This window comes from Rosa rugosa, chromosome 4 (genome assembly GCF_958449725.1).
Source record: "Rosa rugosa chromosome 4, drRosRugo1.1, whole genome shotgun sequence".
Lineage (NCBI taxonomy): Eukaryota > Viridiplantae > Streptophyta > Magnoliopsida > Rosales > Rosaceae > Rosa > Rosa rugosa.
In genome coordinates, this window is record NC_084823.1 from 16,658,648 (window position 1) to 16,729,775 (window position 71,128).

General features: G+C 39.4%; 6 protein-coding genes, 1 long non-coding RNA gene and 2 pseudogenes across 12 annotated transcripts; 4 read left to right on the top strand and 5 right to left on the bottom strand.

Moving 5' to 3' along the window:
* Positions 1–15,822: 15,822 nt before the first annotated feature.
* On the top strand, positions 15,823–19,541 carry LOC133746091 (B3 domain-containing transcription factor VRN1-like). The gene is made up of 6 exons (XM_062174257.1): positions 15,823–16,573; positions 17,214–17,697; positions 17,793–17,956; positions 18,095–18,359; positions 18,461–18,849; positions 19,013–19,541. Exons 1-6 carry the CDS (start codon positions 16,451–16,453, stop codon positions 19,253–19,255), a joined length of 1,668 nt encoding a protein of 555 aa, XP_062030241.1. The 5' UTR covers positions 15,823–16,450; the 3' UTR covers positions 19,256–19,541.
* Positions 19,542–20,488: 947 nt separating this feature from the next.
* Positions 20,489–23,399, bottom strand: LOC133706560 (putative pentatricopeptide repeat-containing protein At1g31840). Its single transcript, XM_062132097.1, has one exon. It carries the CDS (start codon positions 23,289–23,291, stop codon positions 20,793–20,795), a length of 2,499 nt encoding a protein of 832 aa, XP_061988081.1. The 5' UTR covers positions 23,292–23,399; the 3' UTR covers positions 20,489–20,792.
* Positions 23,400–33,844: 10,445 nt separating this feature from the next.
* On the bottom strand, positions 33,845–38,578 carry LOC133706985 (putative disease resistance protein RGA3). 5 transcript variants are annotated; one of them, XM_062132529.1, is made up of 5 exons: positions 35,417–38,578; positions 35,125–35,316; positions 34,975–35,059; positions 34,698–34,794; positions 33,845–34,401 (listed from the first exon to the last, which is right to left on the bottom strand). In XM_062132529.1, coding segments are annotated over exons 1-2 (2,883 nt in total). In that variant the 5' UTR covers positions 38,299–38,578; the 3' UTR covers positions 33,845–34,401; positions 34,698–34,794; positions 34,975–35,059; positions 35,125–35,315. The 5 variants fall into 5 exon arrangements, with proteins under 5 accessions (XP_061988513.1, XP_061988511.1, XP_061988512.1 ...); XM_062132527.1 differs by having other exon boundaries at positions 33,846–34,401; positions 34,958–35,059; XM_062132528.1 differs by having other exon boundaries at positions 33,847–34,401; positions 35,180–35,316.
* Positions 38,579–38,875: 297 nt separating this feature from the next.
* Positions 38,876–39,848, top strand: LOC133742399 (cyclin-H1-1-like; annotated as a pseudogene).
* A 340-nt stretch (positions 39,849–40,188) lies between these two features.
* LOC133706907 (uncharacterized) lies at positions 40,189–44,461 on the bottom strand. Of its 2 annotated transcripts, none has more exons than XM_062132450.1 (3): positions 44,215–44,461; positions 41,188–41,477; positions 40,189–40,966 (listed from the first exon to the last, which is right to left on the bottom strand). In XM_062132450.1, exons 1-3 carry the CDS (start codon positions 44,344–44,346, stop codon positions 40,435–40,437), a joined length of 954 nt encoding a protein of 317 aa, XP_061988434.1. In that variant the 5' UTR covers positions 44,347–44,461; the 3' UTR covers positions 40,189–40,434. The 2 variants fall into 2 exon arrangements, with proteins under 2 accessions (XP_061988434.1, XP_061988435.1); XM_062132451.1 differs by having other exon boundaries at positions 41,188–41,459; positions 44,215–44,458.
* An 854-nt stretch (positions 44,462–45,315) lies between these two features.
* LOC133743489 (uncharacterized) lies at positions 45,316–46,960 on the bottom strand. The gene is made up of 2 exons (XM_062171444.1): positions 46,825–46,960; positions 45,316–46,244 (listed from the first exon to the last, which is right to left on the bottom strand). Exon 2 carries the CDS (start codon positions 46,219–46,221, stop codon positions 45,547–45,549), a length of 675 nt encoding a protein of 224 aa, XP_062027428.1. The 5' UTR covers positions 46,222–46,244; positions 46,825–46,960; the 3' UTR covers positions 45,316–45,546.
* Positions 46,961–48,553: 1,593 nt separating this feature from the next.
* On the bottom strand, positions 48,554–53,075 carry LOC133743953 (uncharacterized). The gene is made up of 7 exons (XM_062172039.1): positions 52,804–53,075; positions 52,628–52,696; positions 52,178–52,297; positions 52,022–52,096; positions 51,195–51,329; positions 50,139–50,280; positions 48,554–48,985 (listed from the first exon to the last, which is right to left on the bottom strand). The coding sequence occupies exons 1-7, from the start codon at positions 53,002–53,004 to the stop codon at positions 48,825–48,827; spliced, it is 903 nt and encodes a 300-aa protein (XP_062028023.1). The 5' UTR covers positions 53,005–53,075; the 3' UTR covers positions 48,554–48,824.
* An 8,864-nt stretch (positions 53,076–61,939) lies between these two features.
* Positions 61,940–71,128, top strand: part of LOC133744427 (stemmadenine O-acetyltransferase-like) — a 10,119-nt pseudogene continuing 930 nt past the window's right edge.
* Positions 65,079–66,511, top strand: LOC133742739 (uncharacterized). The gene is made up of 3 exons (XR_009862701.1): positions 65,079–65,356; positions 65,830–65,861; positions 66,267–66,511. It is a non-coding gene; the product is annotated as an uncharacterized LOC133742739 (long non-coding RNA).

The following is a 71,128-nucleotide window of genomic DNA, read 5'->3' on the forward strand; positions in this document are numbered from 1 at the left end:
TAGTCTCACAAAACCATCCCAAGTCAGGGTGGTCACATCAATGGTCTTTTGCATACAATTCCACCACACCCTAGCCTCACCCTTTAGCATGAAAGTGGCTAACTTCCTCTTTTCAATCTCATTACAGTCCATCATCTCGAAATAATTCTCCATATCCTCGACCCATTGATCAGCCACCATGTAATCCATGCTTCCATGAAACTTGGCTGCTCCCAGATGATTAATGTCTCTAGCCAATCTCAACAGACGACCAGGGTCAGCCATTTCACCCATGGGCGGAGTAGGTTGTACACCGATAGAAGACTCTACATCATCATCATAAAGCTCCTCTATGGGACGGAACCTGTCCCTATCACCAGTTCTACCTTCTCTTACACCCCCACCACGACGTCTAGGCCCACCCCTCGGAATTTCCATTACCTAGGAAGCATAGTATGTTTGGTTAATACATGTATAACACTCAACATAGTATAAGTCAATACTAGTCCATATTAACCAAGTCGATACTACAAGAAAAGTATTCACGTTCCTAAGACTACTTAGCGGCCTAAACGACTCCTAACACTCACACATACCCAATGACTTAGCCAATACCGAAGAGCACACGATGGGGATCCGCTGCAGACGGGCCATCACTCGGAAAGTATTGACACATCACCAAATATGCACCTTACGCTCTGATACCAAACTGTCACGCCCCGAATTTTGAATAACCAATTCAAATCCGAAACATGAATAAACAATTAATACAAATAACGTTCTGAATTTTTTTCTCACAAACAAACACACCACTCGCCACTCAACACAAAAACTCGAAAACCTCGAGTTAATTATTACAATTCACTCTTACAAAGTAAAATTGCAAAGCTCTAAATGAGCATAACAAACCTCACAATATAATGCTGTAATTCACATAACACTACTCTAAGCAGCCCGATCACCGTCCTGGTTCTCCTGACCTGTAGGATTTCCCGCTACACAATTTGAATAGTGTACCGGGAGTTGCAACAACACAAAACCCGGTAAGCTTTTTACAGCCAGTATGAGTAAACAAGAAAGAACTGTTGATTTTAAATTACAATTCTTATAACTCAACAACACAACCAACAATCTCAACATCCACGACGCAAACGTCAAACCCATTCAATATCACCACTTTGGTCCTATCTCACAACACTATCACCACTTGGGTCCCATCCCATAACACGTTAGAGCTCTAACTGCCTCGTTACCTCTGACACCTTGGCCTAGGGTCAAGCAACGGCAAAAATACTTCGGTTAACACTATAACCGTCGCGCTTTGGACATCCCCGTCCTCAGCACCATATACTTCGGTTAATAATAAACCGTCGCGCTTTGGACATCCCCGTCCTCAGCACACAACTTCGGTTAATAATAAACCGTCGCACCTTGGACATCCCCGTCCTCAGTACACAAACACTCCGGTTATCCTTAACCGTCGAACTTCGGACACCTCATCCTCAGAACCCTACATTCTCTGACTCTATACATCCTCCAATGTAAATCATGAATATTAACAAGAACTCATCAATCATGTTCATCACATATAAATATGGTAAGTCACATGTCAATTTATAATAATTTAATCATCTCAATTTCACACTCTTCAATGTCACGCCATTCACATATAATCACGTAAATATATATATACGTAATTATCCGCTCAGGGATAATCACTAATACCAACTATAGTTCACACAAGAAAATCGTGAAATTCATTTTGTATAATTAAAATCATTTTACTTACCTATGGACCGTAATTGATCAAGTCCATATGATTTTAAAACAAATATTTATTCCATAAATATTTTCACGCAATTACGACAAAATAAGGTAATTAAATTTATTCGGTTCGTAATATGAACCACGTGAGGTTTACTCACCTCGATAATCCCGCTGCGTCTTCAATTCAGCTCAAAATACGATCCACAATCGTCCACCAACTCAAACCGTCAATAACCTAATCCAATAATGATCTTAACTTAGCCAACAACTCATAAATGTAATTAAACAACGATCCAACGGTCAGATCTGAATATAATGATGATCCAACGGTCGGATTCAAATTAAACGATGATCCAACGGTCGGATCTGAATTTAATGATGATCCAACGGTCGGATCCTCACGGATCGCCCTTAGGATCATCCTCCAAAATTATCACGAAGATCCAACGGTCAGATCTTCCTGAATCGCCCTTACTAACATCTCCACAAAATTATATGAAAATCCGACGGTCGGATTCTCACGAATCGCCTTCCGAATAACTATTTCTCAATTATACGAAGATCCAACGGTCGGATCTTCGCCCGTGACCTCACAAAGTCATCGGGACAGTCATACGATCAACATACTAAAATTTGAAGTAAAACCGATGGTCTGATCTTCACAGATCGTAAACCGAAGATAAAACGTAAAAACCGTAAATAGTAACGTAAAAACGTAAATCCACTATTTATCAACTTTTTCTAACATGACCATGTTATATATCAAAACGCTCGTAAGGATGCGTAGATCATCACCTAGATAATAAAAACTCAAAATATGGTCGAATACGCCGCCACAAGCGGCGGTCAGTGGGCGGTCAACGGCGGTCAACGCGGCGGTCAACCACCTCCGATGCAAAAGTCGTCAACTACAAACTTGTTCAAAATGACGAGTTGATCCACTTTCATAACTAGCATGAAGTCTGAAAACGAAAGGAAGTGGTCGGAAATTACCTAGAACAGTCGAGGTGGCCGGAAAATTTCCAGAATCCGGCGAAATTTGCAGAATCCGGCAAGGCTTGATTTCGACGTCAAAACTTCAATTTCAGGCTTCGATTCCTTCTAGAGAGTTGTTAAGAAACTCAAGACGAACGCATTGGTTCAAGAATCACAGAAAAATATGGTCTGTAGCTCGAGATATACCGATCGAAAGCTTCGGTGGTCGGAAAATTTGCAGAATTTTGCAGAATCCGGCGAGGGCTCCGATCGACGTAAAAACTTCAATTTCAGGCCTCGATGCCTTCTGGAAAGTTGTTCAGATCCTCACTCTGAGTTCACCAGTTCAAGAAACACTCAAAACAACATCCTGTAGCGCGAGATATGTCGATCGAAGCTTTGGTTTTCGATTTGATCGGGTCTGGCTTCCAGCCGCCACCACGAGTAGCGCCGCCGTGCAAGGCCACTTCTGGGAGCTTCAGGACGTTGAGGTGAGCTTGTGGATGGAGTTTGGTGAGGAGTGGTGAATGGTAACTTGAGATATCAAGCTTGAAATCAAAACGGGGGTAAACCGGCCTCGTGCTCCACCGCCGTGTACGGCCCACGAGACGGCGAAAGGCTGTTACCGGCAGCTGCAAAAGGAAGAGGCGAAGCTGTGGAACGTGGTCTGGGTCGATTCGAAGGCCTGTGGAGCGAGAACAAGCTTGGAGAAGGAATGCTCTGTTTTGGTTGCTGGTTTCGGCAGAGAGGGAGAGAGTGAGAGATTTTCTTTCTTTTCTTCTGGAGCTGGTACACCACCATCTATCAACATGTAGAGTAAAATACAACTAGTGTCGCACTACCTCTCTTAATGCTTGAAACACAAAGAGCACACCTCAATTTTTTTAAACAAAGTATTTGCCACTATAAATTTGTGATAAAACCAGAAAATTCAATAACTAGTAAGTGGAAGATGAGGTTATTACATTTGGTGCTTTAGTCTTCAATCTAAAAGCAAATTAAGATATTGAGCCAGTGAAGGCTTTTGTAACAACATTACATTCTTTATAATCATGGGGTTGAATAGATGCTGAAAAAAAGATTGAGATTTTGAACGGATTGATTATTTTGGATGTCTTTGGCTATCCTAGAATGCATCTATTTACTTTCGATTCATTTTACATTCTTGTCCCATATTAATACAATTATTTCGTTTCTTATTACATGCAGAATTTGCCCATCTCACCAGAATCATTGATCTTTACCAAACATGATCATCTTAAACAACTTGCCCCATCTTCTTTGTTATATATGTATATATATTTTTATCTTCTCTAATCATCCAAGCTAGTGTTGAAGTTACTAATTGTATGGAATTGGTGACGAATATGAAATTGAAACTGCTAGTGGAAATAAAACGGAAAGCAATAATCTGGATTACATTAGCTGCAAGATTATGATATTGAAGTGGCCTGAAGTAGATGTTCGTTTCAATTTGGACAGAATTTGAGTATGTTATAGATTCTCATGTTTAATACTTTAAAAGCTATAAGAGGCCGGTGAAGTCTGCACAGTAAATTAGAGAGATCAACAGTAGAGATAAAGCAAACGGAAATTAAGTTGATTTCATTAAACAAAAAGTTGATTTACAATGTATTGTTGTAGGTGCATTGACCAAAGAATCAAAAAATAATCTCCAATACATTGGAGGAATACAAAAGAAACTCCTATATTATACAAATTAACATGCGCACTAGCTAGTGTAAAAACTAACATTATCAACTACACTTGGAAAATCAGCTTGTAAATATCAGTCATGAGTTGAACATTGTCCTGAAAGAGTGGTCTTGCAAGGGCTCTCCTTTCAACCTCTTGAATCATCAGCCTGAATTCTTGTCGGTCACGAATCCACTTTGGTTTGTGCTTATTGCTCCTCTCTGCGTTGATCTCGTCCAGCTTTTTTCTTGCAGCAAGGATAAGCTCTCTCATTGGTGTTGGTGCATTAGGAGGAGTTTTGGTTTTGGGGATCAAAAAGCTTTTGGAAATGAGCTCTTGTGGAATCCAAATGCAGAGGTCCCTTTGTTCTGCAAAGTTGACAAACCTCATGGACTCCATGTCCATCCTGGAGTAGGTGATCTTGGACGGCTTGAACCGCTTGGTGGACCTTGTATCATCAGCTACTACTCCCATCATCCTCTTCTTATTCATTTTAATTATCAACCCACTTTTTGATTCAAGTTTCACTGTGGAGGAAGAACAACTTGGACCATCTAAAGGCGGCAACTTTTTGATGATGAGGGGCTGCTTGCCCTTCCCCTTATTATCGATTGATGGGTAAACTCTCACAGAAGCCCTACTAATAACTCTGCCCATCACTGCTGCATCGCTTCCACTCCTCTTCATTGTGCCACAGAGAAGAAATTAGGGTTTCCCAAATGGGTTCTGTCCCTATTCAATTTCACACACAAATTAGGGTTTCCCAAGTCCGAATTGAACAATTCTGGGCGGAAATTGCAGATCACGAAGCAAATCCAAAATTAGGGTTCCCGGGGTCGCCGGAAAGTTGAAGACTTTGGGGCCGAGGAAACAGAGAGACTCCCAGTCCCAGAGAAACTGAACCGAGAATGGGACAGGAATTGAACAATTGGAGATGGCGAAGCAAATGGGCAAATTAGGGTTTCGGGAAAAACAAAGCCTTGGAAAAATCTGAGTGCGTCAAAGAGAAATTGGAGATGAATGAGATCGACAGAGCAGAGGAACTAGACAAATTGAAGGACGACGATTTCTCTTCTCACAGCAATTAGGGTTTCGCAGAGGGGTTTCACACAGAGATGGAGTAGAGAGAAATTGAGAAGAGAGAGAGAGAGAAACAGAGAATTGGAGATGAAGAAAGAATTTGGGTCACTTCACTTCACTACTGGTGATTATATAACTGTGTGTGCGCCTGAGGGCGGTGCTTTCCAACGGTCACAAAGAATTTTTTTTTTTTTTTTTTTTTTTTTTACGAAAAGAAAAAAAATCTAAAATTTAAATTTTTGGTGGTCAAAAAGTCAACGCGTTTTGGGTTTTGCATTTCTTTTTTTTTTTTTTTAGAGAAAAGTAAATTTACAAAGAAATATCTTTAGAGCCACCACAATTTAGAAAATCTAAATTAAAGGCTGAAGAAGTTGTGCTTGGTATATTATTGATCCAAATAACAGGGGAAAAGACCATGACCGGTAGAGGTTATAGAGTCCACCAAGAAGTTAACTTATCGAAACATATGAGAAGAGAAATGACTTCAAACTCACAGGCACGAACTAAGGATTTGACAGTTTTGCCGAGGTATTTAATTTCTACAGGCCAATCAGCTGCAAGTAAAGTTACAAAAATGTTCTTTTGGCAAAATTCAGTCAACTACTTGGGCCATATAATATCTAGGCATGGGGTATCATTGGACCTAGAAAAAGGACAGTTCCTCCTGGACTAGCCCAAGCCCCAAGCCCCAAAACACTCAAAGCACCGCGAGGATTTTTGGGTCTGGCGGTTACTACCGCTAGTTTATACAAAACTTCTGCATAATTGCAGAGCCTCTTACAGAGATGTTGAAGATTGACAACTTCCTGTGGACGCCAGCATCTGATGACACATTCATCTGACTTGAACAGGCCATGACAACAGCATCCGTGCCTGCAGTGCTTGATTTCCCACTCCCATTTACATTTGCAATATCCAAAACACCCCCCTGCTGGACAGTAATTGGTCTGCCCCACCACGTGTCTGTGCGGCTGCCCCACGCAAGATTCTCTCAACAAGGAAAATTCTTAGGTGGGGGATTCCCCACCACGTGGCTTTAGGGCCACCCAATCAGAAGAAATGAAATTTTGCCTCTTTTGCGAAACTGCCCATGCTCCCTAAAGTGCAATACCTAAAACACCCCCCTGCTGGACAGTAATTGGTCCGCCGCACCACGTGTCCGTGCGGCTGCCCCACGCAAGATTCTCTCAACAAAGATGGATGGTTAAGTTGCTTGGATACGATTACAAAATAGAGTACATACCTGGAAGTATGAACATAGTTCCTGATGTCTTATCTCGACGCCATGAAATCTGCTCAATCCAACCAATCAATGCACCCATATTCGACTACTTGTCTCAAGATCGACCGCCCAGAAGCCCAAGCAATCATTGCTGCCATGCAACAAAATTCATCAACTAAGAAAGGGTTCTATCTAGATAAACACGTATTGCTATACAAAAGTAAAATATTCGTACCCAAGTCTTCAGATGGACGCTCTAAGTTACTAGTCGAATTCCATTCGTCATTGCAGGCTAGACATTCAAGCTACTTGCGCACATATCTCCACCTAGCTCGTAATTTTTCTTATCCCATAATGCGCAAGGAGGTGAAGAACTTCGTAGCATCTTGTGACCAATGCTAGAAGAAATCCTATGTAACCAATCATCTACCAGGCCTGTTTAACCCACTTATAAATGAGAATGTGTGGATGGATATTTCCAAGGACTTTATCGATGACTTACCACACTCAAATGGGAATAATTCGATCCTAGTGGTGGTTGACAAACAATCTAAATACGCGCATTTTCTAGTAGTGGCTCTGTGAGATTTCGGAAATTTGGTTTCCTATTTTTGAAAGGAAAAATAATTTCGAGCTATTTTTATTGTTTATCAAAGTTTTCTTTTGAGTCTATATATATATATAGGATTAAGCTAGACTTCGTTACGAGTTCATAAGTCTCGGACACCGCAGCTATTTTTAATAATTTTTGAAATTTGGTATTATCCAAGAATTATTTAAAAATATAATTTTGAGGCAGCGTAATCTGAGGCGTCAATTTTGAATGGCAGAAGATCTGGACCGTTTTAATTTTAGTATAAATATTTTGGAAGATTAGTTCGACAAAACCAGACCGACACTCGCTAACCCGTTTTCCCACGACGGGATACCCGGCCCTTTCTCAATTTTCCGGCACCTCCAGAAGTCGGATGGGTCTGGTTCGTTTCATCTAATCAGCACGCGTCGGATCCCTGTCGTATCTTCTCCAAAATGCCATCGACGGCGGCAGGAGGAATCTCAAAGGGTTATCGGGTTTCCGATCGGATTTCCCGATTCCGGCCAATTCGCGGAGTCTCACTGGTGTCAAAAGCTTCCTCTCGATCTCGCGCAACCTATCCATGGTGTTGGTTTGTCCAGATGATAAGGCAGGAGAGAGAATTGAAGCCGGAAAGCTTCGGTGCTTCCGGCGGGTTTTCTGAGTTTTCCAACGACTCAGAAGGCGAACGGCGACAAGTAAGGTATCAGAATTGATCCTCTCATCAAGCTCTGCCTCTATGTATGCTTGAATTCGATATTTGATTCCGGTTGAAAAAAATGAAAATTGGATATGGTTGCGGAGTTCACCGTTCACTGCGGCGAGTTTGACCTCCTTTGCCAATTTCCGACCACGATTTGAGACTTTGAAGCTTTGAACATGATTTGGTTCTCTGGTAACTTAAGTAACTAAAATTGAAGTATTTTGGATCCTTTGAAGCTACTGTGTTTGTTGAACAACTACTGTTGTTTGTTAAGCTTATTGCGTTGATTATAAGTTATAACACCTATTAATTGGTGCATTGGAGTAACATTTGAAGCATAATTGAGATAGAAATGGAGAAGTGTTGTTGACAACAAGAATGGATAGTTGAGGTTTGAACTGTGTGAGCAGTTGTGTTTTGGTGGAAAATGCATTTTGATTGAGATATCGCAAGTATGATGGTTTGAAAGGGAAAGCTGAAAGTCTAGGTGTCCTTAGTAAATTTCGAGGACTTGATCGAGTTCTATTTTGGAACAACTAATTTGAAGTGATACCCGACTGTCATTGGATTAAGGATTTGATACGAGAAATGAATGTGTACTAGCAATCCCACAAGTAAAGTAAAGGTCAATTCTCGAAGTTTGAAGATTCGTTTGACTCCGAAAGTTAGAGAAGTGGTTGTCAGATAAGGATCGGTGGACATTGACGAATGATTTAGCTATTAAGACACTGGTGTATCCAGAATTGCGAGTCGCAGTGTTATTATTTTTGAGTAACTTTGTAATAAAAGCTTCATATCTAGGTAGGGTTTCGGGGAACATTTTCTATAAAATGTTAAAATAAATGGAAATCGATGAATTGTTTGCCATTGATTGAATTAAATATTGAATGTTATCGCTTTTTATAAAAGCATGTGTTTGGACCCAAAATGAACATTTTGGCCTGACAAGGCACGTCTTGGAGAAATTGAGCCAATATCAGTGGCTCAAGCTATATATTGTCGACAAGCTCGAAATATATATTTAGAGGCTAAATAAAGCCTACTATGGAAGTATGACAAGTCAACTTTAGCATATTTTCCTACTTCGGCTAGGAAAAACTGAGCTAGACAAGGAAGAAGGGGTGGCAGACTAACCAAATGAAATCGAAATGTGCTGAAACTTTCCAGATCCATTCTAGACAGCCCAAGGATCATTTCTTATGAAGAGTGCAAGAGCTTTTTTTGAGTGGAAGGCCTTCAAACAATCAGCCCAATTTTCTACAGAAGCAAAACTGGAAAACTGGACCTGTAAGAGGTCCAGCAGCATTTTCGGCCCAACCACATGGAATAAAAATCTGAAAATTTGTCAGGATGATCTACACTCATAGTGAAACATTTCATATGAAGAAGTCAAAGGCATATAATGAATTCTTGTTGGAGAAATAATTGAAGGAATAAAGGGGCAGAAACTGACCTAAAACCAGCTCAATATTCACATGTTCATGTTTCCTACCCACATGAAGAAAGCTAGATGCTTTTCTCTTTTTCCTTGGATATATTTTTCTTCTACAATCTCTTTAATAGATCATCACCACTTCCATGTTGCTGCACCTTCATGCTTTGCTTTCATTTCATCTTTTCTCTATCTTTTCCATATTTTACAAGTGAACTTAGATCTACTTTCATTATTTTTCTTCCACTCATCATTTCACTCTTCTTTTTCTTCCCTATATAAACACCTTCTCTTCTCATTCTAAAACCCATTCACATACAACAACAACATCTCTAAGATGATCTAAGTTCTCTCTAGAGCAAACCTCTCTAAGAGCAACTCCTCTCCTTCTCTTTCTCTTACCGGTGATCACACTCCTAGTCCTAGTCTTCTCAGAAGCCGACTTTCAGTGCCGCCAAACCCTCTGTCAACGTACTTCGGTCCTAGTCTCCTCGAGAGCCGATTGTAGTACCACGACTAAAGACACAAACACACATTCACATACAACAACAACATCTCTAAGATGATCTAAGTTCTCTCTAGAGCAAACCTCTCTAAGAGCAACTCCTCTCCCTCTCTTTCTCTTTCTCTTACCGGTGATCACACTCCTAGTCCTAGTCTTCTCAGAAGCCGACTTTCAGTGCCACCAAACCCTCTGTCAACGTGCTTCGGTCCTAGTCTCCTCGGGAGCCGACGGTAGTGCCGCGACCACAACGGTTACAGAACCAGCCAAGCAAGGGTAACGCCCTAGCAACCCAGCCAAGCTAAAGTCACGCTTTAGCAAGTTCTCTATACTTCCCGGTGATTTCGCTCTGCTCAATCTGCAATATTGAGTATCGACTTGTGAACAAGAAGAAACTTCAGCAAAGTCCTCACCACGAGGCACAAAGAATCCCACGACGAGGTTGGTGCTCTCCTCGTCTACAATCGCTTGAAAGAAGTCAGGTCAAGGGACACCCCCGACAACCGCACCCGAACGGTGCTGGCACGCCCGCGCAAGAAAAGAGACTATTGACCAGCTGCAGCAAAATTGGAGCCAAACAGCATGTGTTGAGTATTATATTACGAGCATTGATAGTCAAATTGTCATACGTAATGCATGTAGAGGCATTGTGAGTATGCATTTGAAAGTATTGTGGGTGGAAGGAAACGAGTAATATTGGTATCCAAATGAATCAAAAGAGATTAATCATTTTGTGTAGTTGAGTTTGGCGTCATGAGTCATTCAGGATCTATGATAAGTCCACAAGTGCACAAATCGGGAAAAGTATTCCCCTTCAACCAAGAGTGTTTATAAATCGATCTCATCGGGTTTCAGGTCTGAAGATCATGAGCAAGCAAGAAGACTAACAAAAGAGGAAACATTATGACCAAATAAAAATGAGAAATAGAGCTAAAGCATATGATCCAAACTCAGCCCAACAGGATCAAATCCATCAGAATCCAGCCCCAGCCCACTGCTTCAGAGGAAACCCTACGCCAATGGGCCTCCTGCAGCGTGCCCTTCTTCTATAGCAGCCACCGCACTAGTCTTTCAAATTTAGTCACCAGAGACACCAGCCGGCCATCCCAGCAATCCATTCCATCATACTGCCACCAAGCCATAAGGACACCGTTGGAAGATCCAACAGTAGCCGAAACATCCATAGCCCACCGCGCCACCCAGTCGCAAACCCAAAAGCCCCATAGTCACCAATCGTTGAAGCTGGCCACGCCGCACCAGCAAAGCCTGACCACTAACCTTGATCTCCACCTAAGGAACCTGCCATCCAGCCCCGATCACCAGGAGCATTGACATTCGCCGCTGCCATACACTGCAGAAGGGTGAAATCCCGATCTGAAGCACCTCGGCCACAAGCACCACCATTCATAGGGAAGCCCACTCTGCCATCATCACGACCAACATCACCGCCGTATTCACGATCACGAGAGAGAGAAAGCCTCGTCCCAGCTGCACTTACAGGCATGAACAGAGATGAAAAGAAACCTCCCATTGCCGCCCACTCAAGCCTCTCATATTTTTTGATCGAGATCACACGGTTCCTCAAAGGCTTCCTAGGCCCAGAGACTAATCCGCGTCGGGGGATCATGTCAGAACGCTTTCTCCCCCCTGGTCACCAAGAATATATTGGGATTTAACTCCAATAAGCGTCGGCGGGATTCGAACCCGGGTGTGGGGGTTCCACACCTAGAAGCTCTTACCAACTCGACCACCTGTGGTGGTTTCTCAAGCCTCTCATATGAGAGTAGAAGAAAAAAGAAAACGAGAGAAAACCTCGCCATACTTTTATTACTTTATTCTTCTAAAAGTTAAATTTAGTTAGCAAATTTTTAACTTTAATTTGCTCCAACAGTGTTAGCTAAACCAAAAAGCAATTGAATGTGGGAGTGTTTAACTTTTTATTATTTTCTCTCTCTCTCTAGCTAAATTTAGCTAGAGATTTTAGTATAAATCAAATTTGACTTTCATATAATTATTCTGTTGAAGTGGTAAATTATCTCAAAATTAGTCAAATTTTTAACTTTTTGTTAAAATAGCTAGTCTATTAGAGATTAGGTGGAGTTAATGGCTATCAAAGAAGGGGTGGAGTTTTGTTTTAGGGTTAATTACATATAAGTGCATCTTAGAATGTTTTTTTAGCCATAAGGCCACCAACTAGTTTTTTCCTTCATAAGGCCACTAGATTAAAAAAGATGTTATATTTTAGATATTAAAAACCAATATATTTACATAAATGCCACTGGAGTACAAAATCAACATTCATTCTCTCTCTCCTATCCGGCGAGGTCTCCGGCCAACCTCCGGCGACCACAAAAGTTACTGTTGCTGACACCAAAAGCTACTGTAGCTAGCAACAAAAGCTACTCTGATGAAATTTCCGGCAATCTCCGGCGAGGTCACAAAAGCTACTATCACTAGCAACAAAAAGCTACTATCACTAGCAACAAAAGCTACTCTAGTAAGATTTCCGGCAACCTCCAATGAGATAACAAAAGGTACTATCACCAACAATAAAAGCTACTGCTTACCAAATAACCTATGCTCCCCAAAACGAAAAGCTACTATCCCCACCAACAAAAGCTACTGTCACCAATACCAAAAGCTACTCTCACTAGTAACAAATGCTATTGTCACCAACACTAGAAAACTACTCTCACCAACAGCAAAAGCTGCTTTCACCAACACCAAAAGCTACTCTCACCAACAACAAAAATTATTGTCACTAACACCAACGAGCTACTCTCACTAACATTAGAGAGTTACTCTTGTATCAAAAACTACTCTCACCATCAACAAAAGTTACTCTCACCAACGCAAAAAAATACTATCACCACCGCAAAAAACTACTTTCACCACTTCAAAAGCTACTCTCACTAATGTTAAAAACTACTATCACCACCACAAAAAGCTACAATCATCACCACCAAAAGTTACTCTCACCAAAGACTAACAAAGCTATCACCAACTGAGAAAGCTATTACCAACCTACACAAAAACTACTATGAAACATTAAAACAACTATAAATTTACAATGTCGAAAGCTTGCAATGCTCAACCTTGCACGTATTGCACATATCATAATCGATCAACATAACTTGTATCCATGAACATCATTCACTAGAGTAAGCCGTAAAATCCATAGGAATTACCAAAATCAAACCAAAGCTATCAAATTGACAAATATCAACAAATGAGTTTCTACCTAATCCAAAAACTACAATACATAATTCCGGGTTTTGAACGTGTAACAAAGCTTTGATCTCTGGAATTAGTACTCTCGCTCTTCCCTATGCCTAATCTCACCATTGAAGACTCATCGCCATCATCCAAACAGCCCCTGCGTGAAAATTCAGCAATCAAAATCGAGATTTTTAAAATAATTTGTACCTGCAAATTCAAATTCAAATCAAATCAAATGAAAAATGCAAATTATTAGGGAGACAACGGAGCAGAGGCTTGGAGATGCAAGCGGGAGCACGAGAACGTGAGGCAACGTTGACGGCGCTCGAATCTACACTGACGACGCCGTGCACGAGATACAGTCGCGAAACGGAGCTGTGCGCCGGAGATTCAATTTCAGTCAGCCAACGTGATCCAGTTTTTCCATGACAACAAAATTCACAATTCCAGGAAAAAAAATCGAAACAGCAATTAGGATAGTGATTACCTTCATGAGAATCAGGTGGCTTGAAAATCAGGAGGCCTGAAGGAGTCAACACCAAACTGAGCCCTAGACGACGTTGTCGATGCCTGGGTTGCCTTGCCTCGCCTCGCCTCGCCGTGCACCTTCATCATCGTCGCGATCCTCCTCTCACCTTTCCGATCACAATCATCAAGCAGCGATCAGACATCCGCCGACACCTGCTCCTCTCTCATTTTCATTCGATCTATAATTTTTTGATCAGTTTCATTTTCTGGAAATCGAAGGTGACGACGATGGTGCAAGATCCGATAGCGCCTTGCCGGTGCTCGCCGGAATTGGAAGCAGAGACAAAGACGTGAAGATCTGTTATCGAGGGGAGAGAGAGAGAGAAAAGAGGGAGGGCGAGGGAGAGAGAGAGAGAAAAGAGGGAGGGCAAGGGAGAGAGAGAGATTTGTGATCGATGTTTTTTTGGTCAAAATGTGATCAATGTTAGGCTGACGGAATTGGGCTTCTTAGGTAGAAGGGTAATATTGTCATGGATGAAATAATCTGTGGATGGAAGTGGCCTTATTTGTACAAAAAAAATTAGGTGGCTTTAAGGCTAATTAAAGTTTCAAACTGACACTTGTATGTAATTTTCTATTTTTTTATTATTATTTTTAGAGTATTTCTAGTTGGACCTCCAAATTTGATATTTGGACATCTCCTACTTATTAGACCTCATATTCACTTTTTTGAATACTTAGAAAGCTAAGTACATCTCATTAATTTTTTCAAAACACCCTTTGAACAATTAAATTTGTATCTTTAACAATTTGTTATTATTATTATTATTATTATTTTTTATCTCTATCGATTCAACCATGAATAATTTTGTAAGGGAATTAACTACATTTTGGTGTACTTTTATCCAGTGGCAAGACCAAAAATTGATTCTTGGAATGGCCGAACAAGCAGACAATTATAAAGATTTAGGGTTTAGGGTTAAAGATTTTTTGTTAATCCAAATCATAAATTTTTTTTGTTTTTTGTTTTTTTGTTTTGCAATATGAATGTTCTCAAACAAATAATATATATCGACTAAATCTAATTAAAAAGAGTTGATCTTAGATCTTAATTAATAACAACTATATCAAAATATTCAATGAATATTTTAGTTAGGAAATTCCAAATCAGACTATTTTTTTAATTTACTTTTTTTTTATCAAATGAGAGGGCTATTTATAGAAATTAATTATTTTTACTTAACTGATTTAGGTAACTTATATTAATAGGGGAGGTAAGTACTTTTTTTTTCTCTCTCTTTGTCCTTATTTGTCTTGTTATATGAGTTGACAAAATCTAATAACAATTGAAAAAAGATGGAGGTCTAGATACCAAATTTGGAGGTCCAACTAGAACAAGATTTATTTATTTATTGAGATTACACAGTATCTCTAAAGACTTTCTAGGCTTAAAGATTAATCCGTGTCGGAGGTTATGTCAAAATGCTTCCTCCCTCTGGCTACCAAGAATATATTGACATTTAAACTAGAATCAGTGTTGGCGGGATTTGAATCTAGGTGTGGGGGTTCCACACTTGGATGCTTTTACCAACTCAACAATTTGTGGTGAAAAATGATGTCATTGTGAAAAGTGATGTCATTGTGAAAAGTGATTTTAGCTGTTGTTCATGCTATTACTTCCAACCCATAGGATTTAATGATAACGTCATTGATAACATTAAGCTAGGACTATCTTCTCTTAAATAGATAGGAGTTCAGTATACACGAGAGAATATTTAGTTGCATCAACAGAAATGTTCTGTTAGACAACATCAAGTACAACTTTTTATTATTAAAAAAGTTACCTATAAATATCAATGGCTAAAATCTGTTAAATTTGCTAGTTCACTAGCACGTACCGCCGGTGCATAGAAGTATTTTCTACTATACACTTACTTTTGTAACCATTGTCATTAGTTAAGTGAAAAGTTCATTTTTGAAAAGAAATTATTTCAAATTAATTGAAGTTTTCTTGTTTCTCTCAAAAAAAAAAAAAACAAAGTAACAAACATACTACTGTACTAGCACAGTAAAGGACAACACCTTCCGGACCAACACCACTCAGGGTCTAACACGTGTTTTTTTGGGCCCCCCTCTCTTTCTGTTCTCCTTCTTCCTCTTCTGTTCTCATTCTTTCTCTTTCTCCATTCCCTATAGGCTGCTCACCCCGACCAAGCTGACCATCCCCAAACCTCATTCCTCCTCCTTAATCTTCAACCCCTTCTCCACTCCCTATTGCCGGTTTCCAGTCACCACAGCCGCCTTACCCACCATCTCAATCAAAGTCTACGCCGCGGATCGAGATATCTCCGTACTTGTTTTCCGTAACGGCACGTCTCCGGCAACGGCAAATCCTCCTCCGGGTTACTACCCTGCTTCGCAGCAGTACTATGCTTGCTTCCTCCACCTCCATCGCCGTCATGAAGCACAGCGCCACCGACGGCGTGTAGAAGGCTTAATTGGCTTAGGGGACACGTGTCTCTCAGTTAGTGGATATGGTCTGGTCAGCGAAGTATCTTCCCATAGTAAATAGGCAACTGACAATTAATGAGTTGATTGAATTGAACTGAAAAGTGACCAGCTCTTTTGTTGTCAAATCAAATCAAATCAAATTAATTGGACACTACCTTTGTCTCAGTCAAGCACTCAAGCCAGAGAGATAATAAATACGATCCAGCAAACTCTTAGACTTACACATTCAAAAGTATATCCCTACAGCTTTTGTTCCATATATAACCACACTGGTAAAGACTTGGAAGAACCGAAGAAGCACACAAGCCTTCTCAACTCCAACCATGACTTCGTATCTTAGCCGGGAATTTGACCACCGGAAATTCGGTTCCCAGCCCACATTTCGTTCCACTACTCCCCACTTCTTGAGTATTATTCTAGATGACACTTCTAGAGACATTAAACTGGTAAGCAGCTCGATCTGTTCTTTGCCATAGAGACTTGACAAGAGCAGAGAATATATATGGGTCTTGTTTTCTCGTCCTTTTAGTTTTAATGGTTTCTTGGTTCTTGGTTTCTGTACTTGTTTTTGACCGAGGAAGGATGAAGTACTTCTCGGCAATCTAGTTCAGTTGACTTTGACTGCTGAAGATATCAAAAACGGCAGATTCATCTTGTCTGCAACTCTGCATTCATCTCTGGCTTATTTTTCTGTTCTTTTTTCGTGGGTTTTTCTTGAACATCATAAGGGAAGTTTGTGCTTTTTTTTTTTTTTTTTTTTTCTTTCTTTCTGTGAAGCTTGATTAGTGAATAAGATAAGAGCCCTCATGTGCTCGTTGAGGCGTAGTACAATAGTAATATGTAAAAGTATATATGTAAGAATCTGCAGCGAGATGAACCCTTTTTACTCGCCCTTATTAGAAATTTAACCCTTTACCTTATCAGATTTATAAAGATATATACATGTTTAGTGTATTTGTTGCAGTTAAATTTGCTATGTTTGAGAATTTGAGATATGTTCATCTCTTGCCCGCCCCTGAAAAAAAAAAAAAAATTTAGAAAATGTTTCTATATGAACTGATACTGAACACATTTTCTGATGTGCAGGGGATTCCGGAGGACTTTGTGTCTAAATATGGAAAAGATCTATCAAATTCAGTAACCTTTAGGCTTCCATGTGGTTCAGAATGGGAAGTAGGATTGACAAGGTACAATGGTGAGGTTTGGTTTGAGAAGGGTTGGCCAGACTTCTCGAAGTTTTACTCTCTTGGCTACAATGACCTGCTGGTTTTCGGATATGAAGGGAAGTCTAGATTTCAGGTTTCCATATTTGATAAAAGCACAATTGAGATCGAGTATCCCGTTAAAGTGCCTAACATTGAAGAAAGTGATGAACATGATGATTCTTCTGTTGAAATCTTGGAGGATTTTCCACTGTATCTAAGAAAAGCAGGGGAGACATCTCGACTACCAAGTCCTCTGCCTCGCATGAAAAACAGAACAGTTTCAAGTGGCACTGCAAAAATCAATCTCAGTTTTGAGAAGTCTATGAAAAAGAAAGAGACACATGGGTCCAAATCAGGAAGAAAAAGTACGTAGTAAACATTCTCTTTCTACCTTATTCTATATTTTTCATGTGTATACTGTTATAGCTTGTAATGTGCTTACTAAAACATTCCTTACCAGGGAAAGACCATTTCCCAGTGAAAAAAGAATGGGGAAGCACTTCTAGCACTAAGCGATTCCAAAAACAAACACCAGAGGTTCATTCAAAGGCTAATGTTTTCAAATCTCACAACTGCCCTTTCAGAATGGTCATCCGCCCCTCCTATTTCAATCAAAATCTTTTGGTAAGCTTTCCGTAGGCAAAATTCTTGATCGTCACTAAGTATGCTAAATTGCACAAAAACAAATAGGTACTTATAGGCCGTGTCAGAGTGACAGAACTTTTGTTATCTCTTCTTGATTGATTTCCTTCTCATTTTCAGTGGTTGCCTTCTGAGTTTGTCCGGACACATCTTATGAAGCGGCCAAGTAGTGTTATCCTTTGTGTTCCAGGTGGGAGTAAAACTTGGACGGTTGCATTGAATTATCAACAGAAAGCAAGAAGAGTCAGCTTCAAAACTGGTTGGATTGAATTTCTGAGAGACAATAACTTGAAAGTTTGGGATGTTTGTGTGTTCATGTTGATTGATGAAATTAGACTTCTATTTGAAGTTGTCACAGAAGCTGCAAATTGCACCATGTCATCAGGTAATATATCTCCTAATCTGTATTATTAGTTGACTGAATCTTTTAAGTGCCAAAGCAACTAACATTGCCCTTCACTTCCTTCCACTTCGACGTGCTTGTAGACACTGATGATGAGGAGGATAATGAGGATAATGTGACTGAACTTGATGATGCTGATGACGATGAAGATGCAGATGATGATTCCATTGAAATATTGGACCATTTTCCATCATTCACAAAAGGAAAGGAGAAATTTGCATTACCATCTCAGCTTCATAAAAGAAGGAGAACAACTTCTAGTACTAAAGCAGAAAGCACCATGAAACATGTAGGCGGCTGCTCCAAAACTCAAAAATTCCTAAAGCAAAGGCCTGAGGTCTCCAAAAGGATTCATCCAGTTATGGCAAGTATCGGAAGAGATTTAGCTTTTCAGAGAGCTACTGCTTTCAAACCTCCTCACCCTCACTTTGCAGTTTCAATAAAACCCTCATATATCCGTGGAAACTATCTGGTAAGTTTTCTATATAGACAACCGGTCACAACCCTGCTGGCACATTCACAGCTTCTGTTAACTGCATTTCTTAGATGTTAAGCAGACACACATTTTTTTTTTTTTTTTGAGAAATTTTCTGATTGTATCCTAACATTTTCTTGCCTTGCGCCTTCTTTTTCAGTGGCTGCCAACTGTGTTTGTTCATGGACATCTTATCAAGCGGCCTAGTGATGCCATCCTTAAGGTTTCAGATGGAGCAAGATGGCCTGTTTGCTTTCATTACAACAAAGCAAGAGCCACACTGCAAGGTGGTTTCGCTAAATTTGTGCGAGACAACAATTTGAAAGCCGGTGATGCTTGTGTGTTTGTATTGACCAACAACATCAAATTCTTATTTGATGTTTTCATTTTCCGCACCACATAGAAAGCTGCAAAATTTATACTCTCCACTCCAGGTAAGGAATGCGTTGGTTTCTGAATTTCAAAGGTTGGAGTAAGGACATCTAATTACAAGAGTAGCCAGATAGATCATCTACAAGATCTCAGTTATTTTGATTTTCTTCTTTATCTTGTTGGTTGGTCATCTTAAAGAGACATTAGTCTATATGATCTCTATTGTTTTGGACTTCAATGTCATCTTGATCACATCATCTGAAAAGGCATCAGTAGATGATCTATGTAATTTTACTTTATGATCATTCATTGTTCTCCATCTTTATTCAGTCTTCAAGCATATAACTATTAGCACCTAGTCTTTCCAAGTGTGTAACTGATTAGGGTCTGAATTTATATTATCTAAACTGACTATGATCACAATTCACAATCACTTAGTCTTCAAATATGTGTCACAAACAGAAGAATTGTATCGAAGGAGGATAGCAAAACTACCTGTTTCGCATGAAGCAATGCAACACTTGTTTTGAGTTTTCAAAAAGAGGTGGTATATGGAGAAGGAGAATATTTACTGATTTGAGTTTATCCGTTAGTCCATCTCAATTCATATGCAATGGTGCAAGCAAGGCTTGTTGAAATAGCCAAAAAGAGTTAAAAGGATAATATCATAACTTTGACTTCAAAACTTGAACTTCTCTGACAGAGACAAAGGAAAACCTTAAATCCAGTATTACGTCAAACTCAACTCGACCAAGACAACGACAGGATCAGATCTTAGTGACAAAGCCACGAAGGAGTCCTTCTTGATGAGGTTAACGAGCTGGCTAACTAGTCTCAGGCTTTGTTCATGGAGTTCTGTTCCTCGTAAGTATAATAACGCAGTGTACAGCTAAACAGGCGTCAAATCTTCCTAGTGGCTTATTTTGATTGGTGTCTGAACCTCCATGGCTTGTTCCTGCTCTAAATACATGTAGTCTTTCTGAGTCGGGGTGAGATACTCTTATTCCCCCTTGCTCACAAGCTGAGCAGGGGTTTGAATGAGGCCTCTTTCTAACCCCCTAAAAGACTATAATTCTCTTTTCAATCAAGTGATTAACGAAAAAAAGTGCTGAGATTTTTGTGCTTCCCTTGGCTGCAGCATCTGATGCCATTCATGATCTGCCTAAGGCGTGTCTAGAAGCCATGTCAAATGTATACAACATCAATTTTAGACATGCTATGTTTGGCGAGAAAGAAAACTAGTAAGGACCATCCAATGTGATAAATTCAAATCTTCTCTATTGATTGAATTACATATGCCTTCCGTATCAAACATATGGCAACACTATACAATCAAGAAATATGGTACCATTTAACCTGAAGGAAACAAATATAAATGTTTACAATAGCTTTGTATTGTTTACAATTAACCTAAACCCTAAATTATACATCTATACAGTTGAATACAAAAAAGGAACCCAGAAGATGGTTAAGATGTTAATGAGTTGCCTAATTAGTTGTACCAGATAGGGTAAAAGGTCCCCTTGCAAACTCCTGTAGCATACTGTATCAGTACCGCAGAACATATCTTACAGAACATCTGGTTGGGTGCTCATATTTTGGTGGGATCGAATTTCAAGAAGGTGCTTCGCAATCATCCTTTGTATGATAGCATCCGGAGTGATTCCACTTATTAACAAACGACCGTACAATGCCATGGCTTCTGCCGTTCTTCCAACCTTGCAGTAACCATGAATCAGGATCCCATATGCTACTACATCCGGCACCAGACCCCTGTTTATAGCAGAATGAAATGCAAGGGCTGCTTTCTTCATCAGTCCTCTTTTGCAAAGACCATCAATGAGGATGCTGTAACTAACTATATTTGGAGAGATACTCTGAAGCATCTCTTCATATAGTTCAAAGGCACTTTCCATGTTTTCAGATTTAAAATAACCATCAATCAGACAACTATAGGTGACCACATTAGGTTCAGGATCCTTTTCCAGCATTTGATCAAACAATAACACTGCCTCGTCCATTTTACCTTCTTTACAGAAAGCATCAATCAATATACTACAAGTGATGGCATTGGGTTTACACTGTCCCTGTGTCATTTGTTGAAAAAGGTGAACAGCTTCATCTAACCTTCTCAGAGAACAATAACCACAAACCATTGTATTGTATGTAACCATATCAGGTCGTAGCCCTCTTTCAGTAAGTTGTTCAAAGAGTGTCTGTGCAGCTTCTAAATAACCTTCTTTGAAAAGCATATTAATGAGAACATTATAAATGGCAATATCAGGATTGACTCGATTTGTTAGCATCATCTCAAAAATCCGGAATCCAGCATATACATATTTCTGCTTGCAGCAAGCATCAATGAGGGTGCAATATGTTACAACATCAGGCAAGAAACCCCTCTTCAATGATTGGAAGAAAAACAATAATGCATCATTTAGTCTCCCCAATTCAGAAATGCCTCGAATAAGCACAGTATACGTCACCACATCTGGTCTTATGTTATACATTCGCATTTGGTTGTACACCTTCACAGCATTTTTTAATCTATTCAATCTACAGAAGCCATCTATCAACATATTAAAAGTATAAACATTTGGCTTTACACCTCTATTAATAACCTGAAAGAAGAACCTAAGAGCATCACTCATCAGTCCATGCTTGCAAAGGCCATTTAATAGCACACCATAAAGAATAATATCAGGTTCATAACCAGTCTTGACCATACTCTCATACAGGTTAAATGCATCTTTTAAATTCCCCAGTTTGCATATTCCATCAATCAAACTACTATAAGTTAGAATGGACGGCACAAAACCATGCTTCACAATCTGACCGAATATCCCACAAGCCTCCATTATCCTTCCATTCTGGCACAAGCCGTTTATAAGAACACTGTAACTAACAGTGTTCTGTGAGATCCCTTTGTTATACATCCTTCTGTACACCTCCACTAGCTTTTCCAAATTTCTAGTTCTTACATATGCATCCATAACAGAACTCAAGATGACTACATCCAACTTAATCCCACTATCTAATGCAACTGAAAAAAATCGATGCCCCTCCTCCAACTTCCCTGCCTTAAAGAGACCGTCAATAAGAATACTATACACAACCAAGTCCGGACTGATACCCTTCTCTTTCATAACCTCATAAAGCTTAATTGCCTCTTCCAATTTTTGATCCTTACAATACGTGTTAATCATGGTGCTAAAAGTCACCACATTCGGCTCCGGACCAACCCTTAGTAACACATCAAAGAAATCCTCCGCTCCTCTCTGATTTTCTCTACAAAGAAGCTTCAAAATCTTGTTACAAGCAACTGCATCAAGCACAAAACCTCTATCCATCACTGCCGAATGAAAATTCAATCCCATTTCAACTTCACCTTTGCCCAAAAGCCTTGACATAACAAACTCGTAAACACCAAAACCTTGTCCACACAATTTTCCATACATATCAAGAATCACATGTACACGATTCGTATCAACACAAGCACTCAAAATTCTACACACAGCAAAAGGCGGCACCGAAGCACCCAATGCACACATACAAACCAATGCCTCAACAGCAGAATCCAACTCCCCATTTCGGCAAAAATTCTCAATCAGGAAACCACCAACATAACTCAAATTTGAACCGTAGCTACTAAAATTCTCTGTAAAAACAGCAGAAATGTTAAATTGAGTACCGAATTGGCGTACCATGGTGTCGAAAACCCGAGAAGCCGGAGCGAGCAATCGGCGGCGGAGCAGGAGGTGAATGAGGGCGGAGAAGGACTGCGGCGAGTGGGAGAAGCCGAGAGAGGTGCGGGACCAGTCGAAGAAGCGGACGGCGGCGACGGGGTCGGACTGGAGGCGGAGGAGGATGGGGGGGACGTGGTGTGGGTGTAATTTGGAGACGGGAACGGGGGGTAAGAGTTTGGGGTTGTTTTGGAGGAAGGCGGTTGAGATTTGGTGGATTAGGGTTTTGGAGGAGAATGGGGAGGTGGAGTAGAGAAGAAGAGAGCGGCGGCGCGTGAGATGGACTAGGGTTGAGAATGAAGAGGTGGAAGAAGAAGATATCATGCTTTTCGGAGCTATGAACTCTTCATTTCATTTCTGAAGAGTTCTGAAGAGTTCATGGCTTATTTCTTCGGCCACTGGCATTCGCGGGAATTACAAGCTTTTGAGGCCCGTCAGCCCGTGTCTCACTTTTTTTGTTTTTCTTTTTTTGGCAAATGACTTTACCTACACTATTTTTTTTTTTTTTTTTAGAATACCTATACTGTTATTAAGAGAGGAGTTCTAAAACTGAAATTTTTTATCAATTTAACCTTTATATATTAAAAAACGGGGAAATGATCATTTACCCAATTTTAGCTTAAAAATTGCCCACTTACCCAAACACTCTAAGAGATTGCCCACTTATCCAAACACTCTAAGAGATTATTTCCCTAATACCCAATTAATGTTTAAGGATATCTCTATTTGTGTTTGGCCCAAACTCTAGGTTACTTGACCTAGTGGTAATAGGGTTAAATTAGAATGATCTAGATTCCTATTCAATGTACGATTACTTTCCTTGTACGGTTGAGATTCTATGCATTGTAATCCTCTATATAAAGAGGCCCTTATTATCAATGAGAATACAGCAGCAAATTCCTCTCAATTTCAGTTTCTCTACAACACGTTATCAGCACGAAGCCCTAACCCTGAAACAAATAGCCAAACCATGATTCAAGAAGCTAAAAACCTTGAAGCCTTTTCTGCTTCCACCTCACACATTGAAGAACTCAATCCCAGGAGTCCAGAACCGGCGGCCCCACCCCAAGAACCGGCCGGAAACCCACCGAACCGGCCACCGGAAGCTCCATACAACTCGCAGCAAATATTCCACCGGTTCACCATCTTCCGGACCTCAAATTTCCACCAAATTTTGTCCAAAGAAGCTCCTCCACCTGAAGATTCTGGAACCGGAAGAAACATCACAAAAACCGGCCTAAAAGTGAGTGAACCGGCTGACTGAATCTTCTCCAGAAAACCGGCAGAAAAGAAAAAAAAAAAAAAAAAAAAAAAGAGGAAGGAGGCAGCCCTAGCCAAGCCCAAGCCGAGCCTAAGCCAAGCCCAAGCCGCGACCCACTGACCTAAGCCCAGAGGCCTGCTGACGTCAGCGTCCATGTCATCCTTGCACACCACGTCAGCTCCGTTCTGCCACGTCAGCGCCGCACTGCCACATCAGCTACCCGGTCAACGACCGCCGGTGACTTTTCCGGCCAACTTCCGGCGATTTTTCCGGCGACTTTTTCCGACCACTTTTTCCGGTCAAAATTTTCCGGCGACCTATTTCAAGGTATTTTTTACTAAACGTTCCCGTTTTTTAGAGTTTTTAAATTCAATTTCTCTTCTTTTCTCGGGGACTTTCAACCTCCCTTCTTCTACCCCCCTTTCTTCTTCATAGGGGAGACCAAAAGCCGAACTGTGGGGGTCCGTGCTCACTCCAAGCTTGGAGCTTGTAGAGTCCTCCAAACTTAAGAGTTTGTTGAGAAGAAAACGATCGACCACACACATCATTGTTTCGATCTAATCCAACCCCTCTTGGAATCGAATTTCTTGGAAGCGACTACGCTCGGAAATTCCTAATTTCTTGGAAGCGACTACGCTCGGAAATTCCTAATTTCTTGGAAGCGACTACGCTCAGAAATTTTATATGTTTTCGTGGTAGCCTTTCACGCTCCGAGACTAACCCTAATTTCTTGTTCTCTTTCAGGATGAGTAACCTGAACAAATTAGACTTTGCTCCATTGGGAACAACTGGCTCTGAATATCACAGGTGGGTTCGTGATATCCGCCAGCATCTCAAGGCCGATGGAATCATGGATACGATTCTCGAGCCTAGCCAGGACGTGCTAACTGTTGAGCAAGCTCAAGCTTTGGAAGCAAATAGAGCAGCCTTAGAGGCAAATAAGGCAAAAGTCATCATCCTAATGACTCGTCATATGGATGATTCGCTCCAGTACGAGTGTATGAATGAAGAAGACCCCAGAAGGCTGTGGGTCTCACTCGAAGAAAGATTTGGCAACGTCCGTGACTTCCTGCTTCTTGATCTAGAAGTGAGATGGCATAGCCTCCGCTTCTGTGATTTCAAGTCAGTTCTTGACTATGACTCGGAAGTACTTCGCATTAAATCCTTAATGGAATTCTGTGGTAAAGATATCACAGAAGCGATGTTTATTGAGAAGACTCTCTCTACCTTCCCCGTCTCTGCATTGATGGTTGCTAAGAACTATCGAATCGATGTTACTGCAGGATGGATCACAAGGTTTCATGAGCTTATTGGAGCTATGAATGTCACTGAAAAGCATGACAACATCCTTGTGAAGAACTATAATTCGAGATCCGTGGAAATAGAGCATATTCCGGAATCCAATTATAGTCGTGCCCCTAAGAGAAGGCGCCAAGAGCAAAACCCTAACATTAGGGATACTTCTGGACTTTCTGGTCCATATAATCGCTCTACTTGGGAAGGTAATCGCCAAAATAGGCAAACACGGAACCGAAGAGGTCAACGTGGAAAGAGAGAGGGAGGCAACGCCTCTGGCCATGTTGGTGGCTCCACCAACACTAAGAGCCATCTTAATGACGCTTTCAAAGCACCTCAATCAATGGAGTTTGAGCAAAGAGATGTATGTTCTCAATGTGGAGTGTCTGATCATTGGGCACACATTTGTAGAGCTCGTGAAGAACTTGTCACCGCCTACAAAGCATATTTGTGAAGCAAGAGAAGCTCACTATGTAGAACAAGAAGATCAAGAAGATGATCTAGAGTGAAGGGTTAAAGACTACAAATCTGGCTGGGATCAATAGATCGCCAATTCTGTTTAAGTCTTTATTTTCCAAGAGATGTAGGCAATTGCCATATTTTTGTAGTGGATGCCTATGGTTTAGTCTTTCTTCAAAGTAGGCGTACTCAATGTAAATGTGATGTCTAGGAAGGTTTTGAGATAAGTGGTAATTAAGCGAGCTTTGCTCCACCGACATCTCTCTACTCACCTGGTCACATTTGCGTTGGAATTACCGAAAGAAGTTAGACGACTACCATTGTTTTGCATTAGCTAAGCATTTGGATTAGATTCTCCTAATGGTTAAGAGACAATGATGTACTCCGTTGGCTTATGAATAAAATTTTGAGTTCTTTTCATTATGACTCCATTTTGATTCATGAGCATGTTACTTTGTGACTACGATGGCTGGGCCATCAGTATTAATTCAAGGACATGGAATAGCCCAAGTTCTCTTTGCCAAATGGCACCTTGATTAATGTCACAGAAACTCTCTACGCTCCTAGGGCAACTCGCACCTATGGATAGCCAACGGATTCCATGCGAAAACGCATGTAGAGAACAGAAATGAGTTCCTTTGCAATGCCTCTAATGATTGCGAACGAAGGCGCATCTTAGAGAAGTTTATGTGTCTCTCTAGTGGACTCTATGTCACTATTCGAGCTATTAAATCCAATAAAGTTATGAGAGAAGATCTCTTGGATTTAGACACATATTGGCTTTGTCTCGACAGGATAAGTCACCCTGGTCATGATATGGTGATCCGTCTACTAAAGACTTCACATGGACACCATCGAGCGAAATGAAGCAAGAATCAAAAATTGGTTCCTGGACTTAGCAAGACCGCAACAATTGCAGCATCTGGCGCTGCAGCTGTCTTGGGGCGCCATATGGCCGCCCAAGTCCCTTATGACAACGCCATATATGGCGCTACCCATGGCCATGACGCCATGGATGTCAATCCCCATGGTTATAACGCCATGGATGCCACTTCCCATGGTCATGACACCATGATGGGTGATGTAGTCACAAACTTTGCTTCAATATGCGTCTCAAACGCTCAGGCCCAACCAAAACTCTCCTTGGTTGCTTCTAAGGCCTCTCGCTCATTTTACGAAGCCACTTCCTTAGGAAAATTAGGACTGAGACCGTCCTATGCAAATGATATGAAAATACTCATTATGTTCTTACATAGAATCCGTAGGGATTCTGTGGACTGATTCCACCAACTTGCGGACGTTTAACTATCTCATGATGTTGGTTGATATGCAAACACGCTGGTCACGTGTTGTGTCATTGTCCACTTGTAATGCTGCTTATGAAACACTCCTAGCACACATCATATGACAACGGGCTCACTCCCCGAATCATCCTATTCAGTCAATTGGATTTGACTATGCTAGTGAGTTTACATCGAAGACTTTCGATAGTCATTGCATTTGGGACTGATGTTGGACATCATATTCCCATGAGCACACCCAAATGGTCTTGCGGAAACGACTACGATGGTAGTCCGGACATTGGTAATGCGCACCAACCTCCTTATATCCGCTTGGGGTGATGCAATATCGCATGCAGCTATGCTAATTTGTCTACGACCCACTGCCACTCAATCTACCTCTGCGTTACAGCTAGTGACTGGGTACAAATATCGTACTTACGCATATTTGAGTGTGCCATTTATGTGCCAATTGCGCCGCCACAACGCTCTATAATGGGTCCTTACAGACAAATGAGCAACTCAGTTGGATTTGAGACTCCAACAATCGTCCGCCACTTAATGCCCTTGCATGGCGATCTCCTTACCGCTAGATGTGCGGATGTCACTTTGATGAGACAGTCTTCCCGTCGTTAGGGGGAGATAAGAACACAGATGTTCAGCAGGAACGACAGGAATTGTCGTGGCCTGTCCCCACTATGTCTCATCTCGATCCCTACTAAAGTGACGAGATCACACAAATATGCTGCAAACATGCCCGCAAGGATGGAAGTCCCTACGAGAGGACGTAGCGCCACCCTACACAGAGGTAGGCATGGAGCCAATGCCAAAGAGAGTGGTACTCTGGCGTTATAGGCCATGGCCCCAGCTAGGATGCGTGGGAGGCCCGTGAGTTCGAAGGATACTTTGGCACATTCCAACCCTTTGATCATCGACACTCAAAATCCGTCTCATGAGAATCTTCCGGGTTATGGTTATCGTTGGGGGACGCCTCAACGTTAGAACCCTATTCCTGAGAATATAGAGCTCTATGAAAATTACACTAGTGTACATGAGACGTGGGATAGAAACTCCATCATAATTGATGATGTAGTTGCGCATTTCGTTGCGCATGAGTTTGTTGAGTTAGATGATATCGAACCACGCTCCGTTGATGAATGAATGCCAACGTAGAGAGATTTGGCCTAAATGGAAAGATGCGATCCAGGTTAAGATGGATTCTCTAACGAAGAGGAAGGTTTTCTGAGCTAGTGATGCCAACACCTCCTGACATAAAACCTATTGACTAATGGGTCTTCGTTAGAAAGCGTGATGAGAAAAAGAGATGGCAATCTCGCCTTATGGCGCAAGGCTTCTCACGAAACGCCCTGGAATCGACTACGATGAGACATATTCTCTCGTAATGGATGTCATTGCACTCCACTACCTTGTCAGTTTGGTAGTTTCCGAATAACTGAACATGCAGCTTACAAATGTGGTCACTACGTATCTCTATGGGGATCTAGATACGGAATATACATGAAGGTTCATGGTGAACTTCATTTACCCAAGTCAAGTGGCTCTAGACCACGGAGCGCGTTTACAAAGAGGTTGAAACGCTCACTAAAGTGACTACTTGATTGGGAAGGGATATGCCCACGCGTTTCCATAACAAGTTTCGGATTCTATCGCGGTTCATGTTGGACATGATCTTCATTGGAAGCCCTTAAAGAGTTAAGGGAAACCGCTGAACACTAGAAATCCGAGTTTGAGATGAAGGATTTTGGGAGAACACGATTATGTCTCGGTTTGGAACTTGAGCATCGTGTTGATAGATGCTTAGGCATTTTGACAAGGTCAAGCCTTCAAGCACCCCCATGATCGTTCGTAGTCTTGATCCTAAAAAGGATCCTCTTCGTCAAAAGGATGATGACGAAGATGTGCTAGAGGCAGAAGTGCCTTACTTGAGTACAATAGGCGCATTATTGTACTTAGTTAAATGCACAAGACCGGACATCTCATTTGCAGTAAGCTTGTTAACTAAGATATAGCTTTGCGCCAACGCGACGCCATTGGATTGGTGTAAAAGATATCTTTCAGTACTTAAGATGTACGATTGATATGGGCTTGTTCTATCCCTACAGAGAGATGATGGATTCAGTCCCATCACACACCAGGAACGCCGCCAACACTGGCCTGCGTCCTCTATCCCCATCCCAAAACAACATGTGTTTTGGAAGGTTTTGCTGATGTTGGGTATCTCTCTGACCCACACAAAAGTCTTCCCAAACTGGTTAAGTGTTCACCATGGGTAAAGACCGTGATAACTTGGAGGTCTACAGAAATAGACCCTAGTCGCTATATCTTCGAACAATGCAGAGATCATTGCTCTTCACGAAGAGATTCGTGAATGTATATGGATTGGATCCATAATTACGCATGTTCGAACAATTGTGGTTTGAAGTCTACCATAGATGAGCCTACGAGCATTTAGGATAATGCAGCTTGTTTTGAACAAATAAAGCAAGGCTACATCAAAGCGACAACACCAAGCTTAATCAGCAATAACAGACTCTCCTCAAGATCAAAGTGAACTAGGTTCAATCTGAGGACAGTGTGGCAGACTTGCTCACTAAGTCATTGCCTAAATTCCACTTTCGAGAAACATGTTGGTAACATCATTTGCGGAAGTTATCCAAACTCCCATGACCGTAGTCATCAGGGAGAGATGCAGACATCAGGGGGAGATGTCTACATGTATGGTCTCGAAACGTGAAGGGTGTGTTGTGCTCTTTTTCCCCTTCGACCGAGGTTATTTTTGTCCCACTGGGTTTTTGTTACTCGGCAAGGTTTTTAACGAGGCAACGAGAGAAGCACCGCGTTTGGACAACACAAGGGGGAGTGTTTAAGGATATCTCTATTTGTGTTTGGCCCAAACTCTAGGTTACTTGACCTAGTGGTAATATGGTTAAATTAGAAGGATCTAGATTCCTATTCAATGTACGATTACTTTCCTTGTACGGTTGAGATTCTATGCATTGTAATCCTCTATATAAAGAGACCCTTATTATCAATGAGAATACAGCAGCAATTAAGTATTTTTTAATTCATTTTTATTTATTTTTGGGACAATTTTGCCCTCTCCTTTTTTGTCACTTAGAGAAATAAGTCATTGAAGACCTTGCTTGACTCCGGTGGCGGACTCCGGCGACTAGTGACCCGACTCCGGCGACCGGTGACCGGAATCCTGCAACCGATAACCGGAATCCGGCTACCGGACTGGTGACCGGATTCCGGCGTCTGAATTCATTGCCCCTAATAATACCCAGTAACCATATTATTGCCCCCAGTAATCATATTTATTGCCCCCCAGTAATCATATTATTGCCCCCCAATACTCATATTATTGCCTCCCAATAATCATATTATTGCTTCCAATAATCATATTATTGCCCTCCAATGAATTGCATAAACTCCCAAAACCAAAATGAATACACTACAGACACAATTGATCAATTTATATGCATATTATTGCCCCCCAATACTCATATTATTGCCTCTTAATAATCATATTATTTCCCCTAATAATCATATTATTTCCCCTAATAATCATATTATTGCCCATCGGTGAATTGCATAAACTCCCAAAATCAAAATAAATACACTACAGGCACAATTGATCAATTTATATGTTCAATTTTACATATATATATATATATAATAATTAAAAAAATTTCTTCCCGGTGGCCTACCCACCAGATCATCCTTCGTCCCCGCCAGCCCATAAGGAACTGCAGCACCACCCAGCGAACTGCATCACCGCCTCCCCTTCACCGGAGTCATCTGCAGCACCAACCACCTGCAGCACCAATCCCAACCGCCTGCATTCCAACCTTCGATCCAGCCTCCTCACCGGAGCCTCCCAGCCTTTGATCTAGCCTCCACCAGCGCCTAGTCCCCCTCCTGCTCGCACAGCAACATCCCACCGTCCTCCTACCCACGCGGCCAGCACACCCGCGCCGGCCAACCCGCGCAGCCCACAGCGCAGATCCCAACACAGATCGCTGCAGAATCCGGTAGCCCTGCCCCGCCTCCTGCGCAACACAGCACACCCACGTCTTACGCAGCCCAACGCCTGCCCATCCCAACGCCACCCCGCCTGCGCACGCCCCTCTCGCCCAACACGCTGCCACAGAGAGGGAGAAAGAGAGAGAGAGAGATCGGAGAATGGGGGATGAGAGAGAAAGAGCAAATCGGGGAGAGTGGAGAGAGACAAGGAGATGCACATGTAATTAAATAATTGAGTTAAGGGCAAAACTGTACTTAAATATTAAATTGGGTAAATGGGAGTAAAAAACTCTTAGTGGAGTAAGTGGGAGTATATTGGCCCAAATTTGGGTAAGTGGTCACGGCCCCATTAAAAAACTATAAAATATAATTAGGGAAAATGATCATTTACCCAATTTCAGCTTAAAAATTGCCCACTTGCTCCACCAACTGTTTTTTAACCCCATTTACCCAAAACACTCTAAGGGATTATTTCCCTAATACCCAATTAATTCTTTTTTCATTCTTTTTATTTATTTTTGAGACATTTTTGCCCTCTCCTTCTTTCTCACTTAGAGAGAGAAGTCATCCTCCACCTTGCTGTGCTCCAGTGACCAGTGGCCGGCTGCGGTCTCCGACGACCGGTGACCGGAATCCGACAACTGATGACCGGAATCCGGTGATCGATGACCGGAATCCGGCGACCGGTCACAGGAATCTGGAATCCGGCTACCTGACTGGTGACCGGATTCCGGCATCTGAATTTATTGCCCCCTAATAATACCCAGTAATCATATTATTGCCCCCCAGTAATCATATTACTGCTCCCCAGTAACCATATTATTTCCTCCCAATAATCATATTATTGTCTCCCAATAATCATATTATTGCCTCCATTAATTATATTATTGCCCTCCAGTGAATTGCATAAATTTCCAAAACCAAAATGAATACACTACAGTCACAATTGATCAATTTATATGCATATTATTGCCCCCCAATACTCATATTATTGCCTCGCAATAAACATGTAATTCTCTCCGTCGAAAACAAAAACCAAAACCTTAGAAGAAAAAAAAACGTTTTCTTCTTTTTCTGCCGCCACCACCGATTGTCAAAAAAAAAAAAATTCCTAGCTTTGAAATTTCTTTCCTGCCTCCGGCGCTCTCGCTAGCACTACCTACCCCTGCCCAACCCATCCCCACGCGCCTGCAGATCCCAGCAGCAGCGCCTCCAAGCCTCCAGCCTTGCGCACCCAGCGCTGCACCTCTCGCGGCTCCCTTCCTGCGGACTGCCCACACCCGGCGTTCGCCCAGCCCAGCGCGCTGCTACACTTCCAGATCGATAACAGCAACACACCACTGGCCTCACCTATTGAACAGCGCACCTGCATCACAGCCCAGCGCCGCGCCCGACAGCAGCACCGCCTTAGATCCAGCCCAGCCCGCGTGTCTGCGCAGCCCCCCCCCCCCCCCCCCAAACTGCGCGCGGCCCTCCACGCCCTGCCCTCCGACGCATAGCCCCCGCGTTGCATCCTCGCTGCCCTGCCCAGTGGCATAGCCACCACCTGCAGACCAGAAGGAGACGCGCAGATATGTGTATGGCGGAGAGAGAGAGTCTGATAGGAGCAGGGGAGAGAGAGAGAGGTGTTTGTAGTTTATTAATTAGATTGGGGGTAAAAATGTCACTTGGGTTTAAATTGGGTAAGTGGGAGTAAAAAACTCTCAGTGGAGTAAGTGGGCAATTTTTAGATTAAAATTGGGTAAGTGGTCACGACCCCGTATAATTATTCAATAAGGATAATATAGTAAATTGTAAAATAGAAAAAAAAAATTTCTTCTTTCTATCTAGGTGACAAATATGTGAGTCTGCTTTATTTGCTTTTGTGCGCATGTGTGTGTACACATATGATATACATATTTGTGAATGGTAACATTCATAAACTAATCTTTTTAACGATTATAGCTTTCAAACATTAAAAAATTTAAAACATGATTAGTTAACGGGAACAAGTGGAAAATAAATTTTAAAAAAAATCAAGGGTTGGTCTTTTTCCTCAAGTCATACGGTTGAACGGTTCAATGATGGGATTTTCGTGTGTAAAAATCGTGGTTCTGTGCCGGGTGCTTTCGATGTTTTTGGTCCTAATCGTGGTGGTCATTTGCTGTTTCAACCTTCATGGTTTGCTCCTCAATGGCCCGATTGTGAAGATTATGCTAATGGTGGTCAATTACAAAGTTCATTCTGCGGGGTTAATTCTGTTTGTGGTACATCAGTACGTGTGATGGCCGATGGTGTTGTTGTTGCGATTATGCAGTGGCACTGTTGGCTTTTTGTAGTATGGTTGTGTGACTTGTGTCAGATCCTTTTGATGTCTTCAAGACTTCAACCCTGGAGTATGCTCTTAGCTTCTGTCACTGCCTTAAAAAGCAAGACCCTTGATGATGCTCAATTGATGTGATACTTTTACCCTCTTGATATGGAGGTGCCATTATTGTGTTCCTATCCTCATTCAAGGGACAGTCCTGACATTTTTTTTTTTTTTGGGAATTAATGAAATCATTCATTAATAATAACCAAAGGTATGGACCCAATGACAAGAGTCCAAAACAAGGCCCAAATACAAACAAACCTAACAAGGAAAATTATTACTAAATCTAAATCCACATAGATAGGCTAAAAGAGTGAATTTTTAGGTTTAAGTCATCTCCTACAATACAACAGCTGCCGCCCAAGCCATCCGCACCGCCGCCACTGTCCGAAGCCAAAAGGTCGCGAAAAGTGCCATATCGAGGAGATAAAATCCGAATAACCGCTGCCAGTACAATCTCAAAATACAAATCCAGTCGAAAACCAATGTAATGAGACGATTAATTGAGCCAAACCCACACACTAACTTTCTCTTCTCCACCAGAGAGACTCAATCCGAGAAGGAACCGAAGCCACCAAAATGGGCCAGAAGCCAATAGCAAAGAAAAAATCCAATGGTGAATGGGGGGTGAAACACCCATGCTTGAGCACCCATACTCCTCTAGGTAAGTGTTTCTCACTTTTAAGAGGTAGCCATGAGAATCTTCAAGGAGCAGGTCTTTAGTAGATCTGTTTTCTCTTCCTGCAACATTATAGATTGGTACGTTGACATCAACAATTAGAAAAATAAGATTTCAAGTTTTATACATTTGAAGATACAATAGACACATGAGTTCTCTCCCAAATTATGTTCATCAAATTACAAGTATGACAGGTCATTGAGTTGCGCACAACTGGAAACCTTCGTTAACTTAATGGTGCATGACTGCATGTGTTATAATACTAGCATTCATCAAGCTTTTTGAACTCTTACGAAGGGTTACTGTTAAACAGCGATTCCTCTCCAACAGTTACTTCAAACACAAAATGATATATTACCTATAATATAGGCAGAACCATCAAAAGCACATCAATCAGTGGATGCCTCAATGCAAGACAAGTTTCCCGAGTGGTGTATCACAGCTCAACAATCCTCCTGCATAGTGCATAGAATGGTTTGATCAAGACGGAATTCATTTCTCAAGTTGGAGTTAATCAAATTTATGTTTGGACGGTAGACGAAACCAGAAACCAGCATCTATACTCAGAGGATTGAATAAGAAGGGGCAATATTAACATTACAAGCAATTTGCTCAAACCTTAGTTGCTCTGCTACCTTTGCTCCATTTGCAGAACCTTATCAATCAGTTGGACAACTTCAAGGTTCATTGTGATTCTGAGTCAGTTATGCTTAAAGCTACCTGCAAATAAATTTGAGTAAGATTTGATTCTGGCAAAAAAAAAAAAAGAATTTTATACTACATACCAAAAGTCTAAAACTCTTATCCAGAATGATGCATACAAATAGAGTCTGATCCTACCCAAGTGTCATCATGTCTTGGGCAATCTAGGCGCCACCGCAAACTTGAGGCAGGTTTGAACAGCCTCCAATAAGGTGCTTGAAATCTTTAACTTGATCGACTATAAGTAACGTCAGTACGTCACGACTAGCGATTATCTAAAGATTCCAAAGAACATAAATAAACACAGTTAATTATGGTGCAAGAATACATGACTACACACACACACGCACATACATTCATCAATTAATTACATACCAGAATAGTATATCTTCAGTATCTATTGTTCTTCCTTTGAAAAAGGGATCAACTCCATGTATGGAGGGAATAATTGTGACGTTTGGGATGCGAGAGATGAACTCATTAGAAAGGCTGCCAAAGCTCTTATAACAATCGATGAGAAGATTCTGCACTGGTGCATTTTGCATGAGGAAGTCTGGCAGTTGTTTCAGTTTAGGACACTGCACAATATGCAAGGAAGAAAGGCGTGGCACTATTGAAATTGATTTCATTTTGGAATTAGAAGAATACTTTCCACCTAATTCCCACTTTTCTAAACTCGGCAAGCAGCCAAGAAAGAGTGTTTCCAAACTTGGGAAGGATGATGATGTTTCTTCTTCTACTCCGAAAAATTCAGCTCCAATCTTTTTTAGACGATCCAAGTACTTTAGCTTCACTACTTTAAGGGACGGCAGCTTCCCGAGAGGAGGCAAAACAGAGGACTTGCTGTGACAAAGATGAAAGACTGTTAATCTGGTTAAATACGACGTCGTCATCCAATTGGGCCAGGCGGAGCCCTTATACCCATCAATTACCAAACAGTCCAAATTTTCATGTGGTCGCAAGGCATTCATTACTCCAGCATTTGCGTCGTTGTCGCGTTGGTCCCATAGACAATTAAGTTTTAAATAAGAAAGATGAACTTTTTGATTCAGTTCTGCTTTCTCAGCCTCACTTGCAGCATTTTCCCCAACCTCTGGAATACCGATGTCAAGACGGCGAAGTTGATTCATCATTCTCAGATCCCCTAATGTCAATACTTCGACTTCTTCACTACAATAAACAGAAGCCTCCCCGTCTAGTGTTCGCAAACTCCTTATACTCCCAATCCCTTTTGGCAAGTACCGAAGCGAATCACAATAACAAACATGAAGGTGCTTCAAGTTAATCAACTTCCCCATATTGTCGGGCAACTCTTCAAGTCTGGCGCACTTATCAAGGTTCAAAGTTTGCAGATTATACAAGTTACACACGGTATCGGGCAATCTCTCTAAATAACGATTAAGAGACAAATCAAGATATCTCAAATGTATCAAATTACCAATCTCCTTTGGCAACTGCTCGATGATGTTGTTACTCAATTTCGAAGTCCTTAGACGTTTCAATTGTGAAATCAAATCTGAGTCTATGGCAGTAAATCTTGAACCAAAAGTTTTCAGGGTACGCAAAATTTTGCTATTCGCTAATTTTGATATAAAAGATGGAAATGGACCATCATGTGCTAACATTAAGGTCAAATGGCGAACCCTATCATTTGCACTCGATGTCTCTATTCCATGGGTACCCTTAGCCTTTATAGTAAGACACTCATTCTCGGTAAGATATTGTACAAAATCATGCACAATATCATGCATTTTGCAGCCTATAATTTCCTTGGTAAGTGCATTTTGCCTAAAATCTTGGAAGAAACATCGCATTACTAACTTGGTAAAAACTTCTCTACCTTGTGTTGCCTCTTCTTTGTTTTCTCCAACATTCAGATAGCCTTGTGACATCCACTGCTCGATAAGAATTTCTTTGTCGAACTCAAAATCTTTGGGATAAGTAGCACAATACATAAGGCAACTCTTAATTTCTGGAGCCAAATCATAATAACTGAGTAATAATGGTCGAAAAACTTCTTCTTGAACCACTTTTACCTTCCATATCTCACTGTTGAGAACTTCTTCCCATTCTCTGATTGTCTGCTTATGCAATAGGAGACTACCTAAAGTCTTTAGAACAAGAGGCAAACCGTCACATTTTCCAACAATTTTCTCAGCAATATCTGCAAACCCCTTGTTGGACTTATCTTGTTCCCTATGCAGAAATGCAACACTATAGAATAGTTCCAAAGAATCTAAACGACTCAACTTCCCCAAAGTGATCATGTCACTTGTTGCTCTCATCATTTGAGCAACCTCCTGCTTTCGAGTGGTCACCAGAATTCTACTGCCTTCAGAACAGGTTTGCACTAGCAGTGGTAAACTCAACGTCTCCCACTCTGTTTGGTTTTGAGTCCACACATCATCTAGGACAAGGAGAATTTTTTTATCCTTGATACATTCCTGGATGCTTTCTAATAATTTTTCCAACACATATGAACTGTCTTGAGATTTTATTCCACTGACAAGTTCAAGGATTTCTTTTGCAATCTTGATGACATCAAAAGGATCTGAGACACAAACCCATGCTTTGATATCAAAATGGGCTTGAACTTGTGCATCCTTAAAGACTAATTGGGTAAAACTTGTTTTCCCCAATCCTCCCATCCCTACAATGGGGATGACAAGGCCGGACCTCCCCTCCCTCAACAACTCACTCACCAACCTCTCTTTTTCAACTTTGCGCCCAATTATGGTCGATACATCGACAAAAGATGAAGTTATAGGTCGGGGATTATATTGTGCAACATTGACTACAGCAGCAACAGGCATGGTGGATTGAAAGCTAAACTTGTTTTTGTCAACGTAAATCTGAGTTAACTCTTCATTCAGATCTTTTATTGCACTACCAATCTTATAACAACGAGCTACCGCATTCAATCTGGCAAGACAAAAGCAATTGGAACGAAATGAGAAACGTACCTCCACATGAGAACCTTGTGTTTCTCGTTTCCCAATTTTAGTGTTCCAACCATCTAGCACGTCATCCATCTTGTACGACACGTCTTTGAGCTGATCCAACCAGTCTCTCACAGCGGGATCCGACACTTGCTTCTTCTCAGCGTCGTGAAGCACATTCTGGATAACTTTGAGGGTGCTTCTGAACTTGTCAACGTCCTTCTTTGCTTTCAAAACCAATTTCACCCCTTCACTTGTGTGGTGGTAAACAACTGAACCCAATCGTTCAACAAGGAGGCTGATGAGTACCTCCGCCATTTCTTGAACGAGTTGGAAATTGCTGGTTGACAACGGAAACAGCACAATCAATTGGGTTGCTTGTTCTTGAACTTCTTGATCTTGTGACTACCGAGTAAAGGTTTTTGGTTTTTTGCGATTTGGTTGTGCTTTTATGAGATGTGATAATCACACTACTTAGTTTTTGACCGTTTGGAGAGAAAAGAGTGTTCTGGGTTTGTTCTACTTAGTTTTTCACCACAATTGGTTCTTCACCTGGGATCAGTTTGATATCAGCTAAAGAAAAGAACGAGAGAGAGGATAAAAAGAGAGTGGCTGTGAAGGAAAAGAGAGAGGGAAGTAAAAAGAAGAATTATAGACCATTAGATCTACCAATGGACACTTGTCTTCATTTCCTTCAAAGCTTAGGAGAGGATCCTCTCCCTTCTAGCTGTGCTAGGAAAGTAGTGATCTAGGTGAATTGAGCCCCAATTATATATTGCTTTTTATTTTTTACCTATAAATAATAATCTTTGGTCCCTACTCATTAAGTTTATAAGCGCCCTAAATAGAGACATGCATGAGATTTTAGTTTTCTGCCAGGGTTTCTGACTCGCCAATGGCCAATTTCCAGACCTCGACTCACCGAACCAAGTGGATCTTGACGCCTGAACAACTGGTAGAGAAATACAAGGCTGCTAATCAAAGAGCAATAGAAACATTGGACAAGTATGGAGTAGCAGTAGCGAAGGTAAACGATGATGGGTCTTTATCGTACCCCGAAATTCCAAAAGAGAATTCTCGTCCGAAAGCACACTCACCATTGAAGAGGAGCAATTGATGCGAGTATATTATGAAGCTAAGCTTCAAGAAGTGTGTAACAGCTTTCACTTCCCTCATAAAATCCAGGCAACAGCTCTCATATATTTCAAAAGATTTTATCTACGATGGTCAGTTATGCAACATGAACCAAAATATATAATACTGAGTTGTATTACTTGTATATATGCGGCTTGTAAGATAGAAGAAAGCTATATATCAGCAGAGCAGCTTGGTAATGGGATCTCACAGGATCCACAGATGATCCTCAAATATGAGTTGATGGTTTTTCAGAGTTTGGAATTAATGTATGCACCATATCGCTCCGTTGAAGGGCTTATCCAAGATATGGAGGAATCCAGCTGCGGATTTAATGATGATTATCAGGTTCAAAAGCTAAAGCACAGTGCACTTATGGAAGTTGACAAGATCATACTCACAGATGCACCACTTCTGCTCCCTCCTGGACAGTTGGCCTTGGCTACATTGCGAAGAGCAAATCAGGTGCACCGAGTTTTGGACTTTGACAGATACCTAGGGAGCATGCTCTCTCGTCACGGTTCTGCTGCACATACCATTTCAGAGCTGGTTGAATGCCTTGATGCAATTGATTCTTGGGTGAGGAGATACAAGTTTCCTTCAGACAAGGAAAATCCCGCACATCAATAGGAAACTGAAATCTTGTTGGGGTCAAAGTTCAAGTGACGAAAGCAAGAAATCAAAGCACAAGTCGAAGAGAAGTTCAAATGAATCACAGAATGTATACCTTCTCATAATGAAATTTAAACTGATCTCAGTTTTTCACATGGAAGTGTTTCGATTTGCTCCCAGAGAAGCTCCAAGGATTTTACAATTGCATTCTCTAGTATCTCTCTTTTCTTGTTCCATTCTCTAATGAGGCTTTCTGAGTATCATCCCAAAACGAGTATAATTTTATTTTAATTTTCGTTTCCTTTTCCTCTTATGTATTTCCCTATGGTATTTTAAAAAGACAACATATTTAAAATTCCATACTCGCATCAATTCTCTTAGATCAATATTTTAGTGATGTTTCTCACAGAATCCACGTAACCTATATTCGACCACTAGGCATTTGTTATTGTACAACAATGCTAATAATAAAGTTAATAGCTAGCAGCTTATCATTAATTATAAGCAGCAGAGAGACAAATGATCCTAAAAAGCATATTTTGACTGGAGTCTTTACTACCAAAGCTAACTGGGCATCTTCACCAAACATGGAGCTGCTGTACATAGCATAAATTACAAGTGATGGCCTTCAATCACTGCCATCAGGAGCTGCATTTCTTATGGAGTTTTGTGTCTTTGATCAATATACATGAGTTGAAAGGAATTCTATCATTCAGTTAGTGCAACCAAGCCATCATTGAGCCAATTTCTCATAATCGTGAAAGCTTTCTCTGCATCTTCATCTTCTTCAGCAGACTGAGGTCGGTGAGCAAAGCCATGACCTCTTCCCTTGAAAGTCACCAACCTAGACCCCTTACCAATGCTTTTCTCAATGTTCTCCAGGACATTGACAGGACAAAGTGGGTCATTGTCCCCTGAGATAAACAATACGGGAACCTTAATATCAGAAGCTACGCTCAGGTCCATCCTTGTTCCATAAAAGGAGACCCCAATACCAAAATAAGCACCCTGGTCTCTGGCTAGCACATCAATCACTTTGCCACCTCCAAAGCAAAAACCAACCAAACATAGCTTCTTTGAGATTCCTGCAGCCAAAAATTCGTCCACCATCCATTTTGCCGATGTGGCGATGTCTTTTGCAACCCTCTGAGGTTCTTGTTTCACAATCCATTCATCAAACAAAATCTTTGGTCTGTCCTTTGTCCATGGATCTCCACGAAATAGGTCCGGAAGTAAGACACTGCAGTGTTTTAAGAAATGGAGAGTAATTATATGGCATCCACAAAACTCTTGAAAGCATGATTTCTCTGAAGTTATATGTAAACACCAAAATGCTGTTTTGAGTGAAATTTAGAAAACTGGTCAGTACGTAATAAAAACTTGAACAAAAGACCCCTTGCCACAAGGAAGTAACTTAGATGCATTCACTAAAATGTACAAGCTCAAGGTTAAGCAACGTACTTATAACCATTGCAAGCAACACGATATGCAAACTCTCTTGTGGATGAATCTTCAAATCCAAAGATATCAGACAAGAGCAATATCCCGGTTCCATTATTATTTTTCACTGCCTTGAAGAGATGAGCATTGATGCTATCTTCACCCTCGCCAACTGAAAGTTCAATTCCACTGACTAATTCACATGCCTCGTCATTTATGTCCTCTTCCACTTTTAGTAAGCTACAACTAACTCTTCTGCCTACTAACCTTTGACGACCTATATTGCATGCTCTCTGGACATAAACTGAGCTCTACAGTCAGTCAGTCAAGGTAGTATTTCTTTATAAAACAAAGAAAATAAAAAAGTTCAAGTTAATGAGACAAGCTAAGAACTGTTTGCCATCACAAGTGCAATTGTGTTTGCCAGGCAAAAATTGTATGGTAGAAACAGAATTTATCAATAGATTTGTTAACATTATTGGATAGGTACACGTTATAAATAACGTCGAAGCAGACTGGTGTGAGTTGTGTCATTGTCATGATTTCTAAGTTTCTAAGCAAACCTAAGTAAACTAGAGAAATACTGGCCCGGACAACCCAAATATCCAACACAATGACACCATAAACTACAGAATCAGTCTCTCTTTTGCTCAAATTGCAATAGTGGGAAAATTCCATACCATGGAGTAAAAAGTGATGCGGTTCAACATTCTTGAGATAAGAATCATATGTCTAATGTAATATATATGCTTTGCTGGAAACGGTGGCAGTAGTAAAGAGTGTGCTGTATACATAGCATGGCAGAAGCATACAGCCAAGAGAAGTGTTTAGAAAGCAATTTTTTTCAGCTACCAGCATATTCATAAGAAGTAAAACAATTGCTTCTCCAATTTTTGGGTATAGGCAGGAACCGAAACAATTGCTTCTCCAATTTGATTTTGAATGGCGTCCTAGCCAAAACTACCTAACAGTCCTGTCACCAAATGTGCATTCAATAGCATCACAGGATTCGCAAAAAAGTTGAAAGTTTTATATTAAGGATAAATAGAAATTGGTCAAGTGAAAGTTAACAAGAATCATAATATTATATAGTTGGGAAAGCATTGCAAAAGATAAATCTATTTGAGCTCCTTTTATATCAGAAGTCATCGACTTTACTCTGTAAAACAAGAATTTCTCAAGGTATTAACATAGACATCATAATGCCTAGATCTGAGGCTTGATGAGAATTCCATCACTACTTATTACATTATCATACACTGAGGTCAAACAACAGCCGCATAAAATGACGACAGGCCAATAGATACCAATCACAGATAGAACTTAGAAGCTTCCTGAAACAATGTTTTTACTCAATTTCAAGTTATGATACATAAGTAGTGTTTCCTTTCACCTAAGATCATACAAAACCTAAGCATCTGTCACAACTCACAGGTCATCTGCTAAAACTTCTTCCATTTAAAAACCATCAAAAAATGAACGAAGTGTTTTAAGAGATATAAAAAAAGTACCTTTAAAGAAAGCCTAAACAATCTCTTAATAGTTACTAAAGTAAAGCAATGAAGTGAAAATGGTTACAAAAAGGCAAAGCTGAAGGGGTGAAACACAAAAAATAGTGCACCTAGATCATACCTCTCACACATGTTTTCTATTTACCTCAGATAGTTTAATTAGTATCTTTGTTTTACACCAATGCCAATGCATGCATGTTAACTTCTGATCTGCTTATCTAATTTTATGAATGGATTAAGTTTGGGTCATCTTACAGGAGGAAAACTAGCTATCAAGTTCTTTAAAATGCACATGTAAGAACAGCATAAGATTGAACAAACATGAAGACGGAATTCAAAGATATGAGTTTCTTTGTTAATGATAAAGAGAAACTGATCATGGTAAGGTTAACGAGTTGTAAATAGTTGGGAATTCAATGGTATATAACTAAACATTAAGCTTCTTTACCCAAGAATCATCAGTTTTCTGCCTAACAAAATTCTTTTTCAAGGTATTAATATAGACATCGACTAGTTCATACAAGCCGGTCCTGATGACAATTCTGTCGCTATTTCACACTGAGGTCAAACTACATCCGTCTGCTCTCAGAATTGACAGAAACAATAAAAGTATTGAATACATGAGCACAGCCTTTCTTAAGGTATCTTAATAAATAATACTTAATTTCTAGTTAGATGTATGATATGTACTCCTTGCATCCAAAATCATACAAAACCTGAACAACTGTCTCAACACACGATTCATTACCTTAACCTTCTTTTATTTTCAAAACTACCCCTTCATAAGATCTGAATAAGAACAATGTGAGAACAAGTCTTTTAACAGATGCTAAACTAAGAAAGCGCATAACTCCAAGAAAAGGAATGGAAGAAGGGAAGATATACAGTGCATTTTCCTAACATGCATGTTTGCTTTTCAGAGAAAATGAGAAATCACTACAAGCTCCTAATTCAACACAGTATATCAAGAAACTTCTCCGTACTTGAAAAACAGATACGACTTGCACAAGAGTCCAAATGCTGTATTGCAAGAGATCCCCACGTAAATAACAAAACCTAAAGAAACACGGAAATTTGATTCATGATCTAGCTATGCATAATGTGATGAGCAATCTCATCAGCCTAATTCGATCTTTTATCCTGTTTCAACTTGACCAAAACCATCAACCAGTAGAGTTTTAATTTGAACTAGTGCCTAAAATTAGATTGGCAATGCCAATGTCACTAAAGACTAGAACTTTCACCACAACTAATGGCACCTGAGTTCTTATATCAAAGTTCAGCTATACATGCAACTGAGTATAGAACAATTATCGAAACAGCCGATTTACCATCTCAATCCTTCTAGTTTCTAACAATCTGCTTTAGTATTATCACTAAAAAGAAAAAGAAACACCATTTTCTTTATCAAAATATAGAATTCAAGTCAGAGATACAATTCACAAAAGGATATATATATTTTGATTCCAAGTTATCATAGGAGCCTAAGCCTTGATAAAAGTGCATTTGTAATAAGAGAAATAAATGAAGAACTTACTGAAGAGGTGCGCAGAGGAGAAGCAAAAGTAGTTGAGAGGAACCCAAAATGATGAAGAGCTGGGTTTATGGGATTGGGAGACAAGTTGCAGAAGCTTAAGGAAGCAGAAGTTGAGAGTGAGTATAACCCCATATTTCTCTTTCTAGTTCTGTACACCCTTGGCTTCAAAAGCTTACACAACCATCTCAACTGGATTGAACTGAACTGGACTTTAGTGATGGATATATCTTCTTCTTCAAACGAACCCCCGCCTCAAAAACATTTTCCCATTTTCGGGGTTTAAGGGAACGGACCCACCACCAATTCACCTTCAAATGGGTCAACAATTGACCCTGTTTTTACTCTCTCGGTTAAAAATGAAACTCTAATTAATTTTTGCTATGTAATTATAGAAAATTTTCACTACATTAGAATATTGAACTCCAACAAAATGGAGTTGGTCTAGTGGAAACATGCTATCTACAAGTGAGGCGAACACTGCAGGGTTTCTCCTGATAATAGGAGTCTAGGAGGTCTCTGATTCAAACCCCAACTTGTGAAGAACATCCCTTAGAGAGGGGTCATATCCAATTTGCTCTCGGCCCTGGAGTGGTAGTTCACTCAGTCACTATTTTTTACATCAAATGGATATTGAACTCCGGACTCCTTGACTTAATAAAAAAAAAAAAAAACAAATTGAACTCCCAAATTAGTTTAATCTTAATTCAATTTCTCACCTTTTTTTGACCATTTAAGCTAACCCGAAGCACTTACTATGCAACTTTTTTTTCAAAGGGATGACATACTCGAGGCCACAACTTTATTCCTCAGCGCTTTGTAATGCTCACCATTCAATAAAAATTTTACTTGATTCTAATGTGTCTAACCAATAACTATGTATGATCTATTAAGCCTGTAAATGTAGCTAACTATGTATGCCAAGTGGGTAGCTAACTCCCATTCACATTCTGTTACAACTAGACCAAACCCATCAATCAGTCAGAATTTCACTTCAAATCTACTGCCAAATTCACCCAGTACAAAATACAAGAATCACCACAACCAATGGCACCATAATCGCCATATTAGAGTTTCACTATACATGCAACTATCCAGAACCAGTTTAAAGAAAACTTCACGATAACCAATTTAACTTTTTTAGTCAAACAAACTGTAGTTCTAACAAAATGCTTCCAACAGGAACAAAATCTTACAAGATGTCATTTCTTCTGACGGTACAAAAATCTCCTAGAACTTTTTCTTTCTGTTGTCAAGCCATACTCATCTTCAGAATACTCAAGATTATAAATGGACAATAAAAATGCATAACACAAATGCAAACTCATCCCCAATCTAAAACCTTTCTGCCAATCTAGCAGTAACTGCTCTTAGTTTTGAATACACTTTAGCAGCAGGGGATCCTAAGATAAGGTTGCAAAGAGAGTCCCTAGCAACCTTTATGTTTGCAAAAGATCCCAATATGTGGATCTTGGTGTCTGCAATCACAATCCTAGTCTTTGTAGCATTCTCAATCGCGAATTTTGTTCTGCCACCTTTCCCAGACAGCCTTCCTATAGCGCGAGACAAGTGCTCCCCACGAAGTGTTTTGACGTCCTTGATCTCAAAGGACTCCACATAAAGCTCGTCCAAACGTAGAAGGGCAATGGCATCTATGACATCAAACCCCAGCATGAAAGCCTGGACAAAATCAGCACACTTCTGCAGATGACTAATGTCAGGTGTGTCGCGTCTGGTCTTCAACTCCACTTTGCGGCCCTTGAGATTCATACGAATGTCTATCTTCATCTGCTCGTAAATTGGGGTGTATAATTCCATCCATGCTTTCTTCAGTGGCGTATAACGATGCGGTGGAACAGAGACCTTCCGGAACTGAACTTGCCCATCTGACATCTCATGAGCCTTTAAAGGCTCAAAACTTGGCTTTGCAGGCAGTGTCCCAGATGCTGAACTGGCTCCATTTGCCACTGCTTCGACTTCCATGGAAGTAGGAGCTTCATTGGACTGCATTTTTAACTGCCCTGACTTCAGCCCTTCAAAGATTATAAAGGAAAGTTGATCAAGACCATCTTAAATATCAAATCATATCCCATCATAATATCACAAGTTTCGCATGAAACTAGGCTTAACAGCCGAAAAGCAAAAAACAAAGGAAATCATTCTGTAGTTTAAGCAAGAGCTACCTTAGAAATGCACATCTACCCTAGTTTAGCTTCCTATGAATACATAATATATAGCAGACCCTATACATCTCAGTAACACGAAACAGCTATTCTAAAATCACAATATCAATTGAACCAACACCCGGATGCAATCTTAACCAACATGGACCCAGAGAGCACAGCTGTACAAGCTAAAATCCAAAGCGAACTTAACCGAAAAAAAACAAATTACACACAATTTCACAGGTCAATAGGAAATATGAGATTTATCAAATAAAAGTGTTCATGTATAGGGTGGAATTATATTTGATGGGATGTAAACAAGTGAGTATGTGAAATTTGTTATGGGTATGAGATTCAGTTATGTAAGAGGAGAAACAAATAAGACCCAAATAAAATTGGACAAAATCGAAGCACATGGATATAGAATTCAGAGCATAACTAATCATACCTCAATCTAAGAGACAGAGGCGATGGAAGACGGAGAGAGAGAGAGAGCCTCTGAGTCGAAGGAGGCAGAGAGCGAGAGAAGGAGGCAGGGTAGGGTTGCTGCGCGATTCTAAAAGGGTTTAACTTCAAGGGTTTTCGGGAGATTTTATATTGGAGGGGGTTAGTTGGTAATTTCGGCAAACTAGGAAATGCCACGTATGCAACTAAGGTCTATGACAATATCATTTTGTTATTTTTTTTTTTTGGTTATACAAATTGTTAAAGGATTAAGAGCAAGTTCACCCGTTGGGTCACAATGTCACCAAGTCACTAGGACAGAAAACTCTTCACTGCCACTGGACCTTTATTTCCACCCGTTGGGTCATGGTTACTAGTCAGTTATTGTTCATTGAATATTTTATTAATTTTTTTAGTGTAAATGAGAACATTTTGGTGTATGATGTAAATAAATAGTATTGATGAACATTTTGGAAATGCAACCAAAGAAAACTTTATGGGTAGACAAATTATATGTCCACCTACACTTTTTTTTTTTTTTTAAACTCCACCGACACTTTTATTACATGTACACAGCCAACAAAGTTTTTGAAAAGAGTGAAAATTTTTAAAACTCCACCGACACTTTTATCACATGTACACCACCGACAAGGTTTTTCAAAAGAGTGAAAAATTTTAAAACTCCACTAACACTTTCATCACATGTACACGACTGACAATTTTTTTTAAAAAAGTGAAAAACCCACCGACACTTTTATCTGTTTGGGCCACGGTGGAGCCTTGGGTCACGGGCTCAGTCACTATGCTGCCCGAGCTGAAGTCCTGGGCCACGTACTATTCTATTGCCCAAGCCCGGTGGAAGGTTGAATATTTTGGTGACTTGGGTCACCTTTTGACGTGGACCCCGGGCATAAACAAGTCTGGTGGACTTGCTCTAAATTCAAGCTAGAACCATGTTATTTCTTCAATATTATTAAATTCTGAACTTACCGATATTTGTCTGAAATTGAAATGTATTTAAAATTAATATTATTAATAATTGACTGCTAGAGCATTACTCGTTACCAATATCTATCGAATTTCAACGACATGGTGTGGTAAAGTTGATCGAGCTGCCTAGTATGGAACCCTCATGTCTAGGGTTCGAATCCCAACTCCCACCAGTTTGTGGCCAGTAGGTTTGAGGGGTCTTCGGGTTCGTGGACCTCAGTCTGAATACTGACTGAGTGGATGTGTTACTAACTCGCTAACATAATCAAGGTGGCTTGCTACCTCATTCCCGAACAAAAAAAAAATAAAAAAATCTATCGAATTTCAATCATTTCCTTAATTTTTCATAAATTTAAAATACAAACTTACTATCAAAATTGAAACTTAAAACTTCGTATATAATGCAAGACCAAACATTTAACTAAAAGCATTACGATCTCGTATAGTTCGCGGAATGAGACTCGGAGGAAAGTTGTTCCTTGCTGTTTTTATAGGGATGAGCAATCAAGATTCCTACAAAGTTGTTTGTAACACTAAAATTTGAAAGTTTCTATGCAGCGTTCATTCTAAAATCTTCACTAAAAACTCTCGCTCACCTATTGTTCCAAAGGCAAAGTGCATTTTATAACTTGGGCAAACATGAGTGGCAACTCGGACATAGGAAAAATTTAGCTACTTCTGACCAGAACTGCTCACGTTACCAGAAGAGCTTTTGCAAACTCTTGCCTAACTCTGAATGGACATGAAACCATAAAACCACAATTTATCTAAAATTTCCTTGAAAATAGTTTCCAACACTGCTTTCCATCCTCAAACTAGAAAAGTCCAGCTAGTATTTGGGTTTTGAAAACGAATAAAATACAGGAGAACAAAAAGAAACTAGGCAGGCATTACCATACAAGCAGATATATACTTACTTCAGCTACCCTAATCGGACGGTATAGGACAATCACAGCCTAAAGGCATATTGGCGATGGAGTTTCATGATTCACCATCTATGCAAAATCCGACAACTTACTTCATCTCTACTGATTGTATTGCAAGCTTGGCTGCAACCATGGAGATATTATCTTTGACAAACTGTAATGAATTATCTAGCCTATGCATTGTGTCTTTCAGCTCCATTGCCTTTAATTTCTCTTGCTGCAGCTTCACAAGTTCCGATTGACTTGATCCTGCAGCATAAGAAAATCCCAGATGAATTTAAAATAGCTGATGAAATGTAAGCAAAGTAGGATGTTTGCAGGTTCAACTTATACGTCCCTATACTAATGTTTTTGGTCTGTTGAAATACAATCAAAGGGAGTGCAAATGCTGGTCAAAGAGAGGTAGCAAGAACCTCTGCATTTCAAAAACTATTGCAAGATTTGTGAAGTTCCTTATAAAAATCAAGGAAGGATGCTTCAAGTTACATGATCCTTTCAACTAGCTCCCACAACAGGTCTTGTATGAAATGAGAACAAATAAGTGGAGTCGCAAACACATGGCTAAGTGCTCGACTCTGACATCCTAGTTGAGATTTTCACCACAGATATTTAGATAAACCATTCGAAGGCACTTCAAGCAAGCAAAGACTCCACTCAAATAGCATTGAAAAGTTTACCAAATTCTCAACCAAAAGTCCAATATGTTATGCTAATGCAAGCAAGCAAAGACTCCACTCAAATTAGTAGCATGCTAATGCATATCTCTGACTGACTTCCAGCAGAAAAGTTTTTACTAAGGTCGCTGTTGCTAACTTGGTGCTATTGCAGTGAAGAAAGAGAGCGAGATCACTACTTTGAAACTCTCATAGAAAGCCTCAACCTTGAAAAATTATATGCTCAAATTTCATAACAAGGATAAGTCCAGATGGTTAAGCATGTAAAAGTTGTCAAACATGGAACTGAGAATCACAGAAAACAGGTGCAAAGAAGCCCAAACCAAAACTAAGAGGAGCTGAAACAAGTCTGGGGATACCAAGGAACAGTAGCAAAGAACATAACAAAAATGCCAGAAATCCAAAAACAGCAGCAAAACAGTTAGAAGGTCTGAAACTACTGCAGACACTGGTTGTGATACAAGGTAGGAAAGGTAAAATGGCTGAATCTGAGAGTATATTTGTAATAGAGATATTAACACCTTCAAAGGAAAAACGACCCCTACAACTCAACCCTTACTAAACACGAAATAAAGATCATCATAAAGCCGGATAGTAAAAAGAAAAAGGTAAAGCCAAAACGTACTGGACATGGTTTCCAACAAGAATTAGTAATCCCCAGGCAGTAGAACTGAGGAGCTATAACTTTCTAGACACTATCAGAAATCAACATGCACAAGGGAAACTACCTGATACAGGTTGAAGTGCCGCAAAGGATACACGCTCAGCCAAGGAAGGAAAGAAAGCTTCATCACAGTCCACTTGTAGTCCCTTTTCCGTCCACATCAGAGAGTTGGCAATTTGAGTCTGCAAAGGTGCCTCCTTTGGAGCCTAGTGAACAAAAAAATATGAGCACCAAGTTTCCAGATGTAGAGGGTAACAGTTTATTTCCATCATTCTGAACAATTGTAGTACTTTTAGAGATAGAGCCTGAGGGGTTTGTTATTTTTCTCTGCATTTGGAGCCTAGTGAACAAAAATTATGAGCACAAAGTTTCCAGATTTAGAGGGTAACAGTTTATTTCCATCATTCTGAACAATTGTAGTACTTTAAACCCCCATGGAGGAGTACTGCATTAGATATCCGCCTAGAGATAGAGCACGAGGGGTTTGCTATTTTTCTCAGTATTAAGGTACTTTTGCAACATACATGCAATATTACCATGATAATATTCTACTTGTTGCAACATTTTGTCGGAACTAATATGGTAGATAACCCGAGAAATGTAGAGTTTGTAGATAGCCAGAACAAGCAAATTTGACTTAATAAAACTGATGCAGACCAAGCCAAAGACAGTCAGGCAGCCAAACACACTGACTTTCAGAAAAAAAAACTAGTAAAATTAGAGAGAAACTGATGGGCACTCTTGGATTACGGTTCCTGTATTGAGGTGTCTCAATGAAAGAGCCAAAATGTAATTTATATTGTTTGGTGAGAAAGCAAAAATGTGAAAAGACAACAGGAACTTGTAATGAAATGTGCATTATAGGAACGGTCTTTCAACAGAATGTTATATAAATTGGCCCTATATCGATTGGGAGCTTTTTCTGTTGATCACCGCTCCACTTTGACTTTGCCTCTGAGCGTTTATTAATATAATTATTTAAAAATTAAAAATAAATAAATGAATAAATAAAACCAAGACCTGTTAAAGTCATGATTCAAGAATGACCTTTTATCATTTTCGTTGTGACAATGCAGCATTGGGACAAACTTTACACAGAGAGAAAGAGAGAGAGTCACACCTTTAGTTTGATTTCCAAACTATTTAAACTACACAGAGCCTCTTTTACTTGAATAACTTTGGGGCTTAATCTGCTTACACTATCAGGTACCCTGTCCTGCACGGGTATGACAACACCTTTCAAGTAAGGATCTGCCTGCATAACAAAGTGCAAACCCACATTTAGAAAACATAAGAGGAAACCACAAGGATATAAATATGACAGTACTACAGACAGAGTGGGTGAAAGAAGAATCAAAGAGAACACAAAGAACCAATAAATAGGGGTAATGGGGGTGGGGGCAGCAGTACACAAAATCATTTGCCTTCTCTTTGGATCCTCAGACAAAATAGAAAAAACTGGCTGGTATCATAACACTTTGTTTTTTTCATGCTAAAGATTAACAATTAAACATTTCCTTGGTTTCAGGTTTCATGATGAAAACATCAGATACGTGATAAGTTATTGAATTTTTATTAACATGTTACCAATAAAATTGATACAAACAAAGTTCTATCTTTTATTACGTGGTGAAAAATGAAATAATCACTCATATATATGGAAACCACCAAAATGGTTTGTCTATGTATATACAAAATAATGTTTATGTATGGAGAAGTGTCTAGTAATAAGGTAGTATAAGTGAATAGTTGAGATGCGCTGTCCTGCATCTCACTTTTGTCCAAATCTTATCTAATACATGAGAAACAGATGCTTATTTAAGGATCCTCAAAAAAAAAAAAGGTGTAAATTATTTCTTAAAGGGTCGTATAGTGATTCTCCGCCCTGTAACAGAATATACGTATGAGTAATTTGACGACAGACAGACCAGTTCTCTTTTTACTCACCTGCAGAAATTTGATAATCTTTACACGACCAATTCCTCTTATAGAGACTAATGCTCCAACTTCTAATCTCTCAACCTGCAGAATACTGGAACTGATATTAGTTCATAAGGTACTTCAATAGACATTCGGAAATTATTTTAAAGCTGGGAAGCTTACATTTTCTACAAATACCAAACAACCATTTCTAGCTGCAAAAGATGCTTCTTCCAATGAATCATCAATAATGATAGGATCCAGCACAAAATGCACAAAGAACTTCTTGTTCCTCAACAATGACTGCACCACGTAGATTGAATCATAAATCAGATAAACAAGTAAGTTCAGCCTATTAAGTCTACAGAAACCATGACAGGTATTTTTCATAAAAGAATTCAGTTTCAAAAACATGACACTGCATAATGCGAAGAAGATTTCCTGTATAGGATCTCTTAACTTCACTAATGGGTACAACATTTTTACCTCTTTCAACGTAATGGGTTTCTATACAAATAAACCATATCATATATATATATGCATGAGTGAGATAACAAAAACTTGTTATCTCATCATATAAATGACTAGCACTTCTGTAAACTATGGTTAAAGACAATGACTAGAACCTAGTACCTCCTCGAGTAGAGCAAGATATCTGGCTTCATATAAATGCAGTGTTTTACTCTCAGTTGGAACCAGAACCTGAAATTGGGGGGAGGGTTCAGTAAATAAATGAATGACTGCAGCAGAAAGAATGGATTAATTTACTCTCCAAAGTAAAACTGTAAAAGTGATTGAAGGTTGTTCACCTCGGTCAAGGTGAAGGGGAGCAGCGGGAGCTCCAAGGAGGTGGCGTTTGGCGGCGAGAAACGGCGTCGTTCCTGCTTCGGGCGGGTGAAACCGAAATGGAGGAAACGGTGGAGGGTCGGGTGCGGGTTTCGGATTCGGGTCGTCCTTGCAGGGAGAAAGGGGCTGGTGGGTGTAGTGAGATTGAAGGCCGTACAAGTCATCTGCTTCTAGGGAGAAAGGGGCGGGTTCCTTCTTCTTCCGTTACGACCACCAACGGTCCGACGGATGATTATCTTCGAAATTATGTGGTGGGTCCAACACATGATTTATTTATTTATTATTATTGTTTTTTTTTTTTTTTTTACAAAATCTCAGTTAAATACACGATATTTTTATAAATATACATTTTTTAGATGGTAATTTTGTCAAAATTTCATTTTAGAGACTTTTTTTCCCAAATATTCTAATTCAAACTTCTCAATTTTAGATTGGTTTGACAAAAATTATTGATATTGTGGCAAAAAAAATATATTTAACAAAAAATTAACGAAGTGACTAAAGTGAATAACGGAGTTATAGTTGAATAACCAAAATAATATATTAAAAAAATGAATGACCAAAATTACAAAGTTAAGTGACCATTTTAGGAAAAATGAAAAATGAAAAATGACAGTTTACCCCTAGTCTCCTATTGTACTATGGTATCAAAAGTTGTTACCCTGATGCCCAAGTAGACAACCACCGGAACAAAAACCGATGGAAACAATAGGCAAAAGATTACAGCTGAAAACATTATGACTTTTACAAATCCAAAGTGCTTTTTTCCCTTAGGTGGCGTTCGGTGGCACATAATTAAATTGAAATTTGACATGTTATATCCTAAATGTTGCGCTTCTAAATTTAATATTTTTAGGGAGCCTTATTAGCTTAGATGAAACATAGTTTTTGTGACCGTCTAGGGTGCCTTGATGTATGCCATCTACTTTCCTTTTTTTTTTCTCTTTTTTTTTTTTTTTTTTTTTTTAGGGTGGGTCTATTCAGACCTCCCAATTTACTATGTCCATCTCTTCATTTTTTTTGCCACTGAACTTCCTGATTTATCCCTATTTTTATCTATTTACACCTCTGAGTTTACCAAACACTTTGCCACTGCTTTTGCCACTGACAACACTTATTAATAAGTCAGTTTACCAAACACTCAGCTGCTTTTCTTTTCAGCCACTTATTCTCAGAAATAAGCAGAAGCCAGTTTTTCTTAAAAGCACAGCCATACCAAACACACCCTAAACCACATAGAGTATGGGAGAAGGTAACCCCTCAACAAAGAAGAGTATGGGAGCAGGTAAGCCTATATTTCAATAGCTTCTAATACATAGACTTCAATATCTAGAACACTGAGGACAGGGCCGGTCCTGGGAAATTCAAGGCCTGGGGCGAAGAATAAAATTGGGCCCTTTATATAAAAAAAAAATCAAAAATATTTCATATTGATGAAAAAAAATTGGGCCCATGATGACACATATAAAAAAAATTAGACAACTTTTGCATTTTTGATGTACTATTAGCCTCTCAAACAACATTTTTTTTTTTATCCATCTACTGCAAAATTTTGGGCCCTGGGTCGTTGCCCTGCCTGCCCTGGGCCAGGGCCGGGCCTGACTGAGGATGATACCATGGGGAACAAAACAAGAGCTCATACTGGATCTTCTGTAATATTATAGAAGTTGAATATATTCTGCCTTGTACTTCTTGCATAACTGGTTTTGCTTCAGGATACTTCTAGCTTTCACTAATCAAATAGTTCTTGTGGATCTGAATCTGAAGATGGGTTTTCATGCCTAAGGTCTGACTGTTTTCATGACAAAGTTGCAGCTGAGTCTTTTTGTAGACCTATTCTTAGCACCCAAGACGGGTCTTTGTATAGACTCGATCTCGACCTTTTTTTAGCACTGTCAAGGGTTTACACTATGCCAAAAACCTGAACACACTATACTTTTTGCACAAAAAAACAAAAAAAAAGTGTTGTGTGATGAAGGAAAGCATCAGACAACATGTTTACTAAACTTACGTTGTATAAGGTGGTTAAAATTATGAAGTTTTTATCTAGAAGATCATTGCACAATGGTTACAAGAATAATCTGTTGTGTGAATCCAAAAAAAAATTGCGGTAGATTTCCCTCCTAGAAGGACTCAAATTTGGCTCCAAATTGTACCCTAGATGCCACTAAATTCTACAACAGTTTAGTTAATTGTGTTGTAGGAGTATACTTGCAAATCATCATACAATGGTTTTTAGTGTGCCGTTGTGCAAATGAGTGGTCAAATTTGGAGAAGTCTCCAAAATGGCATTCATTCCCCCCCAAAACGAGCAAATTCGGCTTCAATGGTTTGTCATGCTTGCAAGTTCCTACAACATAATGAACTATTTCTGTTGTGTGAATGAGAAATGCCTAGCCTAAGCGCCAAAACTGACATTTTGATTGCACAGGCGGGAAATTTCCATCTTTTGTTCCCTCAGCTATCTAGTAATTCAGACAACGTAAATATATCTATATGTTGTCTAAGTAAGTTAAAAAAAAAAAGAAAAAAAAGTTAATGCTTAATGCCTTAAGAGTCTTAGGCAACTCGAGGGCGCACTCAAACAAAGTTTGCCTTGGCCGTTTTTCATGTCTGAGAGAAAAAACAAGAGCTTTTCTTCATTTCAAGGCTTCAAGCCAAACCTGGAGCTTTCTTCACCATCTTTCAAGTCTGGATTAGGGTTCGGTTTGGGGTTTTTCGTTCTGCTGAAAAAAGGGATTGGGTTCTCACCAATTGAGTTGGGTTCTACTCGATTAGGGTTCGATTTGGGGGTTTTTCGTTCTGCTGAAAAGGGGGATTGAGTTATCACCAATCGAGTTGGGTTCGAGTTGAAGGATGAGGAAATGGGATTTCACGGGCTTAGGGATTGGTGCTCAAATCCTTTCGATTGGTGAGTTAAATTTGGGATTTCATTGCTCTTCTTCATTGTCTTTATTTGTTTGGTGCTCAAATCCACTTTGGGTTTTAAATTTTGTGAAGAAGTTCATTGTCTTTGTTCGTTTGGTGCTCAAGAGCATTCGATTGGCTTAAGGCCCAGTTTGGGATTGATTTTGGAGGTGCTTTTGGACCTGATTCTGCTTTTGGGCTTATGGTATGGTGTTTGGTAAATCCTCTAGAAGTGGCTTTTGGTCCAAATTGCTTCTCCTAGAAGCTGAAATTGAGAAGCACCCAAGTACCAGCTTTGGGAAGCTGCTTTTGTGGAAACACAGAGTGAACAGGGATTGATTAAATGAAACTTACTCTTTTTTCCTATTATGTCCTCATCTTTTCTAACACTTTACCTTGACCCAGATAGGGTTGCTGAGCATAACAATTCTCTCTTCCCAGCCTCCTCTGCCGTCAAAACTCAAAACACATCTTCCCATCGAGAGATCTCTCTTGTGTCTTCAAAACCCGATTTCGTCGCTCCTCCGCCACATGCCCCAAACCCAAAGCATTCCCGGACCCCAGCTTCTTCAACCTCCTTTCGTACTTCGTAAGCTCCTCATCAGAACCACTCTCCACATCTTCCTTGTTTTTCCTCCTCCCAGCATATATTATCCCATTCGAAGTTCCTATAACCTAATCATACAATCCGGCGAAAACCCCACTGACATGAGCGGCGCAGGGAACCTCATAGAATGAGTAACCATCATTTTTGCGTAATCACATCTTCGCAAGCCTACCAAGAACCACTCTGTCACCGCCTCTCTCTCTCTCTCTCTCAAACTCAGCAGCAAATTGAGCTGAAAGTTTCTGTCTTCAGCGAATCAAACTCATTGTAAGTCCTCTCCTTCTCCATCTTTCCCCAAATTTACAGTATATTGCTGTTACAAGCTTCGATTCACTGCGCTTCTTATTGTTTGTCTCCTCTAAAGTTCTTAATTTTCCCCATATGCGTCACCTGCAGAGCAAGTAGCAACAGATCGAAACAACTAGCTTCGGCCCTGTTTCTAGAGTTGGTCAATTTGTGGTATTTTGGGTACCAAATTTCTGCACACAGAGACGGGGTAAGTAAGATTCTCACACTTTTCAATTCAATTCCAGTCCCTCCAATTATTTCACCTTTTGATTTCATATCTTTGATTATGATGCTACCTGGGTTTTTTTTTTTTGGCTACTGGTTCTTTTATATGTATATATTTCAACCTTTGCATACTAGTGTGAAATTGATATATTCTGGTCCCTAGCTCTTTATTGAATCCTATGGTTTTAAACAAAGGATATATCTAGCTCTTTATTGTGGTCAGCAGCTTTGTTTTGTGAGGATCGTGTTAGGTGTTGGATATGGTACTTTATAACTATTGTTTGTTTACTACTAAGCATGTGTTATCTTTAGATGGGAAAGAAGAAATCCACCGGTACTGAAAATGAGGGATCTGGAAAACAAAAAGCCACATGGTCGGATGAGGTAGTAGCTATATTTTGTGATATAGCTGTTAAGGAAGTGGCCAAGGGAAACAGACTTGGTACACATTTTGACAAAAAGGGATGGTCAAATGTTACCATGGCCTTTAAGGAGTTAACCGGAAGGGATTACGATAAAAGGCAACTGAAAAATAAGTGGGATTCACTTAAAAATGATTGGCAATTGTGGAGTTCACTTTTGGTATAGTTACATAATCAAAAAATAAAATTATGTATTTTAGTAGCATATCTTAGCATGTATGCCCATTTTGGTAATTATACCCAGCCAAAACACTTTTGCCTTGCAACTTACCAAACACCTACAAATTGCTTTTCGTTCTCACAGCACTTTTAAAAACAGTTTACCAAACACCTCAGCTGCTTCTTCTCACAGCAAGTTCGGAAGTGCTTCCTCTCATAGTACAGCAATCCCAAACTAAGCCTAAGTTTATAACCACTTGTTTGTCTTAGCTTTTTCGAGAGCAATTAAGAAGAAGAAGAAGAAGAACTGATAGCTGCGAAGGTGGAATGAAACCCTTGATTTCATAGCTCCTCACAGTGCTCTCTATGGTTGCATCAGTTTCCAAAGCCCCAAAGCCAAGAAGAAGAACAAGATGGTGTTCTTGTAATACTCGGTACCCAAAAAACGCATAAAAGAATTAAATGTTTGAGTTAGTTATTTTTTTAGTTAATAATTGACTACTATTGATTTGGAATTCAAATTGAATTCTATCTTCGTATATGCTATATGGTTAGGCTTCTAAGCCTATTAATTTTCTGCTGACACATAGCAAATGTACATGTTGACACATAGCAAATATAGATGACAAATGGATGAAGATAAAGAAGGAAGCAAATAATGAAATCTGGAGAAAAGGGGAAGGTTCCAGACTCTTTAGGGGGGATGGAGAAAGAGATAAGGGGTTCTAGAATGAGAAAAAAAAAAAAACATCTCACCGCCTCCATCTCTCTGTCGGTGTCTGGAACCCTTGGGAGCATTCTCTCTCTCCCCTCTCTAGAAGAGGTATTTAAGACTCTTTCTAGAGATCTCGGGGGGAGCTCTCTCTGGATCGGGAGGATCTAGCTTTTGTTGTTCGAACCCTCTTCTTCGTTTTTGTAGGGGGAGGGATGGAGGTGACGATGGGGTTTACGGAACGCGACACCTCTCACCAAAAACCCTATCGGCCTTCTGACTTTGGCCATTTTTTGACGTCGCCCAGATTGCCAAGCCTGAATTTCACGGAACTCTGCTCGTCAGCTGACTTTGACGGCTAAACGCTCCATCTTTTGGTACTTAGGTTATCCTGACTTATTCATGAAAGTTGCTCAGTATTGTGTTTTCTAAACTGTGTTCAAATTTTATGAAAATCCAACGATTGGATCTTCCCAAATCAAGGTAAAACTAATGGTTCTTCATACAAATTTCTGTGTTGAGATAAAGTGAAGAATTGACTCCAATTCGCGTTTTCATGTTCTATATTCCCTTTAGAAATCTGGATTTATTTTCTATTAGTCCGGGTTGGGGTGTTACAGTTCTACTTCAAAGGTCAGCGATTTCATTGTCTTCATAGGCCTCAACAAGTTCTAGAACGAGGAGCTCATCAAATATGGCTTCCCCGAAGACATTTGGTAACCTCTAATTTTCCCTAAATCAATTCCAATTCTATCTCAAAATCAAGGATTTATTGCTTAAGTTCTTAGATTTGCTGCTGAAAAATTAACTTTAGGGACTAGATTAGGGTAAATTGCAGTCTTTGTATTAACAGGGAGTGTAATTGTGGTTGGTTAATTTGATCTGTGCTCTTTTTGACAGGTTGCATGATGCATTTGAATGAAAAGATCAATTGAGAGTGTTATGCTGTTATTGTAAATGTTGAGTAGAAGGTTAAGATTTTCATGCTATGGGGTTGGTGATGTAATACCTCTCTAGATCTGGTTTTTCTTTTGGTGAGTATGTGGAAATTTAACTTCTTCTTTTTTTCTTTCTGTTTTGCTGAAAATTGCAGGTCATACTTAGGATTGGACTTTTCATACTCTTTCCCATATGCTCGTTTCAGGTATACAGTCCCTTGCTCATGCAAATAACTGATGTCTATGAATGACTTTTATGTGTCTTGCTTAACCTTATAGCTATGCCATCACTAATCGGAAGTTATATTTATTTCATACAACTTGGTTTAAGTTGTTCAAAGTGAATGTTCACTATGCCAAAAAGTCCTTCAGACGACACACTTTAGACGACATAAGAATTGTTTTATGTCGTCTGAGTTTTTCAGACGACATAATTTTTTTTTCTGTTGTCTGAATATAGACTAAAACCATACTCGTTCAATTTGAAAAAATGGTCACCATTCAGACAACACATATTTGTTGTTGTAGAAGATGGTGATTTCCTATCTCAAATTTGGAGGGATATCTAAAAATTGATTTGGTACTTTTCCCTCTCAAATAGCCAAGCCCTAGTTGACTAGAAAATATTGTAACATTCAGACAACATTTAAATGTTGTTCGAGTGTGGAGCTTCTTTTAAAATTTTCTAATTATTTTGACCTGTGCTTATAGAGATCGACCTCGACCCTTCACTCATTTTCTAACTCGGGCTCTCTCAGCTCGACCTAGAAACCGCGAGGAAAACTCAAACACCAGCCCTCTCTCCTTCTCACTCAGCTCTCTCAGATCTCGATTCTCACTTTCTCGATTCTTTGTTGGCTAAGATTGAACTTCTTCATCATATTTCTATCAAATCTGGCCACTTCAGTAGAAGATCTACCAACTCTCTTCTCCTTCTCTCTCGCTCCCTTGTCTTTCCAAACCCTACTCTCTCTCTCTCCCTCTCCCTCTCTCTGTGTCTCCGTCTCTCTCTGAAATTGACGGAGATGAAGTCTATCTGCGCCACAATTTCTTACGGGAGACGATGGAGCCGCTCCAGTCGCCAAACCCTAGTCCGGCAAGCCTCCGTGAAAGCATAAAGCCTCCAAGGAGAACGAGTCTCCGCCTTCAGATCTCCTCTTTACGGCCTTGGATTCGAAGCCTTCGCCAGCGGCCAAGTTGAATAGTCTGTTGCCGCCACGGCCTTGAGATGCTTCCTAAGAACTCCGTCCATGGAGCCTTTGATTCCGGCGTCCAGGTACTGCTCTAATCTTGAGACTGCAAATTTGAGAAATATGTTTGTTTTTCATGAAATCTTGTGGTTTCTGCTTGTGTTTGGGACTTTTGTTAATGTTGATTTGGTTAGGGAAGTCCTCGATTCACCATCGATCTCTGAAGTTTGTATGTTTGTTAATCTGTTCTGAGTATCGTAATCGGTTACGATAATGCTGATTGTGGTTACGTGATTGATTTTTTGATGTAAGATTTTGTTTTTGTTGTGTTTGGGTGGTGGTTTTAGATTGCTAGGTGGAGGAATGCGCACCTGGAGAAGTACCCTGATGCGAAAATAATTCCCCTTAGAATTGGTGACACGGAATTCCAGAATATATAACCTCTGCAATGGCAAAGGTATTTCTCGGCTCTCATGGTTAATGTGCTCTGTTACTGCCTAGCATGAATATGGTTTGTTTCGATTTTGAATGTGTGTGGTATGGCAGCCTTGAATTAACGTAAGCGACTATATTCAAAGGTAAAGTCGGTTGTTTTGTGTTTATTGCATGTACAAGAGTGAAAGCTTACTTCTCTGGAATTTGTAACATTATAAAATATGATTTGGCTAATGAAGCAACCAAATATAACCCCAAATTAGAAAGTTCCTCTTTAGCAGTCGTTGATTTTACTATGTTTGCCACACATCTATTACCATTTTTCTGCAACACTTGCATGCTTATTGAGACTGCTTTTTAAACTTGAACCCCAAGTTGATAGTAATGTGGAAATCACTAAATCATAACAAACATGGGTTGCCTTAGATTTGCCTATAGTTCAGAAGAGATTATTCTGCATGTATATGTTTCTTACTCATTTTGGTCATCATCCAGAAATATATGGTACATTCTATCCCATTTTCCTTTCTTAAGAACTTACTTTGTATATGTTTCTTACTGACATCTTGAACTTGTAGTAGGTATTCTTCATAAATATCTTTTGAGTTCTCTGTATGATTCTTGCTTGCTAGAAGCTGTCGGCTCATCAGAGAAATTAATTAATTTTTTGTTCTTATCTTTCTTAAATTTATATTACATTGGTTTGTCTTCTATTAACCTTTTTTCTGGGGGCATTATGTATATTCGTAGTTTTGCTTAAACCATTGATGCATCTGAAACATATGCGGTTTTAGTTCAGTGGATCATAAATCCTGTATAAATCTTAGCGTTTAAATACTATGGACAGGTGGGTACCAAATTTAATAAGATTTCAAGTGGCAGTAATTGCTTTTCTTTAGTTGAAGCAAAGTCCAAAACCATTTTCTTACTTGGAATTGTGACTTAAATGGGGGAAATATATTGATCTACTACCTTTGTTCTAAACTGGTTTGGATGAACTATGTTCAGGAAAACACCTGAAAGGAGAGAGATCAAAGAGCAAAACTTTTATCAGATGAAGTCTGTGTTCTCCCTTCTTTCATGGGCTGGTTCCTTCTTGCCTGTCTTGGCTGCAAAAATGAGTTCAGTAGCAGCGATCTTGAAGTTTGTGAGTTTTTTTTCTTCCTCTTTTAGCTTTGGATTTTATTGGATCTTGGAGCTGAATGATTATCTTGGTTGCATTTTGGTGTTGATAAATTAGCTCATAACATCTAATTGGTTAAATTTGTGTCTGTTAGATAAGAATGCTTTGCAATTTGATGGGATATTGATTAATCTAGAGTTTTCTATTGCAATATGGTTTAGATTGGATATCTCTTGATTCTCTCCATCATGGTTTCATAGAAGCCATGCCTTTCCTTCTTGAAAAAAATTCATTTCAGCTTCCAATTTCAGTTATTCAAATCTTAGGATATTAGGTAAAACTACATATGTGCTTTCTCTAAACTTGCTCATTTATAACTTGGTCATAGAAGCTTAAGTGTTCTCTGTTGTTTATTTCTAGAGGAAATGAGATCAGGAAAGACTCCAAGCTGCTTTCTTGCCTCATTTTGATGATGTTATATAAAAAATAACAAACATGTGGGTAGGTAACAATCATTACTCTTCTCTCCCAGAGTAAAACTAAATAGATCATGTACTTTTCTCTCCCAAATATCTTACCTTAGCTCTAGGTTTAATTCTGCATTTTATATCCCTCTGTACATATTGTTTCTGATCACAGTAAGATCTAATATTGCATAGTCTTGTCAAAATTAGATTGCTGGTCTGAAATCAGTTATGATTATGTAGGTTTGCTTGATACTTTTATGTGATCTTTATGGTACTCTTACAATTACACAAGCTGTTATTTTCTGCAACACAAAAAAGGTAAAGGTATATGCTTCTATTGTTGTTTTGTTCTGATCTGAATTGAATTGTTCCTTGTCGGTTGTTTGGTTATGGTCTATTAGTCAGTAGAACAGTAATGTGGAAATATGCTCATCTTCGGAGTCATGCTTATACCATGGACACCATTGCTGTTGTTGTTTATTTCTAGTACTGTTTTTTTTTTCCTTTCATTTTTGTTACTGTTGGAAAATGTATTCCTTTTTCCTGCTCATATTGTCTTGTGGTTTTTGACATTTTATTTGATTATTGTATATTTAGTTACCTCGCCTTGTTTTCACCTATAACATTATTCTTCTGCAGATACATGTTTAAGTGTCTTTCAAGCTCCACTTGATCCAAGCATTGCCTTGGGAGGATTCTCCGGAAACTACTACTATGAGGTAATTCTATGATATCTGTCTGTATGCTAATTCTATAATGATCTTCAAATTTCAGGCTTCTGCATTCATAGTCACCTACTCAATTAATAATGCAGTTGATAATGTAGGAAATGAGAATGGGAATGCACTGGCTTGGGAGAAGGCTGTTATTCAGTTAGCAAAGGTTTAAACACTGTGCAATGCACATCCTGCATTGCATTGTTGCTGTTTCCTGTGGGCATTTCAGATTTTATGCAAATATGGAGCAAATATATCGATTTTCGTAAACTTTTATGCTAATGATACTTGATATTGAGATCTGGAGCAAATATGTTTATAGGAAAAACTGCTGGTGCTGTCTTGGAACTGAGTCTCTCATTTTCAGCCGAAAGCTCAATTGAGGAAGAGTTAAAAAGAGAAAGTACTGCTGATGTTACAACCATAATAGTAAGTCCCAGACTTCGATGTTTTTACTCAAGCAATATGCAAGAGATAAATGTCTTCATGATATCTTGACCATACTGCAAACTTTACTATACTTGACCTTATACTGAAATAGGCATTTTAATTCTTCTTGTCCTATATCATATCAGGTAACCTATCTGGTAATGTTCCTTTATATATCTCTGACATTAGGAGATGCAACTCAAATATCTTCTTTTTACCTCCCGTCTAAGGTACGATCTTAACCTTCACTTAAGTATCTTCTATTCCTTATATAGATCAATTCCCTTGCTGATGTCACAAATGATTCTTTTCTGGGCTGAACCACGAACATGATGAAGTGTGGTTTTTACTCATCCATCATTTCTCATGATTTATTATTACAATCTCGTTCCTCTGGTCCTTCTTTACATGTCTAAAGGTGAAGCCAAAGCAATGTTTTCAAGGTACGAAGGGTTTCTTGGAGCATTGGGTGCATTCATGAGCTATGAAAAGCATGGCTTTGATAACTTGATGGTCTATCAGTTAGTGCAACAATCCCCAATCGGTGGATTCCATGGAGGAGATAAAACTCATGGTCCTGCAAACTTGGAATTGAATGATAACCCAAGCATAAATTGCAGTATATACTTGTCTTAGAATTTGCATTAGCTTTTCCTCCAGGCTCGACACAATGCTTAGAGGCAATTCTATACTATATATGAGCACATCAACCTAGAAAATCTAGATTTTGTACTGTATTTTGGAGATAGCAACTATGTAACTGTGTCCTTATTCAATAAAGTGAATTACTTATTGTTTATGTGTCATTATTTCACAAATATTTGTCGTGTTAACAATCTCAAACGACAGTAAATTGTTGTTGTAATGAAACTACCATAACAGAAAGAATATGATATCTATTGTCTTAACCATTTATCAACATCACATAAGTACATTTTCAAAACCTTTCAAACAACACTTAATTGTCATCTGAACGTACCCTAGAACGACACATAATTGTGGTCTGAAAAACTTTACGACCATAGATAAATGTTGTTTAAAGTCAATTTACACAACATTCAATTGTTGTTGTATGGCAGAAGACACTACATATGAGCCTTCATATTTCTTACTTAAGGGCATTCACACAACACAAATCTGTCTTGCAAATATGCTTTACACAATAGAATTTACATAAGACTGTGGTTGTTTTGTTTTTCATACAACACAAAACTGTTGTGTTACAGCTTTTAAAGATACAAATTACATTGGTCCCGAAATGTAAAACTCATCAGACAACACAAGACTTTTATTTGTTTATGTCGTCTGATTTTTCAGACGACAGAAGTGTTCTGTCGTCTGATACCCCCAAGACACGACACCGTACTAGACGACATATTTTGGTTCGTTCAGATGACAGAACTGTTCTGTCGTCTGAAGGCCTTTTTGGCATAGTGGTTGTTAACATTAGTTAGCTGTGTCACAATGTGGAATGTCAAAGGAAAGGCACTGAAAGTGGAACGAGGTGTAAAGAACCTCAATGGAGGTGGGTAATTTGGGGCAAATATATATGTAAGGTGTGAATTCGCATATTACTAATTAGTTTTCTCAGCAAATGTGCTTTGTTTAAATTTGTTTTCATTAATAGTCCTAGTTTGAATTGGTCAGATCTGATAATAAGGATCAGAGAACTTGGGTATTCCAAGTACCTGGAATAAATAGTGGTGTAGTCTTCTGCAAGAGCAATTTCAAGCTGAATTTGATAAATTGATTGTTTTAGTGTAGATGTTGGTTGTAATTTTCGATTTGTTATATACTTAGATGGATATTTCAGTGAACTTTTGGTTTATTTTTATTAGGTCCTGTGGCGGTGACGGCGGCTCTGGCAAAGATAGAGTTGATGCACTCGATATATTATTGTAAGCGCTATAATATTCTCATGTTCCTTCCTTTGTTTTTTATTTTTTAATTATGAATTGAGGTATTGGATGTGCATGAAACAGTATGGAGGTCTATTAAGTTAAATGGACCTAACATTAAATATTTCCAGTAGATCATATTGTGCGAATTCAATTCTTTTATGTGGTTTTGGAAAAAAACCATGGGAATATAGGAATATTCATTTGGAAATGTGTTACATTGTAGATGCATATATAATGTGTATGGGAAGGGTAATGCACCTGATCGGCATAGGTTTTTTTTATATTTTACACTGTCCTTTGCTAATCCTTTCCTTTATGTCCAGGTAATTGCTCTTCTTTTTGTTGAAATTTATTGGCTGTTGTGCAGATACTATGACTTGATTAATCCTTTATGTTCAGATACTATGACTTGATTTAATCCTATAAAGTATCTGCACTAATTGAAATCATGAGATTGTACATTTCAACAGGAACATCTTACAAGTATCCAGCTGCACAAATGGTATTGTTGTTATAGCTTTTTTGTTTTTTTTTTTTCCATTTTTTCTTTTTGTATGAGATTGGAAGGTTTCTATTATTCAATAGACTAGATTACATTCCAAGCCAAATCTAAATATCAATGTCTAAGTATTTGCAGTGTAGCAAACTACTAACTGCATTTTTCAGAAACTTTCATAAGAGCAACATTTTTCTAGTATATATTTGTGTATAAAAGGAAAGCAGAATCTTGTTTCACTTCTCCTGGGATACTTTGACTTATTAATTAAGGATGATGTCAAAGCGTGACTATATTGTTATGTTTTGAAAGATCACCTGTCTTCCAAACTGGGGTTTGCATTACCAGATGTAAATATAAGTCTTTTTATTTTGTCTTTCTCTGAAGCTTGTTAATGTGTCATTTTGTCAGGTTGCTCTTGGGTAGTGTGGCTTTTGATGCTGGAGCATTGTATGCAACTTCGTGAAACAAGTTGATGTGGTGGCAGAAGCAGAAGAAAAAAAGAGGAGTAGCAAGAGCAAGCATTAGTCGTGGTCGAAGTGGGCAAGCAATCATAAATACTCCAATAATCACTGATCCATTTCTAGCACACTAATGTTTTTGTCCTTGATGCAATGTTAAACAATAAATTGTCACCGATTCATGATTTTGTGAAACAATGACCAATACGAATTGTATCTTGGTGGATCCAATGTATTTTGAAGTTTAAAATATTGGTTGGGTTACTATTAGTTCATTTGATTGTTTGCATCAAATTTTATTTCCATTTGATCACTACTGTTCATTAGGAAAAATGGATGTTTAAATTATCATACAACAGATTTCTCATATATCAGACAATGGTTTTTTCAAAAAATAAGTCTTCTAATTTACTCTCACACAACAGAAAACACTAGAACTCTGTTGTCTAACAAGCTTAACAAACAACAGATTTAAACAAGTTCTATTGTCTGAAGGCAGTGTTTCAACTGCTGCGCAGCAGCACCTGGCATCTGCCGAGCCATCACACAACAGTTATAACACATAATCGTTGCCTGTGTGTTTCTCAGACAACTGTGTTCCACCGTTGTCTGAATTTTCAACAGACAACAGCTCGCTCTACAACAGTGGCACTCCAAATCACACAACAGTTTTCTCCCGTTGTCTGATAAGGTTTTTGGCATAGTGTTAGATGCTTCTAACTAATTTACCAAATAAGCATTATTCTGATCAACTATGGTCTTTCTTTTCCGTTGATCTTTCCTTAAGATTTATGAAAAAATAAGGGAAAATTTCGCAAACAGTACACCAAGTAAAGGCCACTAATAATTCTTATACACAAAGTTTCAAACCAAACATTTCGGTACACGAAATCTGAAACTCGACCCACTATCAGTACACGATGTCAATTTTTGACACCAAAATGTCCATTATGCCCTCAGTTCTTTTTTTTTTTAATAATTTTTTTTTCTGTTTTTTTTTTTTCCTTCGTTTTTATCTCTTTCTTCTTCCTTCTTCCGGGCTCACTCCCTCACTCGATCTTTCGTCGTCAGGAACGGCTCTGTTCCCGTCAAGGCCTTCGGCTCCGGGACCTCAATCTGGCTGAGCCCCGGCCCATGAGCTTCAGTTCAACAACTGCGAGAGAGCCAAAGAGGCCCAAATCCACGGGATCAAGACCTTGATCTGCATCCCAACTTCCGACGGTGTTCTTGAAATGGGTTCCTAATAAAAGTAAATTCCAATCTCAATTTCCTTTTACACGTTATCAACACGCTCAGAGTAAATAAGCCCTCAAAACCCTAGAGAAGTTTTTTTCTTTTTCTGCCGCCACCAATAAAAAAAAAAATATTCTCCCTAGGCCGGCCAAGCACCACAGTGCCCAGCCCCGTCTGCGCCTCCCCTCCCCAGTCCAGACCGGCTTCCTTCCGGCCTGTAACGCAGCCCACACGGGCCTAGCCTTGCGCGGCCTCCAGCCACCAGCAGCACGCCTTCGACGTACTGCAGCAGCCCCAACATCCTTGCAGCCCGCGTCTGCTCACCCGCCTATGCAGATCCCACCTGCAGCGCACGGCTCCTGCATCCCAGCACTACCGCCGGCCAAACCCACGGGCCTCACCTCACCGGTCTCATCTCACCGTCCAGACCGGCCACACCTCACCAGTTTCACCTCACCGGCCAGACCTCCAGATCCTCCTTCCGGCCTCCTCCCTTCCAGCCCACCTGCTACGCAGAAGAACAGAGCAGAGAACCAGAAATCGCGAAGAAGAAGAGAGGAAGAAAAGAAAAAAAAAACAGAAGAGAGAAACCGGAAAGAAAAAGACGCGGAGAAGAAGAGAAGAAGAAAGAGATAAAAACGAAGGAAAAAAAAATAATAACAGAAAAAAAAAATTATTAAAAAAAAAAATAACTGAGGGCATAATGGACATTTTGGTGTCAAAAATTGACGTCGTGTACTGATAGTAGGTCGAGTTTCAGATTTCGTGTACCAAAATGTTTGGTTTGAAACTTTGTGTATAAGAATTATTAGTGGCCTTTACTTGGTGTACTGTTTGCGAAATTTTCCCAAAAAATAAATAAAGAAATCTCTTTTTAAAATCTAATTTATGTAATTGTAACCAAAAAACATAATTATATGGCCAGCTTGGTTATACTGATTATTCTAAACGTCAACATGTTCCCATGTTCCCAAGTTGACTTCCTATTATTTTTATTTTGAATCTGACATTACTTTCAATTTTAAATCGAGTATAATTTTAAAAAAATAAGACATAATTATCAAAATACACCCTAAATTTGGTAATAATTGTGAATTTACATCTCCAACTTGCAACTTGTGGATCTGAAATCTGAAGATGGGTTTTCATGGCCTAAGGTCTTACTGTTTTCATGACAAAGTTGCAGCCGAGTCTTTTTGTAGACCATATTCTTAGCACCCAAGATGGGTCTTTGTATAGACTCGATCTCGACCTTTTTTTAGCACTGTCAAGGGTTTAGATGCTTCTAACTAATTTACCAAATAAGCATTATTTTGATCGACTATGGTCTTTCTTTTCCGTTGATCTTTCCTTAAGATTTATGAAAAAATAAATAAAGGAATCTCTTTTTAAAATCTAATTTATGTAATCAAAAAACATAATTATATGGCCAGCCTTCTAAACGTGTTAAGTTGACTTCCTATTATTTTTATTTTGAATCTGACATTACTTTCAATTTTAAATCGAGTATAATTTAAAAAAATAAGACATAATTATCAAAATACACCCTAAATTTGGTAATAGTTGTCAATTTATATCTCCAACTTGCAATTGCGAAAATTAGCTCCCTGAACTTGGCAAAAACTGCCAATCCGCATCCCCTGTCAAGTTCATCGTTTTCCATCTAAATATGAGGGGTAATATGGTCATTTTGTATTTATTTCTTTGAATAATAAAAATAAATAAAAAATTCTTTAGAGGGAGATTCATGCCCTTCCATGTACTTATTTTAAATCTGATATTACTTTCACGGTTAGAGTGTATTTTGACAATTAAAATTTACTTAATTAACCCATTCAAAGTACCCAGAAATGCTCCTTTTAATCTAGCGTGCAAGTCAAAATTTTTTTTTTTTTTTTTAACCACGACAAGTGATTTAGTGGATGCATTTGATCCTCCTATAGGAATGTTCAAGATGTGAAACCTAAACATTCTGCGTTCAAACACTGGGTTGTTTTGGTGTTATTTACTAAATAATAAATATGGCCAGGGGAGGGGCTGCAATGCCCTATTGGCTGTAATCCTAAGAGGCTTTGGGATACCACGAACAATCCGAAAGAAGGGTGTCAAAAAAAAAAAACTAGTTTTGTTTTTTTATTTTTTTGCAAGTCTATATGCTTGTCTTGCTCTTAATAGCTCTCAATCTCATTGAGGACACTGTTAACGGTGCATAAGGACACATATCCCACCGCGTCACCATTGTATCCCCACTGCATCCGATCCCATTACGAATGTTGTTTCAATTTCGGATTAGATTCTTCTTTTGAATTCATTCAATCAAAATAAGTTTAAGTGAAACAACATTCGTAATGGGACAAACTTGATCATACAATTATCTTACTATGCAGATTGGATTGTGACAAGTTGTGACAAACTTGATCATTTCAATAATTTCGTTCGGGATTACTCTAAACGCAAGTTTGTCAGAAGATCACCAACTATATTATTAGGGGGTACATTAAAAAGTATCAAAGTATAAAATGACTATATAGATCCCAAGCAATCAAATGACTATATTATTGCAAGCTATTAACCGCCTGAATCATACAAGATGAGTCATTCTCAAAACAAACTCGAGCAAACCTACGATCAAGATCAACTTCACCAGTTCAAGTTTAGAGACATGTTCAGGTAATTTCTAAACTACACTAGAAGTGTTCTAAACTTTTTTTTTTGCTAAACTTGCTTAACGTACAATTAATTCTCATGTGAATTATAATTATCACTTTTTTCCGACCATGTGTCTGCAAATTTTGAACTATATTACTATATAGTACCTCCCCACCAATGCATTGACGAATGAAAAAAAAATTGTACTGCCCAATACTTCATCAACCGCCAAATTATCGTCATGGTCATGATGTATTGCAAACTAGATTCAGATGCAATGAACATTAAACAATGACTTGATTATGTATATAAATTGGTTCACGTACAGTAGGGTAAATTACTAACTCCATAACCACACTCAGATATATAACTTTTAATACTCAATCGAGTTCATTAGAAGGTCGACTCAGCAAACCGGAATGACGCTTGAAGTTGAAGTAGTCTCCAAGGAGATTATCAAACCATCTTCTCCAACCCCTGACCATCTTCGCCGTCACCGGTTTTCCTTTCTCGATCAAATCACAGCTCCCAAAATGTATAATTCTTTGATCCTCTTTTTTGAATTTAATGGCAAAACACAACCCAACATCACTGAAATTTCCAACCACCTTAAGAAGTCGTTAGCCGATCGACGTCTTAACGCTCTTTTATCCCCTAGCAGGACGAGCCCATGACAACCTGTCTATAGACTGCAACGACCAGGGCATTCCTTACCTTGAAGCTCACGTCAGCAACTGCAAGCTCGCCGACATTCTTTGCAATCCTATCCCCGACGAACTCACTAAATTGGTTCCATTTGAACTTAATGACAGTGGTAATAAAATTCCGTTTGGTGTCCAGCTCAACGTCTTTGAATGTGGAGGGTTTTCTATTGGTCAATGTGTTTCTCACAAGATTGCAGATGGATTATCTACTCTCATGTTCAGCAAA

Coding starts and splice junctions, on each gene's coding strand:
- LOC133706560 (XM_062132097.1), bottom strand. CDS start 23,291: ATGATATCTTCTTCTTCCACCTCTTCATTCTCAACCCTAGTCCATCTC.
- LOC133746091 (XM_062174257.1), top strand. CDS start 16,451: ATGACTTCGTATCTTAGCCGGGAATTTGACCACCGGAAATTCGGTTCC. Junction 16,574..17,213: donor CTTCTAGAGACATTAAACTG/GTAAGCAGCTCG, acceptor TCTGATGTGCAG/GGGATTCCGGAGGACTTTGT. Junction 17,698..17,792: donor GTCCAAATCAGGAAGAAAAA/GTACGTAGTAAA, acceptor ATTCCTTACCAG/GGAAAGACCATTTCCCAGTG.
- LOC133706985 (XM_062132529.1), bottom strand. CDS start 38,298: ATGGCGGAGGTACTCATCAGCCTCCTTGTTGAACGATTGGGTTCAGTT.
- LOC133706907 (XM_062132450.1), bottom strand. CDS start 44,346: ATGGGGTTATACTCACTCTCAACTTCTGCTTCCTTAAGCTTCTGCAAC. Junction 41,478..44,214: donor CTCCTCTGCGCACCTCTTCA/GTAAGTTCTTCA, acceptor GACTGACTGTAG/AGCTCAGTTTATGTCCAGAG. Junction 40,967..41,187: donor GTTGCTTGCAATGGTTATAA/GTACGTTGCTTA, acceptor AAAACACTGCAG/TGTCTTACTTCCGGACCTAT.
- LOC133743953 (XM_062172039.1), bottom strand. CDS start 53,004: ATGACTTGTACGGCCTTCAATCTCACTACACCCACCAGCCCCTTTCTC. Junction 52,097..52,177: donor GTTTGGTATTTGTAGAAAAT/GTAAGCTTCCCA, acceptor AGTATTCTGCAG/GTTGAGAGATTAGAAGTTGG. Junction 51,330..52,021: donor AGATTATCAAATTTCTGCAG/GTGAGTAAAAAG, acceptor TTTGTTATGCAG/GCAGATCCTTACTTGAAAGG.
- LOC133743489 (XM_062171444.1), bottom strand. CDS start 46,221: ATGCAGTCCAATGAAGCTCCTACTTCCATGGAAGTCGAAGCAGTGGCA.